This window comes from Leptonychotes weddellii, chromosome 11 (assembly GCF_054177405.1).
Source record: "Leptonychotes weddellii isolate Sample4059 chromosome 11, ASM5417740v2, whole genome shotgun sequence".
In the NCBI taxonomy this organism is placed as follows: domain Eukaryota; kingdom Metazoa; phylum Chordata; class Mammalia; order Carnivora; family Phocidae; genus Leptonychotes; species Leptonychotes weddellii.
Window position 1 is genome coordinate 94,372,800 of NC_138379.1, and position 66,829 is coordinate 94,439,628.

Consider the following 66,829-nt stretch of genomic DNA (forward strand, 5'->3'; position numbering starts at 1 on the left):
AATGCTACACACCTCTGTTTAATTCCTTATATGGGCTGATTTGAAATGTATCTCTCTGAGGACAGTCTTGTTTTCTTATTCCTTGCTTTTATCATCCAATCACTCATTCAGGCATTCATCTCTGCAACAACTGTTGGGGGCATATCTGTTTTGTACAAGACTCTGTTCTAAGTACTTGGGATAATGCAGTGGACAGAACAGAGCGCCGATCCTCGTGGAAATTACATTCTCGTGGTAAAAGGACAGACAACAGACACATAACCTATAGCATGTCAATGCATGCATTTAATGGCATGATGCTTTACCTTTTACCACAATTGTTCTCTGAATCAACGCTCAATTCAATGAACAATAGTATCTTAGAAGTAAAAAAATGTCTTATATTCATTTTTTATTAACCCATCCCAATACTTCTGGGACATTTTTGCAATTCATGGCCAAAAGTAATTCTGGAGTTTCCCCTTTGTGACCCGACTGAGCACTAAGCATCCATTAGCCATTTTAATCTTCTCAACATGCTTCTGAGGTTTTTATTCTCCACGTGACAAAGCAAGAGGCAGCTCAGGAGGCTTCCCAGATTGTGGGGGATATTTTCCGGGTTTGGATTTGATGTGTTCTTCAGCCGCCCAGCGCAGACTTCCTCTCTGGGAGATACTCCCATTGTATGTATTTTTGGTGGTCTCCGTGAACATGTCCTGCCTCTTCGTATGGACGCCAAGTTATGGAGGTCCTCCTGCTTCTTGCCTCTGGACAGAGGGCAAAGGCGTATGGCCCAGACCCAACCACAGACCCTCCCACTGCACACTCCGAGCGCCGAAGGAACGAGACCGAGACCATGAGAACCAGGAGCCTGGCCGCAGTGGCCTTAACCACTCAGTGGGAAAACTGTCCGGTGATAAGAGGTCAGGGCCCCAGAAACACATCGCTCCTGGCTTTGGTTTCTACCACCCTTGGTCCTGCTGGTTCTCCCAGCCTGGTGCTCTAATTCTCTGAGCTACCTGATATTTTTTTTTCCAAAAAGGGGCGCCTGGGTGGCTCAGTCGTTAAGCGTCTGCCTTCTGCTCAGGTCACGGTTCCAGGGTCCTGGGATCAAGCCCCGCATCGGGCTCACTGCTCGGCGGGGGGCCTGCTTCTCCCTCTCCCTCTGCCTCTCCTTCTGCTCGTGCTCTCTTTCTCAAATAGATAAAATCTTTAAAAAAAAAAAAAAAAAGTTTTTTCTCTTAAATCAGCCAGAACTGGATTTCACAGCTCAAAACACCGACAGCTAACACATCTAGAAAGTGGCCGGGTCAGTGTTTGATTCTAGGTCTGTCTAAATACAAAGTCTGCGCCTCTCATTGAAGTAAGACAAGTAGGGGATCAGTTACTTATTCGACAGTTATCCTCAGCCCATTGCCCATGTCTCAGCGTCATCTCAGAACCCAAACGTGGGACTGAATTCCGCCGGGACCTGGCAAGAAGCAGTTTTTTGTGGAGCGCTCGATTCCGTCATTTAAAACCCTTCTCCCTTTGTCTTAGTGGCGCATGGAAACTTCTGGGAGCTCTGCAGGATCCTCTGCCCCGAGGCTACCGACCTCCTGTCCCATGCGGATTATTTTTTCTGCTACACTATGCGCTCCCCAGTCCTGTGATACGGTCTCTCATTTCATGTCCTGTTAGTCATGGACTGGCTTTGAAAGGATCTCTGCAGGTTGGAACGATTTGGTTTTAAGCTTAGGTTTAATACAAGAATGACAGAAAGAAAGCAGACTTTGCTCCCCTGTAAAGAAGAAGAGAAGCAGGAAAAGGAAACAGTGGGAAATTACCAGCCTGAGTTTGTCATTCTGTTTTGAAAGGTCAAGGATGTCACCTAACACTGGCCTTGCAGTGAAACTTATTCACACTAATGTGTAAATGACTTATGAGAAGATAAATTGCTAATCCTCTTCAGTTTTTGCACTTTACGATTGAGAGTCGTGGTGCGAATGCTGGGATTGATTGCATTCATGCATTAGAAGAACGGATACTGAAACCTTCTAGAAATACCTAGATCACCCCCCTAGACCGTTGTTTATCTCAGTCTGCTTCCAAAAATGGAATTTAGCGATTCTCCAAGTTCTGTGGGTGAGAATATCTTTTGTTGAGCCCGAGTTCCTTACTGTCTTCCACTCCCTGGCTGCCTTTGGCTCAGGACCATCGCAAGGACTTGGAGCAATCATCTGGGGGGGGAAACAAGCCAAGAAAATGGCCAAGTGGAAGGGTTTCCAGGCCTCTGTCCTTGTTCTTTAATCCCTGCAGCAGCATGGAAGTGTGGGACAGAGCCGCAGAGAACGGGAGAGCATGTCAGTGCAAATTTTGAAATCTTTTCCTGTCCTCAGACCAAAAGTGACCAGGAGTATATGCTATACATTCGTTCATTTATAAAACAAACTTGATTGTGACTTTTGTATCACTCGGTCTTTGAGGATCTTACAATTTAGTGAGCTGGATGAGTCTCGTTGATCTCTGATTTTCCTTCTGTTCTACAGCAGAGTCTCAGAGTGCAAGACAGAGAGGATGTTCACACATGTGACAAATCCTCATTGAGGACCCGGGGTTGCTCACTAGACCCCAACACGGGCTTCTCTCTCCCACTCAGGAAAGTGTACCAGAACGCAACGGGGAGAGAGGGAGAGAGGGAGAGGGACGGAGGAGAGAGGGGGAGGGAGAGAGAGGGAGAGAGATCACTATGGGAGTAACCTCGAATCTAGTCTAAGTGAGAAGCCAAGTCATTTACACATTTTCATGGCTAACGAGTATTAGTAATAAATTATTTGCAACAAACTTCACAAATGACCGTCAGATACACGATACGTCCCCACTAAAAATCACTGCTCTAGAAGGCCAGGGTAGTAATGAATATGCTTTCTGTGCCTAGAATATTCTTGGCACTTTTTATACATTTTTTCATTTCGTCCCAGCCCCCACAATGCTGTTTGCTCAACTAATCCAGTGCTTTCCAACTTTAGTGTGCATCAGAACTACCCAAAGTGCTTGTGAAAACACAGACTGCTGAGCCCCATTCGGTAAGTCTGGGTGGGTCCTGAGAATTGGCATTTCCAACACGTTCCCAGGTCCTGGTGATGCTGCGGGTCCAGGAACCACACTTTGGGAATCACTGATCGAGTCATCCACTCATCATTCGAAAGGCATTTGTTCAGACCTGCCAGGGGCCTGGCACCAAAGTAAAAAGCTCAGTCAAACATTATTTTGTAGGAGCTGGTGTCCACTGAGCACCAGCGAAGGGCTTTCTTATGACCCGATCTACGCCTTTATGACAATCCAACAAATCCTTCCCTCCGTTTCACAGATGAAAACACCACAGCTGGAAGAGATCCAGAAACCTGCTCCAAGACCTGTGGACTCCGGTGTCAGAACGGGGATTGGAATCTGTGTCTGCCGGATGCCGAGTGGCCATCGGACACACCACCGTATGCTCGGCCTCTCCCACAACACTGAGGAGCTTGCACACTGTTTGGTTGTCAGTCTTTTGCGTATTGAGACGCACACACGTACACACACAAAACTGATGTTCAGAGAGGCCAAATAACCTGCCCAAAGTCACACAGTTTAGGAAGTATCTTAAAACTGAACCTCACTTTGTCTGATGCCACAGTGCTTTTCCCACCATAAAAACCATTTCTCCACGCTCTCTAGATCGAGATCTATCTTAATCAGAGCCAGGAGAAAGACTAGGACCCCCGTTAACCAGAGTGTGCAGAGAACGGCTAGGTCTGTGCAACGTCTCTGTTAACTAAGCTGCATCTCGTGCGTTAACTTACTCGAGGGTCTTCTAGCAGCTGGGGGCTACTTTCCACCCGAAGTCAGCACAGTCTGATGCGATGTTTCCCTGATGATTCAGGATCCTGCGTGCCCAGAACCATCGCAGGAAGAGTGCTCGTTACTGAGAAATGCCTGAGGGTGTTGCAGAAGATGCAGGGGGCCGATCGAATTTGGGGGGGGGGAGGGGGCCCGTTACCAAGGAGGAATTAAACTGTACTCTAACCACTGACCTCTTCTGTCCTCAGAATGGACAAAGGCCCCCACACTGGGACTCATCAAACGTTTCCATTGAATTGGGTTAAAATTAATCAAGTTTACCCCAGTTTGTGGAAGCAGCTGACAAACTTCGTTAAACCTGAGTGTTTTTCTGCCTTTGTGACTTAGTAAATCACAAGGAATGAAGCTTTTTCCCTGACTCCTGTGTACCCTTGTGTTACCCCGTCATCAGGGAGAGAAACGAGCTGTATAATTACCTTTTGAGACATGAGTCATCCCTGCTCCAAGGGCCCAGACCTGTTTGATGCTATAAAAGCAGCTCGAGGTTGAAGTGCAATTGCGCATTGTCTGCCTCGCCCCGGGCTGATATAACCCCGAGCTGCCCCGAGGAGATGAAGGTGCTCCCCGCTTCGGGCCTGGCTCTGCTGCTCACCACGGCTCTCAAGTTCTCCACGGCAGCCCCCTCCCTATTTGCAGCCACCCCCAGGACCTCACGGAACAACTACCGCCTCGCACAGGTTTGTGAATCTTTACACAATTCCTCCTCCCGCCCCGGAAACCCTACAAGGGTAAAACAAGAAAACAAGGAAAAATCGTTATTGTTGTAAAACAGCTCATAAGCGCACCGGAGCCGAGGAGAGACTACCTCCCACACGGCTAAGACCCATGTTGGTGCTCACGGGGGGTGCACGAGGCATGACGAAATGAACGAGTCTCCAGGTAGCTCGCTTCATACAGAAATTGAAGTGACTTGCAAAAACCCAAGCAAGACAAAAGAGACGAGGTATTGGAGGAATAATGTCAGGGGGAAATAAGGGCAGAAAAATCACCCCCGAGGCGTAAGTTTGCATGGGCGAGGTAGGTTATCAGCACAGTGCCAAGCTTCCTGGCGGCACCGGAGAGATTTCCTGGGTTCACACGTTAGAAAAGGGCTCCAGCGTTCTGCGCCGACTCGATCCAAATCTAAAGTGACCCGTCTGTCCTGGGCGCCGACCCGCTCGGCCCGTGAGAGCCTTTCCTCTCTAAAGCATGTTCCCAAGGACCTGCTTTATGGACACTTTCTGTATTTTCCTCTTTCTCAAAGATCTCTCGGAACTGGTTGGAAAGGATGGGATACAAATAAGTCACGTTAAAATTTTTGCAACAATTATGTGACTCAAAGTGATTCAATGTTTATTTGCTTCCAAGCGGTTTTTGCGTTTAAGAGAAGGTGGCGATCTGTCATCTAAAGAAACATCTCTAGTGGCGCCCAGCTGGCTCGTCGGCAGAGCGCGCGACCCTTGATCTCGGGGTTGTGGGTTCGAGCCCCACATCGGGTGGAGGGATTACTTTAAAATCTTGGGGGGGAAAGTGTCTAATGACGGAACTCCCAACGTTAGTGGAGGTGTGTGGATGAGATGTGTTTGGGCCAGGACCTGTGTTTCGACTGTCCGTCGAACGGGAGCACATCTGTGATTGCTGGCCGTGCTTCAGGTGGCGTTCCCGCCCACCTGCTGCCCCTGTGGACGCACACGCCGAGTGTTTGCACACCCATCCATCCTAATTAGTCAGCCCCCCCGCCGTACCCGTCACTGAGCATAATAATATCAGCCCTGCTTATAGACAAGGTAGCAGATGCCAAGAACAGAGCTCTTAACCCGAACCGCCTCTGACTTGAGCCCTCACCGTTCGATAAACTAAATTCAAGATAACGTAGCTCAGAATTCCAGGGTCTATTTCAAACTGGGTTTCGCTGGTACCATGTACCTTTGGGTCCCTTCCCCCGACATGTAATTTTCCCTCACCTAGCGTCACGCCACTCTGATTCAGAAACTGGAGTCGCTGTGACCTCCGGAAGGAGGGTGACGCTGAGGCCAGAACCCACGTGAGGGGTCGAAGACCGTGCTTCTAGTCCTGGTCCAAACGACAGTCCTCAGGCCAAACCGGCCAGGCATGTTCGTCCGCGTGTCGTCTGCTTCTGCACCCCAGTGGTGGAGATTCACAGAACCGAAAATACTATCGGCCCTTCACAGCAAGAAGTAGCTGAGCCCTGAGCAGTCTGTGCAGGAATGAGACCAGAAAGTCTCGGGAAAAGATAGGCTTGCTAGGACTGTTTGGGAACAATGAAGTGGCCTTAGGATGCTGGGGATCCCTTACGACTTCCGCCCCAAAAGAAGTCTGCTTTCCTCAGCTCCCTTACATCCCACTCTCAGAAAGACCCCCGTCCAAGGACCAGGGAAACTTGGCAAACAGCCCCTTCTCTGGCAACAGCCCCAGTCGCCAGCGCCGGGCAGGAGAAAGGCGCCCTCTTCAGCAGCCTAGCGTGATCCGGGCAAACCACTAAAGTGGGTCCTAGTGACTGGAAAGAACTAAGGTCCCACCTTATGGTTTATAGAAATACAGCCCCCCCACCTGCCGTGCACGGTTTCATTACCCACGGTCACCCCTGGCGGGAAGGTGGATGGCCCGCCGTCTGACCCGTCAGAAGGTTCATCAGTAGCCTCCCGCCCCGTCGCCGTGCCCGCGTCCTTCACCTCTCTCCATGTCATCACCTCACATTATCACCAGAGGGATGAGTTCAGTAAGATTCTGTGGGAGAGCTCACATTCCCGTAACTGTCGTCTGGGTACATTGTTGTGATGGTCGTCGGTTACTATTAGTTACTGTTGCTAACCTCTTCCTGTGCCTAATTTATAATTAACTTCATCGTGGGTGTGTACGTATAGGGAGAAACAGGGTTCACACTATTCGCAGTTCCAGGCCCCTGCTGGGAGCTCCGGATGGTATCCTCTGCAGATACGGGGCACTTCTATACACAACCACCTTCCAGTACAGCGGATGACACGATGCGAAAGGCGCAGTTGAGTCCGTGCGTTCAGCGGTTATTTACAGACAGCTTCCTGTGTGTTATGTGCTAGGGTCTCTTCTAAGACTGGAGAAACAGTGAACAAAAGTCAAATCCCTGTTCTGGGGGATTTGAAGGTAGCGGATGCCAAGAACAGAGCTCTTAACCCGAACTCCCTCTGACTTGAGCCCTCACCGTTCGATAAACTAAATTCACGATAACGTAGCTCAGAATTCCAGGGTCTATTTCAAACTGGGAGGAATAAGCTGGGAGGACATAGGCAAGTAGTTAATCAACAAGCACCCAAGATTATTTCAAAGTGGTAAGTGGTATTGGGGAGGCAATGAATCAGGATGATAGTGACTGGGGGACAGCGGACACTGACTGGGGGACAGTGGGGGACATTGTCACCTGAGTGGTCCAGGAAGGCTTTTCTGTGGAAGTGACATTTGAGGTGAACCTGAACTATAAGAAAGCCGGTCACCTGACTATCTGGAGTGAAGGAGCCTGGGGGCCGCATCTGGCTGGTGGCAGGAGCTGGGAGACCGTGTGCAGTGGGCCTGGCTGGGCCCCGGAGCCAGGTGGCCGGTGGACCAAGGAGGCCTGGGAACCGGGGTCAGGATAATTAGCTTCCACACGGCCCTGTTCTTTCCAGAGAAAACGGATTGCTTCTTGCGCCTGTAAACACCAGACAGGCAAAATTTTCAAATGCTATATGCTTCCTCCCCAAGTCAGAGCACAATAGTCTACACTTAAAAAGATGAGCAGGTTTTTAGTTGACTTACTTAATGCCAACTTGTGTCTTTTAAATTCTGCTTTGCTGATGAGCATAAAGGCTTTGAAAATGATGGACTAATAAAATGCTTAGTTTCTTAAACCAGAGTTTTATTCTATTTTTGTTTGCTTTTAAAAGCCAGTAATACTGGGGCTCCTGGGTGGCTCAGTCATTAAGCGTCTGCCTTCGGCTCAGGTCATGATCCCGGGGCCCTGGGATCAAGCCCCGCATCGGGCTCCCTGCTCCGCGGGAAGCCTGCTTCTTCTCTCCCACTCCCCCTGCTTGTGTTCCTGCTCTTGCCCATCTTTCTGTCAAATAAATAAAATCTTAAAAAAAAAAAAGTAATATCAATACAACATTTAAAACAACATTTGACAGTTTGTTAAATTGTCCTTAAAAATAATATAAATTTTCATTATCACATTATTATGAACTTGTAATTAAAGATAATTAAAAATTGGAAGCTTCCAAATACAGACTGTTAAATTCAGGTGTTTTTACTACCATTTTACTTTCTGTGCATGAAGAGATTTTTTTTTTTAACTAGTATGTTTGGTTCCTAACTTTATCACTGATTATTATTTCATAAGAAAATTTTCATTTTTATGTTGTTTTCATACACATCACTATAAGGAGTTACACATATTCCAGAATATAAGTGAGTTATAATTAATTGCTTCCTTTGCTGGACCCATGGATTATTTCCATATGAATAGTGTTGCTGTGAACATCTCCATACACCAGCCTGAGCTAAAGGATGATTTTTTCAGCACAGATTTCCCAAAGAGGAATTAATATGTGAAAGGGTGCACACATTTAAAGTCTTCCATACACTTAAAAGCATTTTCACACTGAGGCCCTCCCTGGATCCTGACACTGGTGTGGTCCGTAGAACAAGTTCCAACCTCGTGTTGTAGATGAGTGCACGGAAAACCCAACACATGAAGGGCGTTGCCCAAACTTGTTAGAAGCTAGGATTCCTCACCCAGCGTCCCAAGTCCTCACGATTCCCTGCGGTTCAGCCCAAATGGAAGGAAATGTGGAAGAAACCCTATCTTGAACTTCACCATGTTTTGAAACACACTTGACCCTGAGTTTTAAGTTCTTAATTCTCAAGAAGGATGCCAGGCACGCACACTGAACAAAGAGCTGGAGTTAGGGAGCCAGGCCACGAGGTCTCTATTATTTTACTCTCTCCAACACTGAAAGAGAATCAGAGAGAGAACCATGGGAGAGCCAACCCTAAAACCCTGTCATTTGAACAACGGGCAAGTGGGGAGCAAATAGGACAATTCTGGGGGGGTCCTAAAACTCTTGACCCAACAGCGTCAGATGTTGAGCCAACAACACCCAAGGGTTAGAATTCACACAAATGGAACATCTAAGTGCCTCCCTGGACGTTTGGAGTCTGGAAAGATGTGAAAACCTTGTCCATAACTTTGGCAAGAAAGGTCTCAGAATAACTTGGGCCCTGAGTACTCAGAACATCTGATAAGTCTTCAAAGAAACAAACTTGCATATTTTACCTAAAGAAAAAGAGCCCGAATATTAACTGAACATGTACTCTGAGCCTAGAACTGTATTGAACAGAACTAGGTACCGTTTTCATCCTTTTATGGATAAATCTTTTGACCTGCAAGTCTGGCATCTTCTACATATTCTAAAGAAAAAAAACATTTTATTGTAGAATTATATATGTTCAAGTAGAAAAATTATAAAACATAGGTAACAAAAAAGAATCCTTTTCAGTTCCATCACTAAGATAAACCACTACTCATCCCTTCATCGATATTTTTCAAAACACTTTGCTATGACTCCGGGCTGGGACTAGGTTGCAGGAATGAGGCAGGATTGGACTCCATCTTTATTTAAAATATTGATGTTTTGTTCATCGTGGATTTCTTTGCATCAATTTTGATTTTTTTAATGTTGCATTAAGTATTGCTATTCTTGAATACTGAGTTTTTGGCGACCCCTGTCTTCCTCACCCTGGTCCAGGTTTACAAGCATACATCAGTGTGTGTATCCATACGCACACACTTTTCTTTACAAACAGGGCTTATCCTGTAAGAGTACTTGTAAATCTATTTCCACGTAATGTATCATGAGCATCTTCTCTCATAGGACCATATTTTGTAAACCAAAATTAGAACACAGCATGCATCACACATCACCTAACAAGGGAACAAAATATTTGAAATCCAAACTGTCTCAGCTATGGAACATCTGGCCCTTTGCACTGAGCTTATCTCTTAAAGAGTGTAACTCAGACTTACAGCGAGTGCTCTGTCCTCACAGCATCAACTTGAGCAAAGAGGAATGGCTCCGAAAATGTCATCCTGCAAAAAAGATCAGAAACGTAAGATGCTTACTTACAATGGCCCACCCAGAGCTGGGAATGAAACCTCATAGCCCCAGCCATTTCCAGCGCCCCTCACCGAGGCTCCAGGGCTGGGGCTCCACGCTGCCCCCTTCTCCTCCCCTTGGGTCCTCATCCCAATAAGATTCTCGCAAGGAACCACCACTAGGGAAGTGAGTTTCCCTGGCCAACAGGGCAGGGGTGGGGGTGGAGGGGGGCAGTGAGGATCGGGTGACCCCCCAGGAGCACCTTGCCCAAACAAGCCAGCTTGTTTAATTAGTAATTAAAAGCCTTGCTCCTTTTAATTATTTCCTGAACAACTACAATCCACGTTCACAGCAGAAAACTTTGGGATCTAGGAAAGGACGAAAAATAAGTTGTCACCCCATGGTATTACAACCCAGAGGTAAACAAGTCTGATACAGACCTATTTCTTTCCATTATTGATGTTACTCGTGTTCATACAAATTACATGCATATGTTAATTATCAATATATCAGTTGACATCAATTTTCAATGTTAATTTGCACATTAACCTTATATTAATATACGTAGATAACAAACAGGAGTATAATATGTATACATATATAGGGTTTGATTTATTTTTGAAATTACGATTTTAATCTGTATAAAGACTTCACCTCTATATTGTCATTATACCGAGTGCATTATTCCATGCCATTAAATATTTTTCAAAAATGGGATCTTAGAGGTCTAGTACTACTTCATATGAATATGTAATAATATATCCAACAAATCCCCTATTCTTAGATATTAAGGTTGCTCTCAATGTTTTATTATCTATTGAATATAAATATGTACATATAGAATAAATCATACACATAATTTATATAGAAATATATAATGTGATAGACAAATATTTATGTGCACCTTGTGTATGATATATAAATATAAAATTTTACGTAAAATAAAACATACACATAAATCTGCATCTGCTCTGTGTTTCCCTGAAATCAGGTGGGCAGTCGAAACCCCTGGGCCAGCAGCCGGCTCTGGTTCTCACCCCACCCAGGAAGTCCTGGAAAAGTGTCTTGAATGATAAATTTAGAGGTTTTAAGCCTTAATGTGCACATGAAAAGCTTATAATCTGTGGGTAATTTTACTCGCCTCTGGGGACAAAGGGCCAGTCGCGGAAGGCTGCCCTGGGAAGACAGACAGGTTCAAGCCCACGCTCTGCTCGCTGAGCGATGGAAAGCCAGCAGGGAAATGGACGGCCGTCTGCCTTTGTATAAGATGAGAGGCTGCAACAGAAGGCCTCCAAGCGTTAAAAACAGATCCATCTTGCATAATGTACAAGGAAAACATGGTACCAGTGACTGCCTTCTTGGGAAATAGTCTAGTCTTGGTTTTGCAAATTGGGTCAAGATTTCAATGACAAATGCTCTGTGGGGAAAGTGTTCACATTAACTTCCTTCCGTTACTTTTTCCTCTTAGAATAACTAGTCCTTATAGGAAAACTGTAAAATGCAAGTGAGTAAAAAAAGAAACTGTTACAATCCTCACCACCCAGACATAACCATTGTTAATAACGTGGCATCTCTGTCGAAGCTTTATCTAGGCGAATATATTTAATACTTTTCAAAGATGGGAGTACTCGGTCCACGCTATCTTTAGCTTGTCGAGAGTACCGTCCCCTTCTCTAACCTGAGCGTGAGTCCCTCCCAGAGACCTGCCGCAGACATGTCAGCCTGCCTCTCCGTTCCAGGCGTATCTTGACAAGTATTACACCAGGAAGGCAGGGCCCCAGGTTGGCGAGATGGGGGCGCCAGGAGGCAGAGCCCTGGTCAAGAAGATCAAGGAGCTGCAAGCCTTCTTCGGCCTCCGCGTCACCGGGAGGTTAGACCGGCCCACGATGGACGTCATCAAGAGGCCTCGCTGTGGAGTTCCCGACGTGGCAAACTATCGCCTCTTCCCAGGTGAACCCAAATGGAAAAAAAATACTTTGACATACAGGTAATGAGATGGAGTCTTCCCAAAGTCAGAGAGAAACACCCTCTCTCTTTTTCCTTTCTTTTAGAAATCTCTTCCTTCCGTTCTGTATACAAGTCCCGACTCATCACAACCATAAGGAAGGCTTTTTAGGGCTCAGCTTTAGACAGGGACATTGGAGGACTCGCTACAAAATATGATGTCAGGATTATCCTAATGACTGGCCATTTCGGGCATTACAAACAATTTTATCAATTAGAGACAACACACTTGTCTTTCAAGAAAAATAACCTAGTTTAGGATTAATAACAGTACCAACCAGTTTTTTTAAAACAAGTTCCTCAATCAGAAGGAAACAATAAAACTCACCTATTTAAGTAATTTTTTTATTCCAAAAATAATTTATTGTTGACTTATTAAATGTCTACTGTAGACGTTTGAGTTTTGGAGATACAAAGGTGAGTCGATCCTGTTCCCTGACCCTCACAGCCCCTTTCGGGAGACACACAAGCAAACAGATCCTCGTGGCTCCCCGTGACAGGTGTGAGCCTGAGGGTCTAAGCAGAGAACCGTGGTAGCACCCAGAGGGAGCACGGGGACCCACCGCTAGGCCGGCTGGCCTCCTTCCTGGGGGACCCCCTCCACCTGCGGGTCAGCTTGGAGGCGGTGGACCCTGCTGTACGCCTGGGCCTTGCACCTGCTGGACAGATGTGGCCTTGCAAATGGGTGGCCTGTGCATGCGTCTTAGCCCTGGGGCCTGGCCAACGGTGAGGGTGTTCCCAGCGCAAGAGGAGTCCGGCAGCTAAGGGTGTGCAGTGGGGTGGCCCAGCGGGCAGGTGCCGCCCAGGGCAGCCGAGAGCCAGGCCAGGCGTGGGGCCGGATTTTGCTCTTAGGAAGAGCACAGCTGGCCGAGACCTGGGGACGGGGCGAGGCCGGGCTGTTCCAACAGTCCCCGCAGGGCTCACAGAAGCCGTTCCAACAGTCCCCTCCTCACAGCTCACAGAAGCCGGTCTCGAACCTGTCTGGAATTTTGCAGCCAGTTGTTAACCGCCCCAGCCTCTTGCAAGCTGGTCGCTAAACAGAGCCATTATTAAAAATTAAGCTCTTCATCCCTGCAATTAAATAAATTATATTTATACACCAGCCATTACGTATTACCTTGTGGATGTTATATGGAATCAAAAACAAAAGGTGATCAAACTTTGCCTCCTGATCACTCTACCACACTTTGCTACTGTCTGTGTTCATGAGGCTGTTCACCTTTTTATCCCGCGTTGGGAGCCGCGTGCTGCTACTCCTCTCTTCCCAACTACCTGTGGGGCCGGAGGGCGGCTTGAAATTACCACCAGGGAGAGCGTTGCAGAATGGGCATCAGCAAAGCCCTCAGATGAGAAAGTCTGGTCGCAGAGCCTGTTGTCAAACTGCAGCAGCTCAGCAGCAGGTCCTGAGTCCCTGGGGTCGAGCAAGGGCCCCGGAGACCCCGAAGGCTCCTCCAGGCCGCACGTTGGCGGCGACCAGCCTGAGTCCATAAGGTGGCGCTCCAAACACAGTTATCACTGCGCTTACGCCCAAGAAGGCCACGAAAATCAGGACATTTGGGGAAGAAGCGCCCCATAAGGAGTTGAACAGGAAAAACGTATATAAATCCATGAAGTCTTTCCCTTTATTTTCTTAAAGTGTATCACAGAATTTTAGTCTGTAACGATGCGCAGCATAGACAAGGGGAATCCATCAAGCTGACTGGAGACTCAGAGAAGTGTATTATTGTGACAGGGTTCAAAGCCCCCTCAGCACACTCACCCAGCCCATCCACTCGCCCCTGAGCAGCTCCCCTGCCCCCAGAAAGCAAGCAAGCAAGCACAGAACGCGCTGGACGCTATCCAAGTACTCAGAATAACCTCTTCTAACAGAACCCAGGGGATTAAAATAGACAAAATACAGCTTAGTGCTTATGTGCAGACGTTTGGAGTCAGAACTGGGCTCCAGTCCTGACTAATCATAAAATGCACATCATCATTACCTGTTAAGGTCGTTGTGAAGACGGGGCACGCCCGGGCCCGTGTCTAGCGCGGAGTATGGGCTCACAGAGTATTTACAGTTACCCCTCTTGTGTCCTGGGTCTCCAGGTGCGGACTCTGTGCTCCTTCCCTCTCCACTGAGGGTCGCTATTTACCATACCCTCTGTGGGATCCGGTCCCTGCCCTTCAGGCCCCTAGGATCGCCCTGGTTGGTTCCTGGTGGAGGCAGCCCCACCTCTGTCCGAATCACCCGGGATACCTGTTGAAATGCAAGTCTACGGGTCACACCTGTGTGTGCATTTACCCAGCTTCTCAGGGAGTCCTCACAGGGGCTAGAACTGGACCGCCACCCGGAAGGCCTGAAACACCACTAGCTTTTATTCCGGAGTTCATCCGTGTAGCAAGTGTTTGCTAAGCACCTACAAGGTGCGAGGGGTGGATGAGGAGCTGGAGAGCGAAAGCAGGGCAGGTGTCTGCTGCCCGGGTTGGCGCTCGCCCTCATCCAGGGTGCCGGCTGCGCCCGAGGTCCCGCCGAGGCCCCGGGTGGTAGCTCCTTGTCCCTGCCCTCCCTCCGCCTGCTGTCAGGAAGCCCCAGCCCCTGCAGCCTGGGGCAGCGCGTCCTACCAGGACCTCATGAAAGACTCAAGCCAATGCTTCGTCTTTAAGATACACATTATTTTAAGAACAAGCATCCCCTCCACCCCCACCCCCGGGGAAATCCCAGGTGGCCTTTGAATAAGAATGTGCAAAACCTCAAAATTCAATTCTTTACAATTGAAAATTTTCAGTCCCTTTTGGGGAAAAAGAGGTCCCTTCTCCATTAAAGCCATTTTAGGGGAAATGGGTTCTTGCTCCTTGTGAAATGACCCCAGGTTATGGTCTTTAAAATTCGGGATAATCTCGTAACAAGGAGAGCCCAGCCATTTCAGCGGCAGGTGATTTCCCGATTGCTCCTCACAGTCCAGTAACGTAGCAAATACAAAAGCAAAACAAGCATTACCGTTTGGGAGAAAAATTCCCCCATCACAGATTCACGTTGGCCCTTCCGACTGTTGATACGGCCTCAGCGGAGGGCTCACGGAGGAAACCGTGTTCCTTCTGTTTTTGCAGAATCTCCAAATACACGCCCTCCATGACCTCCGCGGAGGTGGACAGGGCGGTAGAGATGGCCTTGCAGACCTGGAGCAGTGCGGTGCCGCTGAGCTTCGCCAGGGTGAACGCGGGAGAGGCCGATATTATGATATCATTTGAAACTGGAGGTACTGGGCACTTCTTGGATGTTCCTCCTGATCCACGGGACACACGTCCCCGCGCGTCTCCTTCAACCCGTAATGCGAGCAATCAGCGCGATCCTCATCCACACACAGTGTGATGGGCAGAGCTCAAGGTCACGGCAAGGTCATGAGTGCGTCCCGCCAGGACCTAGACCCGGGGGGTTCTCAGCATGTCCGGTCATGCTGGACGGGGCGGGAGAGTGGATCCGCTCCTTCCCGTTGGCTAGGAGGCCAGCCGACCTCGTTCCCATGGCCATACTCACGGCTCTCCACCGCCTTCCATACCCAGGAGCCTCCCACCTCGAATCCCCACTGAAGGAAGTCCACGCCCCGGAGGCCCTGACCACGCTGGGGCAGCGCACCCCCTGCTCACCCTGGCAAGGAGTGGAGGCCTAACTGGCCCTTTCCAGAGCCGCCTGTCTAGGGAGCAGACCAACCAAGGGTCACAACATTCCTTGATTTCTCAGCTTCCAAGTAGCTGCGGGGAGGGCGCACCCCGGCCTCTTCCCGCCAGACACCCTTGCTAAGGGTCCCGGTTACTTTAAGTCTTGATCTTGAGTTGAGGCTCAGGTCCCGGGAAGTACATGCTCAGAAGCCAGGGGAGAGAAGGTGACGCAGGTCCTGAGTATGAGCCCTTCAGAGGCGGCCCTGCGTGTGACCTGGCCCGTGGCGGGTCCTGTTCCCCCCGGACAACAGGGCCACCCCAGTGACGTGGCTCCGCAGCTCATGGCAGCTTTGGAGGCCGTGACGTTGGCATCAGCCTCTCTCTTGATCTTGCCCGCTTGCGCCCTTTCCCCTCCAACACAGGCTGAGCGGGGGCTGTGCTGCGTGTCCCTGGGTCCTCAGAGCCCACCATCCAGGAACCCGGGCACACGGCGCACCAGAACCCTGTGAAAAACCGGGAAACATGGCTTCTACAACGTGCCTCGTTTTGTTCTCTCTCCTCTTTTATCAAATTTATAATAAACTGTTAATTAAATATAAGCAAAACAAAAACATAGAAAGCACTAAAAGCTATGATTTTATAGACACCTTTGTTGCTTGCATGAGCTTGATACAGGAAAGCACATTGAAATTCCAGAGCAACTTTCTCCTTTTGGATACGTCTGCGCATTGTACTGCACGGTAGAAACAGAAAGCACACACATTTGCTCGATGTACCATTGCTGTCCTAGCTGAATCAGACAATAAATGCTCAGCCTGCTCACACACACACATTCCAGCCTGTAGGGGTTGCTTGCTATTTCTTTTGTAAGACATTTGTACACGACGTAGGCATTGCAATAAAAACAGTCACAAAAGAACATTTTTTATTTTAAATGCTAACTGTCTTTGAAATGCCAAATATCCCTCTTAATTTTTCAATGGACGATTACTCGTTGACATGTAAACTTCTTATACAAAATGAATATTAGAAAGTAAATCTATTTGTATGAGAAGTGCCAACACTATTTAAAAAAAAAAAAAAGTGTCCATTCCCTGTAATGTGAAGCATGTCCCCAAAATTGCTAGAAGGACTCATGGCTGTTGGCGTTTCTCCCCACCTCTTTAGATCACGGGGACTCCTATCCATTCGACGGCCCTCGAGGGACTCTCGCCCACGCATTTGCACCTGGGGAAGGCCTGGGAGGCGACACCCATTTCGACAATGCTGAGAAGTGGACTATGGGAATGAATGGTATATATGCACAATTCACCATAACCTGGAAAATATTGTACCTTCTTCTGGGCCTCCACCATGAAACCCCGAGGTTCAACGTCCCAAGCCACCCTTTAACTAGGGAGGCTGGCTAGGAAAAACAAGTAAGCCAAAATTCCAAAAGGGAACACCATAAGGGAAAAGACCCACCCTCACGTGTGTTGTAGACCTGTCTGAACTCTGGTTCATGCCTATGATCTCGAGGAGCAGCGACCCCACCTCCCCACGGCTCTCTTTCTTTACGTAGCATTTACTGTCTCTTACATGTACTTGGAAATAGGCTCTGTTCAGAGATGACACTTCATCTCCTGCGAAGTGTGATGGGAATGGGTTTTAAAGTCCCAGGATATCGTGCCCATCATCTGCAAGTCTTCCCTGTGAAATGTGTGTGGACGACAGGGGGTAGCGTGTCATGGCAGGGATCTGGTGAAGCATCTTCAGTCTAATCTGGGTCTCATTGCCCCTGGTGGCTCTAATTAGGTCCTTCTGTGTCCAGCATGGCTGACGAGGAACAAAAGGATTGATTTACATTTCCATCCTTCCCCACCCCAAAGCCCCTTCTAGCCAAGGGGGAGAGCGCTAGAGTATCGTCAGCAAAGCTCAGCACCCGAATAACCTACCAACCTTTGAAGAATCTGGTTATGAAAAGAAAACAAATTTACTGTGATTGGGGCATCAATTCTCCTGTTAAGACAGAAAATACTGAAAACAAAACCCCGTGTCGATGCTGTATTTTTCTGTCTCCTATTGTGCAGGTTTCAATTTATTCACCGTTGCTGCCCACGAATTCGGCCACGCGCTGGGCCTGGCCCATTCCACAGACCCATCAGCACTGATGTACCCAACGTATAAGTACCAGCATCCCTATGGATTCCACCTGCCCAAGGATGACGTGAAAGGGATCCAGGCCTTGTACGGTACAGTCACTACCCTTCCTTGGCTACTAACCCTGAAAGCCACAGGCATTCGGTCTCCAACCTAGAGAAGGTATGTGTTGCCAGGAGTTACCTGCACAGAAAGGCCAAGCTAGGGACCGTAGCCCCACCTGTGCCCTTTTATGAAGAGATTATTCAGCAGCTATGAATACAGCTTTCTTTTCTAAGATGCACGATTCAATTGTACATCTTTCTTCCAGCGCACATTGGTTCCTCAAGAGCCATAGAAAATGCAATCATCTGTCTGGGTTTTTGGTAGTTTGGTTTTGTTTGGGTTTGGTTTTTTTTGAGCATGGGTCAGAATTTAGGTAGCAGGAGAGGATGGGTACATTTTGTAATTCCTATATGTGGTTCTCACCCGTCTGCAGATCATTGACCTTATATCTTCCTAAAAACGGTGAGGGTGATGTTAATGCCTACACGGCATGGATGGCCTGCCCCTTAGCACACAGGTTCGGGGGCGTCACCATTCCTGCCAGGGTGTCCCTCCCTGAACGGCGGAGAAAGCTGACAAAGACAGCAAGCATCCCAAGATAATCACAATTATCTCAGGAGTTAGGTTTCTAACTAACTAAGATAACTCTGCAAGTTGTCTTTCAAAGATAAAGAATTATTGGAAGCTCTATACCCTGCCTTCCTCACCAGAGGCCCTGAGCGGGAATCCTGGAGCACTCCGACCCTCACCCTTTTGCTTTCACGGATCAAAGGCAGACAACCCCGGGAACCAGGTTTTCCCCTTAGCCTCAGAGGCTGGTTCCTCGGCCTGCACTTGTCGGAGGCTCTCGGCCCCCCTCAGCCCAGAGGGTTGGCCAAGCCGCCTCGAGATGAGCGCACCTTCTGCGGACAGCACCTGAGGCGAGGGAGACCCATCTCCTCCAGGGAAGCGTTCAGCCAGCTTCCCCACTGCAGAGACAGGATCCACGTGAACTCTGTCCCGCCTCTGAGTGACAGAGACCGGGGCCATGAATGTCTCCGTTGCACAGACTTGGCTCCCGAGCACCAAGTGGCCCGGTGACAAGGTGAAGCAATTCCCGCAGGCCAGCGAGAAGGCCTGAGCCCCAGTGCTCGCCTGCGCCTTACAGATCCTTCCGTACTGGAAGGTCACTGCCATGCTGACGGCCACGGTCACGGGGCCAGGGAGCACACACCTCGCCCAGCCCTGGCCACCTCTGACCTTAGCAGGCGGCTTGGCACATAGTGTTCAAAGACCGCAGCACATTCCTGCCCTTCCAGTGTCTGATCTTTTCCCAAAGCCTCGCCCCACTGCTGACCCTGCGCCACCCCAGAGCTTACCCAGCTCTCTCTCTCATGGGTCCTCCCTGTGCCTCACTCCCTCTGGGCACCACGGGGACTTACTCAGGAGCAGAGACCCGCGCAGCCCTAGCTCACTTCTCGCCGATGGCAGAGAAGGCCTCAGGAGCACGGAGTGGGATGAAAACCCCCCAGCAGCTCTCCCCAAGGAGCAGGCCCCTGCTTTACAGAAGGATCCAGCGCGCACCTCCAGGGGACCTCCTTGCCACAGGAACTCACTCAGTGTTTCCCGGGTGCCTGATAAAAGGCTCATCCGTGCATGATGCCCGGAAGTCGATGAAAATAATACGAAAACACACAGGGAAGTTGCATCTGATTGAGAACAAAGAATTTAATTACCGGGAAATAATAAAACAAAAGTGGCAACTTCTAATTAATAAAAAAATAAGAGTGGCAACTTTTTAAAAACCTCTCTGATTTGGCGCCCCAAACTTTCGGAGAAGTTCTGTGTGACAACAAAATAATGGGTACCATTGTTTAACAGTTGCGATGTGCCAAGCGCTCTCCCAAGCGCTTCGCAGACTTGATTTCTCAGAACCCGCTGAGGCGGGTACTGTCCTCGCCCCTCCCATTCCACCAATGAAGAAACGGAGGCTTGGAGAGGCTCACGGATGCGCCCGTTTATCAGGCAACTCAGGGACTAGCGAAGCTGGGGTTCGAACGCGGGTCCACCTGCTGCAGACAGCCACGCGCCTTGTCACCTGCCATTCAGCCCACGGGGGTCTCTGGGGCAGGAGGGGACACGCGCTAGGTTCCTGGTTCCATTTTGACCCAGTCACTTTGAATCCTAGGACCCCGGAAAACATTCCTGGGAAAGCCCACGGTGCCCCACGCACCGCCTCAAAATCCATCCAAGCCGGACCTCTGTGACTCCAGCTCCCCCTTCGATGCCGTGACCATGCTGGGGAAGGAGCTGCTGCTCTTCCGGGACCGGTAAGCCTCAGATGCGGCCCCGCGCGAGGACCGTGCGGAGGTGCCGTCCTGTGCGGCACCAGGGTGGGGGGCACAGGTCTCTGCAGAGCCACAGAACTGCCCAAACCACCGCCTAGCGGGCAGCTGCCACGCTCTTGGCACTGGGCACCGTGTTCTCCATACTCGTGAGGTCCTTCTAACCCTTTCACTGTGAAGGAGAGATTAGAATCCCCGATTTACAGATGCAGAAAGCAGCTCAAAGACAGCAAGGTGCTCTGCTGAGGTAAGAGTTTCACTGAGTGGCTGAGTTCAACACCAGCCCAGATTTATCTGATGTCTGTTTTGTCCATCACTGTATCCCTAGTGAGAGCACACAGTATAAGCTCAGTAAATATTCAGTAATGGGGGTTGGGTAGATAGACAGAGGGACAGACGGATGGATGGAGGGATGGATGGATGGATGGATGATCAGAGGGATAGGTGGATGGACGGATGGATGGATGGATGGATGATCAGAGGGATGGGTGGATGGACAGATGGATGGATGGATGATCAGAGGGATGGGTGGATGGATGGATGGATGGATGATCAGAGGGATGGGTGGATGGACAGATGGATGGATGGATGGATGATCAGAGGGATGGGTGGATGGACGGATGGATGGATGGATGGATGATTAGAGGGATGGATGGATGGACAGATGGATGGATGGATGGATGATCAGAGGGATGGGTGGATGGATAGCTAATTCCAAAGTCATCACTCTGCTGAAACCCCTCTTTCTCAAGGCCCCTTGACTTTTCAACTGTCAGCAAGCCATCAGACAGCCTAGGGAAGGGAGGAATATTGATGGGTATTGGCTCTTCTATAGCTAGAGCTCCTGAAGGATACCCTGAGGTTTGAGTATCTAATACTGTTGTTTTAGGAATGTTTCTTTTGGACTGATTAATAGAAGTTTTCATAGTTCTGTGAGTTGTAAAGGATGGTGAGGTGGAGCTGGTGTTTAAATTTAATGGCATAGGAGGGGCGCCTGGGTGGGCAGTTGGTTAAGCCTCTGACTCTTGGTTTCGGCTCAGGTAGTGATCTCAGGGTCGTGGGAAGTCTGCTTGAGATTCTCTCCCTCTCCCTCTGCCCCTTCCCCCACTCATGCTCTCTCGCTCTCTCTAAAAAAAACTTAAAATTAAATAAAATAAGTTTAAAAATAAATTGAATGGCATAGGAGATTGAGTAATTCATGCTGCTGGAGAAGCTGGGATCTTCAGGGACGGGCTGTAGTAATAGCTGTGTGAGTTGATCCGTGGGAGAACTGAGCTTTGTTAGTATTTTTATTGTCGTGACCATCACTCAGGGAAATTAAATAGAAGTAAATTTAAGATTAGTGTAATAAGGAAAGAGAGGAAATTTGATTAAGCCTTTCAGGTTTGAAATTAATGTGGAAGTTTTCAGAAGACAGGAAATGGTTTTTGGTGATAATGTCTTCTAGTTGAAGTATGTCTACTAAAAATAATGTTAGTTTTTTGTTGGCTGAAAGATTGATGAATGGTGAGAGGTGGTGAGTAATCACTGGGAAAAACCCAAGGAGTTTGGAATATGCATAGAAGGGTGAAGGAGAATTATATTTTATGTTTTGTGCTCTAAGGTTACGGTCAAGTGCTGGAATGAGAGTGGAGCCCGTTAGACCCTAGGTAGCAGGCATCCTTACGTGAGGAACAGTTGTTGGGGTCATGTTGTGAGAAATAAAAATCCAGAAAAATTCTTCCTTAAGGCACTTCCTAGTGTGGATCAGGGGAGCGTTATTTTCACCGATTGGAATTCGCATCAACCAGCAAGGTTGTCTGAGCAGGGGGAAGAAAGTAACTGTGGGATTAGACAGCCGCTGGGAAGCAGCAAACTTCGCAGGGCTGAGCGCTCACACCGGACAGGACAGTTCTGCTCACTGGTTCTGATGTGGGGGGTTCTCCCACCACCAAGCAATTCTCAGACTCCAGCTGCATGCCCTACGACTCCACTCAATTCTGACGCCATCCACCCACCGGCACATAACGTCAGCCGACCCCATAGGTTAAGGGCTCCATCCTCCAAGACTGCCCTCCACTTTAGAGGCCAATTCTGACTGACTGGCTGTAAATCATGTTCCCATGAACTCCTCCTTAGGTTTGACTGGTTTACTAGAGCAGCTTACGGAACTCAGGAAACCAGTTTACTCACTAGATTAACAGTTTATTAGGAAAGGATGTAACTCAGGAACCACCATATACAGAGATGCCCGGAACAGTGGATGGGGAAAGGGAGCGAAGCTTCCATACCCACCCCAGGTGCAAATCCCCCACATCTGCACATCTGCATGTGTTCACCAACCCAAAAAATCCCCAAAACCCCCTTCTTTGGGGTTTTTATGGAGGCTTCATCACAGAGGCATGACGGATTAAATCATTGGCCATTGGCGACTGATCCAACCTCCATCCCCTGGCCCTTCCCTGAAGGGGGTGAGGTAGGTGTTGAGACTGAAAGTTCCAACTCTCTAATTACCTGGTTGGGCCCTCAGGTAACCAGCACCCCCCCCCACAGCAGGTGCTTTCCAAAAGTCACCTTGTTAACATAACAAAGGACACCTTTGTCCCTCTCATCACCGGAAATTCCAAAGGATTTAGCAGGCTCTGTGCCAGAAACCAGGAGGAGGACCAAATATATATTTCCTATTATAAATCACAATATCACAGATGTGTTAGCAGTTTTGATAATTTAGCCTGTGGAGCAAAAGTCTGTAAGGAAAGTCCTACCTGTAATGCTAGTCCTCTTCCAATAATGAGGTTGTAGGAAAGGGTCAAGCTTTAAGCCCCCTGTTTTTTGGATATCTTGTTCATCGTTTAAGTGATCAGTAACAGATCCACAGCATATAAATAATATGGATTCAAAACATGTCTGTGTGCAGAAGTGAAGGAATGCTGGGTATGGTGGTTAATATCAGTAGTAACCATTACTAGGCCTAACCAGCTTCAAGTAAAGAAGGCGACAATCTTTCCAATGTCATTTTGGGTGAGAGGGAGACAATCTTTCCAATGTCATTTTGGGTGAGAGCAAATTGCCGTACACAGCGTGGTAGAGCAGCTAGACAGAGTGTTAATGTTTGACTAGTTACATTATTTCCTGTCATTGGGTAGGAAGGAATTAATAAAAAGACACCTGCTACAACTATTGTACTCAAATGAAGTAAAGCTGAGACCGGCCCTGGGTCTTCAGTGACAAAGGGAGGTCTCGGGTGAAAGCCAAATTGGGCAGATTTACCAGTTGCAGCTAGACAAAGTACAATTAGTGGAATGAGGTCGTGATTAAGGTCAAGTATGCGGACTTGTTGGAAATCTCATGCATTTACTTTAGATAGCCTCTTCTCTCCTGGTACTCTGGCTCGCAGGGAGCATGGGGGCTGTGTCCATGACTGATTGCTGGGGTCACTTCTTTTCTTGGAGGAAAAGACATTCCAACACTCATCCCTGTTCCTCTCTTTACCAGGGACAGAGCTCGTTCACACCAGAATAGGCAGCAGTAGCTCAGGAATAGTATGTCTGAATACTTTTTATTCCTTTTTCTTCATTGGAAGAGTGGTCACTGGGCCCATATGGGGGGGGCCAAGTCCCACTGTAGTGGCTGGAGATATAAAGAAGGATCAACACTCACCTTGCCTTTGCACACCTCAGTTACATAAGGGAGTGAGACGTTCAAACACCTTGCCATCAACCTGTGTGCTCACACGACCTCTCTGTGTACATGGGGAGAGAGAGAGAAAGCTCTCTGGAGTCCCTTCTTATAAGGGCACTAATCACATCAGACCAGGGCTCCACTACCAGGGTCTCATCTAACCCTGGTTACCCCCACACACATACTGGTCCCATCTGAATATCACCATCCCATCACTCTGGGGGGAAGGGCTTCAATATATGAACTGGGCGGGGACACAGACCTTCAGCCCATAACAGAGTAATCACATTTTTCAACATCTATTTCCTTCCAGATTATTTTTCTGTATAGAGAGATACAGTCTAAGTACGAGAGGGGATCAGGGATGTCCGCAAAAATGGGATTTTATGAGATGTCCTGATTTATAAACTCTTTTGGCTCAGCAATATCTCATATTTCCATGTCAATGAGTTTTATGTGTATTATATAGATGCATATATTATTCAATGAGTAGATACATCATCACGTGTTCAACCAATCCCATACTTTTAAGCATCAAAACTGTTTCTAATTTTTAAAAATTAGGAACAGCTTGAACTCAACCTTCAGCAGTGGATGGACATCCACTTTTCTGAAACATTTTAGAGCAGAGCCCAGAACCCGGGATTTAGCATCAGGCTCAGTTGGCTTAAATTCTGGCCGTGCTTCTTACTGAGCAGGTGACCCCGAGCAAATAATGTGTCAAACACAGTGAGCGCTCAATAAACGGCAGGCGCTATATTTAGGAATGAGAATCGGACAATCTGTACAGTGGATTAAGGTTTAGAAACAACTTGAAGTATTTTTTTATCATTATTTGTTTTTAGTGATCTTTATGGAGACTTATTGATTATTGACTTCCTTTCTCTTATTAGCAAAAAGTAAAGCAAAACAGAATTGGTAGGCATTGACCAGGAGTGATAGGCAAGGCGCAGAGCAGGTGGACCCTGGAGCCCAGGAGCTTCACGCAGGGGCTGGTGGTGTCACCTGTCACATGGCCCAGACTAGCACAGGGAGTGCTCCTTCCGCGACCAAGAAATGAGATGCTGGCCGCCGTGTAGCACGGAGATTACTCTTGTGCCCAATATCGGCGGCTGTAAGAGGTGCAAAGGAGACCGTGAAGTCAAAGATATTAGGCCCTTATGTACAATTATAACTGATTTCTTTAAAAAAGCAAAAAATGTTTAAAACCCCTCTGTTATCAAACTATGAGCAATGGCTAGCGGCCACTTGGCCGAGTCGTGGCTGAACATCCTGAGGGTGGGAACAGGAAGGGATCCACAGGGGCAGGAGACGCAGAGAAAGGAGAGGTCGGGAGGGAGGGACGCGGCGACATGAGTGTGTTCAGCCTGTCGCCCAGCTCAGGCTGCTGGCCCCCACAGAGGCAGGGAGTAAGGAGAGATCCCCTTTTAGCCCCAGGTCTGCCGCCCACTCCCCACGGGCCCATGGGTCCCTCTCCATCCTCTTTGGACTGAGGCGCTCTGATGTCACAGGGCTTCCCTGGGAGCAGGACTTACTGCGATGAGCACTCGGTTATCACACCCTCACGAGGGCCCCATGAGGCAGGGATTTCTGGTCCCTTTTCACAAGGACACGGAGCTAGGGAGGGCTGGGGCTGGGACCCACGTCCACACTAGGACCCGCCAGAGCCCGAGCCCCCCGCACCCCGGCTCTCCTGCCTCCCGAGGTGCCATCCGGAGCCAGGATCCCATGCTCCGTAGCTCTGATCCCCAACCGGCCTACACCAGAAAGTCCCCAAGTGCTGGCAAAGCCCGGACAAAGAACAAAGAATTCTTTCAAGCCACAGTGACAATGCAATCCGCAGATGGCTGGGAAAGCTCGGGGTCTGGCCTGGAGTTCCCCGTCACCGACAATAGCCTGTTGAGGAGACATTCCCATGCGTGGGCGTCACCTGCACATAGGGTGTTTCCAGAGCAGGATGGGGTGCAGCACTTTTCCCAGTCACCGTGAGACCGGCGCCCGCTGTCCACCGCACGTAAAGGTCCATGGGTGCATTCCAGCTTCCAGCGTTGTGCTTGAAGACAAATGGGCGTCAACTACAGTAAGTTGAAAGTTGCAAATACCTACCACTTACATGGGCCTGTATCTGTATGTTGGATGCACGTACATTCGTTCTTTCCAGTAGATAGGCAGGTAGTACGGTCGTCTCCCATTCCCCAGGCCGTTGGGAAGACGAGAAGCAAGTTGCCCCTCTCAGATGATCGCGGGTTTTACCTGATTGTGATACGCTTGATTTTATGGGTAAAATTCAATCAGCAATAGACCTCAGAGGTGTAATAGCATTTTGCACATGGAATAAGCGTAAAGCCTGTGTCCAAATCCTTCGTGTTGGAGAGAAGAAAGGTGCGCCCGTCTGTGTCTCAGCCTAAGGTGCTCCCGCCAGCCTGGTCTTCCGGGTCCCGGTCCAGAGCCGATCCTGTCACTCATACAGATCAGCTCGCCCTGCGCTGGGACGTCCGGGGCGAGTAGTGCCTTTCGACTTGAATGAACTCAGGCCTTCTGACGGGTATGCATTTGAGTTTGTGGGGAAAGCACGGGACGGCGGGTCCTGTGCTTGGGCCTCACCTGCCGGTCAGGTAAACAGCCACAAGGAGAAGAAAGTTCTTAGACCATCTGGGTGTCTCAAACATGTTGGATAGGCTGGTCCACATTCTGTTTTCCCCTCAAAATATCTGTCAGTTGCTAATGGTCACATTTTGCAAGATGTTATGTATCTTCGATCAGCAGGCAAAGGAAAGCATTTTTAAGGCTTGGCAGCTAGCAAAGGAAGATGAGGATGAAATGGTCCTGAGCGAGTCCCCAGCAGGACTTAGAGGCTCATTTAGTGCAGGAAACAGTGCAAAGGAAGAGTCAAAGAGCAGACAGGAAAGCCAAGGAGGTTTACTGGACACATACAGAAAATCTCAGTGTTAGATGTGCTGCATTCAAGGCGAAGACGATTCTAGCAGGTTCTACAGAAGCAGGCCGGTGCTCAGGGGGGCGCTCACAGCTGGAGGCTTCACAGGTTATAGAACCTCCCATGTGGAGGAGGCAGGGAAAGATCTGAAAATGGACTCTAATAATAATAACTGGCATTTCACGGTCACTTACAATGTGCTGTGCATTGTGCTGAGCATTTTCCCAACACTCCTTTAATCCAGGGGTATTTTCCCCAGCTGGAATTTTAACCCACTTGACATGGGAGACAGAATCCCTTAATGGAGCCCCACATAAATCAAGGAAAAGAGGATTTCTTTTCCAAAGTGATCAATACTGGAGGGCTCCGGGGTGGCTCAGTTGGTTGAGCATCTGACTCTTGATTTCAGCTCAGGTGGTGATCTCAGGGTCGTGGGATTGAGCCCCGTGTCAGGCTCCAGGCTCCGTGTCTGGAGGGAGGCTGCTTGAGGTTCTCCCTCTCCCTCTGTCCCACCCCCTGCTCATGTGCGCTCTCTCTCTGTGTCTCTCTCTCAAATAAATAAATAAATCTTCAAAGTGATCAATAGTGGAAAAGGATGCCGAGGCCATCAGACTGAGGACAGAAGAAAAGGGACAGACTGGCCAGGATGATTCCCATGTGTCATTTCAGAGGAGCTGTGAGGAGGGAGTCCAGGGCCTGAGGAGTGAAGCAGCGAAAGAGCGGAAGGCAGGGAGCACATGGAAATGGTGATACAGACATTCACCTGAGAGTTGTGTTAGTAACAAAGAGAGGTCCGTTTTGATCATAGCTGGAACGGGCAGCAGGGTCCGAGCAGGAGTTTCCCAAACTGGAAACTACCTGGACATGTTGGGAGACAGGACTAGGAGCCGGTGGAGAAACGGAAATGCAAGGGGCCAGGGGAAGGAGGGACAGCACATCAGTCACTCCTACTCCTGGACAGGACCTTTGGAAGCTGGCATTTTGCAGGGTCCACGGGTTTGAGCAAAGCCCGCACAACGGAGGGGGACATCGTCCTCCTTCTGTCTCCCGGGGACGTGTCCCTTCTGGTTTTAAGATTGCGTCATGGAAAGTCAACAAGTGGCACTGTATTTGCTTAGACTGAGTCTGGGTTATATGTTAAGAATTCAGACAAAGAGGCAGAGGGTGTATTACGACCCATGATTCATTGTCACCTCCTCTGAGCTCCCTCCTCCTGGCTCGGGATGGGGCCCTTTACAGGTTATGGCCTATTCACAGGGGCGCCCACAGTCTCCTCCAGTGGGATAAACAATTTAGGCATGCTACGCACAGCTCTGACTATTTTTAAGCACTGCCTACATTTGGGTTTTTAATTCTATAAGCTGTGTTTTTCTGGGGCTCAATGAGATGAACGATACATGTTTGATTTCTTGGGCTCTAACATCTTCTGACATAAGGCGATTAGTGAAACCCCCAAAACAAGTGCGTGTCAGTCAAGGATGTGATGTTTGTATTTCAGAGTTTCCAGTGACAAAAATTTTATATCAGTGAGGCAAACTCAGAAAGAAACAGTTCTGTTGATAAACTCCAGGTTTTACCTATCACCAATCAATACATTTGTAGAGTGAAAACATGCCTTTCTACAGTATCTACAAATTAGTTAAGAGTAGTCAAGAGCTTATAAGACACTTTCAGATGCATTGTCTCAATTCATGCTTCGAAGTGTTAGCACATGTTATTAGTATTCTCACTTTTATTGGACAGAAGGAAACGGAGTCTCAAAAATTGAATGACTCACACAAGGTCCCACATCCAATGATAAAACCAGGTTTCAAGCTTCCAGTGGGAGATAAGCAGCAATTCCACTGCAAACCTCAAAAACAGAAAGAAGAGAGATCCCTCCTCCCCCTGAAACAAGGGCACGGGATGAACGAGAACAGAGTCAAGGAGAGTAAAGTGTTGAAGATGATGAACCGTGAAGTCCCCGCTCGGCTCCTGCTGAATCCCCCTGACGGTCCAGCAACGAGGAGGTGATGGGCTCCTTCCACAGGTCGGGGGTGAAGATAGTTGGGCACAACACGGGAAGAATGGAAGTTCGGCAACTGTGGGTCACGTCCCCAGGTGTGCCGGGCGCCCGGAAAGCCGGAGGACAGAAAGACGGATAATCATGACCCTGCCTCAGGTGAAGGCTACCAGCGAGCTAGTCTCAAACTTGAATTAGCGGCTGTTCTTTGAGAAAAGGGAATGAAAATTTCAGGGAATATGAAAATCGGTCATCTCATGAGTTCCTCTCACTCCCTGGCACCCGTTCATTGAATCAACAAGTATTTACTGAGCCCTGACTGTGTGCCAGGCACAGCGTTGGCTCCTGGGAGCACGAGATAAACAGTCCAGCTAAATACATAATCAGCAGATCCCCTACTATCAATAGGTGCCATTGTTTCGCCCTCCTCATCAAAGGTCAGATGACAGACTCCCGATAAAGTGTTCACTTATTTCCGTGACTGCTTCCCACACACCCTGGAGCTGCTCTTTTCCAATAGGTTCACAGACTGGTTTTCTTTTTGCTTATACTTTAAATCCATTTCCAGATGTATTAGGAGGTTACTTGCTATACTTGGGGTTTTGGGGTCCATTTCAACTCCTATTTGTAATCTATAGCTGCAAGCTTGTAAATCCTCTGGGTACGTGTTCTGGTGCTTCATTCCCAACCATTAGTACTGAAAATTTTCCCGATTACAATTTCTTCTGGAACTTGCACAACGTTCCATAAGTGATGGATAGTATTTATTTCTACCTTACGCACACAGTTTATACATCTTAATACGTCGTAACACTGTTTAAGCCAGGGTCCCCTGACTTTGGCACTACTGATACTTCGAGGCAGACCAGCCTTTGTTGGGTTGGGTTGTCCCGGGCATGGAGGCATGCTGAGCAGCTTCCCTGGTTGACCTCTCCCTCTGGAGGCCGATAGAACAACTGTCCGCAAACATGGCCAAATGTCTCCGGGGCACAAAATCACTCTGGGTTTAGAATGACCGCTCAACTTCCCCTTAGTCTTCACAATGCCTGCAATGCCTTAAATCAGGGTTGATTTAGAAAGGAATTTTAGATTCTACCACGTGTGAAAAGTTCCAAAAGCACACTTTCGGTTTGCGGGTGCTCTTCATCACTACATTTTACCACCTCTCCTACTGAGTCACTCGGGACATCCATGCCCTAACTTCTGATGAAAGATAGGGCTTACGTTTGCCTAGAGCCACCTGTCAATTTTTAAGTGAAAAACGAAAGCCAATATTTCCCTGCGTTAGGTGCCCAAGGATAAAGTGCCTGGAAGTCTGCCGTACCTCATCAGAGACGTGATTCAGACAGAGCCTCCCCTGCCCGGCTTCCTCACCTCCTCACCCCACCACCGCAGTCCCCAGAAACGCACCTCGGTGCCTGGGTCAGCATCCAGCACAGTGATGTGAAGAGTCAGCATTTCAGAACCATGTGCTGAATTAAGTGAAAAACACTCGCTTTGTAGATTTCTCATCAGGTTCCCAATTAATGCATTGTTATCAAAAATCAGATGACAGGCTATGGACGTGATGCGTTTATCCATTTTCGTTACCCAAATCTGTGGGGTTCCCCAAACCCGTGCTCACGCTGTGGTGGCAGAGAGGAAGGAGAAGGGGAAGGCGGTCCCTCGTGCCTTCAAAAAGCCTAGATCTGAGGACGGCGGTGGGGGGGGGGTGGCAAATTATGAACACAGAAAAGCAGAGATCGCAAGGCTGGGGCAAGGCTGGGAATGAACAAGGAGATGAGATCAGGTGCAGATGAATATCGAGACAGCTGCAGTCCAAGCCGGCTCTGTCTGCCCCTAACCAACAGACGACCTTTGGGCCCACGAGCCTTCCTGAGCCTCGGTGTTTCGTCTGTTAGCACAGATGTTCTAGAGCAGGCTGTGATGAGTAGGGCGTGGGGCGAGCCACTGCACCTGCCACGGATGCCTGCCACCGTGTGTATGGTGTATGGTGGGTGCCCAGTCAGCGGGTGGGTAAGCCTAGGCAAATTATAATGTTTAGAACGGACAATATCTAGCTCTATGGCACTTTATGGTTTATAATCACTTTCCTATGCATTCTCTCCCTGGATCCTCAGAACAACCTCACGAGACAGGCCAGGTATTATTATTTGCATCTAAGAGATGATAAGACTGAGCTTGGAGATGCCGGTCAGAGTTAGAACTCAAGTCTACATCTCCTAAAGCACGATGTGCTTTTCCTTCTGCATCATGATGCCGTGTAGGGAACAAAGACATGTCTCTCTCCATAAGGCCCTTTCAAATTCATCATCAGCTTACACGGCCCCACCTGGGACACCTTCACCAAATCCCCGAATGCAGTGGAATCTCCCTCCTGTGGGATATGCTCTGTGTCCGCATCCTAAACCTGAAAGTGTGTGGCACTGGTCCTAACTGTCTGATTATAATCCTAACTCCGGAATCACGTACCTGTCTGAATCCTAACTGCCGAATCACGTACCTGTCTACACTCCTGGGCTGTAAGCTCCCCGAGGCAGGACCAGGGTTTCGTTCAGCATCTCATCTTTGATGTCTACCACAGTCCCCTGCTGATAGGTGCTCCATAAATATTTGTTAAATTAACTGAATAGGAAAACTCAATGTAAGATGGAGGAGTTCCTACACTAACTACCTAGAAAATTAAATGTCAAAATTTATTATAGTTTCCGTGTCCACAAATAATTTTATGTATAGAGTCTACTTTCTACAGAGTCACGTAAACTTCTCATATTTTATAAAAATGATTTTCCCCTCCAAAATTCAAAACGGACCCCATGTACACTGAACGTTTCAGCCCATTACCTTTGTAATACTGCCACAGTTTTATGGAAATAATTTTGGAAGAGTGGATGGATGAGTCGCTAAAACTTGAGTTAATTGGTGTGTACCAGATTTTCTGTTAACTAGCCATCCATTTCGAGGATATAAGCCCTTTCCATAGATAAGTATTCAATAGATAACTTTCAATATAACTGATAATTGTGAATGTTCTTGCTGGCTTTATTGGGAATAATTCGCACCTCCCAACCACAAAGATTTGGTTCAATTGTAATATTCATAATGTCCACCAGGATGGTATTTTATCTTTGTGAGTTTTTAGTTTTTAAAAGATCAGAATAGGAAAAGGACATCTGTATCAAGAGATACCTGGAATTGGAAGGTGCAGAGCTTAAATGTGTGAAACACCGGGGTCATCTCCTTGCCGTATCCCTCCATGTTTTGAATGTCCTTAAGTAAATGAAGGAAAGCGGATTGCAGGGAGGCTCAAAGAACAAAAAGGGAAAAGAACTATTTACTAAGGTGAAAAACTCATGCTCTCCTTAAAAACAAGGCAAGGGCACGAGGCACTGAGAATGATCCCTGCAGTGTGGCTTGCAGAACACATCGGTCCACGCCCCGCTCAAGATCTAAATCAACCCCTGCTCTTGTGGATTGCCCAACAGGATTTTCTGGCGTCGGCAGGTTCACATGATGGCGGGGATCCGGCCCAGCACCATTACCAGCTCCTTCCCCCAGCTTATGTCCAACGTGGACGCAGCTTACGAAGTGTCCGACAGGGGCACCGCTTACTTCTTCAAAGGTACCCTACAGATCCGTGAGGTACAGGGACAGTGGGGTGTCCAGCGTGTTGGGAACAGCTAGTACTGGGAGCATTCGGTCAGGGATCGTGGAGCGTGCTTGGGTCACTCCTCCTCAGGTCAGCCATGAAATGCCGCTCTGTTGAACTATAACAATGGCAGGAAGGACAATGACTCTGACAATGTTCTCAGAGCCAACGCTCTGCCCTGGAGAGGCACCATGCTAAGTGGCAGTGCCCAGGGGGGCTACAAACCTGGTCCCTGCCCCTCAAGGTGGCATGGCATGCCCCACTGAGAGCCTCTAGTCAACAAAAGCCAACACGGCACCCCATGTGAGGAGAACACCTGTGACTCTGGGAGGTGGGCATGGTGTCAGTCTCTGGCTCCAGCCCTTTACTATCAGAGTGACTTTGGGGAATTATCTAACTGCTCTGAGCCTTCATGTCTTCCTGGGCTTATAAGTGATTATAGTAATATCAACCTCAGAGATGCGATGGTGGCTAGCCAATGGGCGTTATCCGATAGGTGGTACCTGTCAATTTCAGCTTATTTTTCCTGATGCTGGGGGATGAAGGTACAAGGCCAATGCCCGCTTACAAATCACAGCATTTGCCTATCACATGCCCCTTCTCTCCCATGCATATATATCAGACTGAAAGGAGGCTACACACATGAAAAGTATCTTGAAAAAAATTAATGTGGGAAATTTAAGACCCAATTGTATCAAAATTATTACTTTGCTAAGGCATCACTAGAGATGTTTGCCTCCAGAGTAGTTTCAATTGAATAAAAGCCTATTCACTGGGTTGTAGCCATGGCAACTATCCCATAAACTACTTCCATTTGGGGTCCTGCATAGAAATCCTCATGAGTGAAGTACATCGCCGAGTGGTACAGAGTTTTTGTGAACTTTAATTTCTGTTTTCAGGCCCCCACTACTGGATAACAAGAGGATTCCAAATGCAAGGTCCTCCTCGAACTATTTATGACTTTGGCTTCCCAAGATATGTGCAGCGAATAGATGCTGCTGTGTATCTCAAGGATGTGCAGAAGACCCTTTTCTTTGTGGGAGATGAATACTACAGGTATGGCTTTTCTCCTCTTGATTGTCCAGATGTATTCAATGGGAAGAAAAAATCCTTTTGCAGAAAAGAATGCAAAGCAAGTTTGCGATAGGCCCATTGACTCCTCTTGGCCCCTGGGATGCCATTTACTCATGGTTGACACGGTCTCTAAGATATGAAACCACCCAAATAACCGAAGCATTCATTCATGAATCCCACTGTTTGTTCTCTAGCACATGAAACATTCTAATCCTTCATGCATTTATTAACTGGACCTCCAGTGGCCTAAAAGAGCAGACACAGCATCCCCAAATACATTGCTAGCCACAGGGAATGCCTCGGGGTAAAACTGACTCCTTGTTATGTGGGTACCAATGCATCCCAGAATATTCTGTGATTTTGTGCAAAATGGATGTGGTCATGACTGTGGGGCTCTTTGAAGGAAAGTTCTGCTGAAAGGAAAAGCCCTTATTGCTAAGTCTTTTTATCCGACCCAGAATGTGAAGACTCTTCTTACCCAAAGTGGATCATACACAATTGTCCTGCAGACCTGAGTAAGGTGACATCTGTCATCCAGTCGCTGTGCACAGGGTCACACCTCATTCCACCCCCTGGGTTTCTATCCTTAACTGACTCATGTAGTCATCAAGACAGTATGGTACTGGCACAAAAATAGACAAAGATCAATAGAACAGAACAGAGAGCCCAGAAATGAACCCACAACTATGTATCAATTAATCTTTGACAAAGCAGGAAAGAATATCCAATGGAAAAAACAGTTTCTTCAACAAATGGTGTTGGGAAAATTGGACAGCAACATGCAGAAGAATGAAACTGGACCATTTCCTTACACCACACACAAAAATAAATTCACAATGGATGAAAGACCTAAATGTGAGACAGGAATCCATCAAAATCCTAGTGGAGAACGTAGGCAGTAACCTCTTTGACATCAGAGGTAGCAAGTTCTTACTAGACATATCTTCTGAGACAAGGGAAATTAAAGCAAAAATAAACTATTGGGACTTCATCAAAGTTAAAAGTTTCTGCACGGAGAAGGAAATAATCAACAAAACTAAAAGGTAACCTATGGAATGGGAGAAGATATTTGCAAATACTGATAAAGGGTTAGTATCCAAAATATATAAAGAACTTATTAAACTCAATACCCCAGAAATGAATAATGAAAAAATGGGCCAAAGACAATAGACATTTTTCCAGGAAAGACATCCAGATGCTCAATAGACACATGAAAAGATGCTCAACAACACTCATCATCAGGGAAATGCAGATCAAAACCACGATGAGATACTGCTTCACACCAGTCAGAATGGCTAAAATTAACAACACAGGAAACAACAGGTGTTGGTGAGGATGCGGAGGAAAGGGAACCCTCTTCCATTTCTTCCAGGTTGCTATTTGGTGTCTTTTGTGCTTCCACACACACTTTAGGTTTAAGGATTGCATTTATGTAGATTGCTTTGGGTAGCATAGACATTTTAACAATATTTTTTCTTCTAATCCATGAGCATGGAATGTCTTTCCATTTCTTTGTGTTTTCAATTTCTTTCATCAATGTTTTAGAGTTTTCAGAGTACAGGTCTTTAAACTACTTGGTTAGGTAGATTCCTAGATATCTTATTGTTTTTGGTGCTATTGAAAATGGGATGGATTCCTTAATTTCTCTTTCTGCTGCTTCATTATTAGTATATAGAAATGCAACAGATTTCCGTACACTGATTTTGTATCCTGTGACTTTACTGAATTCATTTATCTGTTCTAGCAGGTTTTTGGTGTTTTCTACATACAGTATCATGTTGTCTGCAAATAGTGGAAGTTTGACTTCTTCCTTGCAATCTAGATGAATTTTATTTCTTTTTGTTGTCTAATTGCTAAGGCTATAACTTCCAGGACTATGTTAAACAACAGTGGTGAGGGACACCTGGGTGGCTTAGTCAGTTAAGCAGTCAAAAGTCTTGATTTGGGCTCAGGTCATGATCACAGAGTCATGAGACTGAGCCCCACGTCGGGCTCCTCACTCCCTATTGCTCTCCCTCTCCATCTGCCCCTCACCCCTAAAATAAATAAATAAAATCTGTAATAAAAAAAAATAACAGCTGTGAGAGTGGACATCCCTGTCTTCTTCCTGACCATAGAGAAAAAGCTCTCAGTTTTTCCCCATTGAGGATGGTATTAGCTGTGGGTTCTTCATATGTGGGCTTTATGATATTGAGGTATGTTCCCTCTATCCCTACTTTGTTGGGGGTTTCTCTCATGAATGGATGTTGTACGTTGTCAAATGCTTCTTCTGCATCTATCGAGAGGATCATATAGTTCTTATCCTTTCTTTTATTAATATAGTTTATCACACTGATTGATTTGAGAATACTGAACCACCCTTGCAGCCCAGAAATAAATGCCACTCGATCGTGTTGATTGTGGTGAATAATTTTTTTAATGTACTGTTGGATTCGATTTGCTAGTATTTTATTGAGAATTTTTACATCCATCTTTATCAGGGATATTGACCTGTAGTTCTCTTTTTTAGTGGGGTCTTTATCTGGTTTGGTATTGGTAATGCTGGCCTCATGGAATGAATTTGGAAGTTTTCCTTCCTTTTCTATTTTTTAGAACAATTTGAGAAGAATAGATGTTAATTCTTCTTTAAATGCTTGGTAGAATCCCCCTGGGAAGCCATCCGGCCTGGACTTTTGTTTGTTGGGGGATATTTGATTACTGATTCCATTTCTTTGCTGGTTATCAATCTGTTCAAGTTTCCTATTTCTTCCTGTTTCAGTTTTGGTCATTTATATGTTTCTAGGAATTTATCCATTTCTTCCAGGTTGTCCAATTTGTTGGCATGTTGTTTTTCATAATATTCTCTTAAAATTGTTTGTACTTCTGTGGTGTTGGTTGTGACCTCTTCTCTCTCATTTGTAATTCTATTTATTTGTGTCCTTTCTCTTTTCTTTTTGGTAAGTCTGTCCAGAGATTAATTTTATTAATTTTTTCAAAGAACCAGCTCCTGGTTTCATTGATCTGTTATATTGCTTTTTAGTTTCTCTATCATTTATTTCTGCTCTAATCTTTATTATTTCCCTCTGTCTGCTGGCTTTAGACTTCTTGTTCTTCCTTCAGCTCCTTTAGGTGTAAGGTTAGGTTGTGTACCTGGATTTTTCTTGCTTCAGAGGGTAGGCTTGTATTGCTACATACTTCCCTCTTAGAACCACCTTTGCTGTATCCCAAAGGTTTTGAACCATTGTGTATTCATTTTCATTTGTTTCCATGTATTTTTAAATTTCTTCTTTTGATTTCCTGGTTGACTCATTCATTGTTTAGTAGGATGTTCTTTAATCTCCATGAATTTGTGGTCTTTCCAGTTTTTTTCTTGTGGTTGACGTCAAGTTTCATAGTTTTGTGGTCTGAAAATATGCACAGTATGATCTCAGTCTTTTTGTATTTGTTGAGGCCTGATTTGTGACCCAGTATGTGATCTATTCAGTAGAAAGTCCCATGTGCACTCGAAAAGAATGTATATTCTGCTGCTTTAGGATGGAATGTTCTGAATATATCTGTGAAGTCCATCTGGTCCACTGTGTCACTCAAAGCCCTTGTTTCCTTGTTGATTTTCTGCTTAGATGGTCTGTGCATTGATGTGAGTGGGGTGTTACAGTCCCCTACTATTACTGTATTATTATCAAAGAGTTTGTTTATGTTTGTTCTGAATTGTTTTATGTATTTGGGTGCTCCCAAGTTGGGTGCATAAATATTTATAATTGTTAGATCTCCTTGTTGGATTGTCCCCTTGATGATTATATAGTGCTCTTCTTCATCTCTTGTTACAGTCTTCGTTTTAAAGTCTAGTTTGTCTGATAGAAGTACCTCTATCCTGGCTTTCTTTTGCATGAGAGATGATTCTTTTGATCTGCAGCTGTCTTTAGGTCTAAAATGAGTCTCTTGTGGGCAAGAGACTCTTATTTTTTTTATCCATTCTGACACCCTATGTCTCTTGATTGGAGCATTTAGTCCATTTACATTCAAAGTAATTATTGATAGATATGTACTTGGTGCCATCTTATTACTTGTTTTGTGGTTGCTTCTGGAGCTTTTCTCTGATCCTTTCTTATCTTTGTCACTTTCATGTTTTGCTGATATTCTTTAGCGATATATTTGGATTTCTTTCTCTGTATTCTTCATGTTTATTAGTGATTTGTGATTTGTGGTTACCATTAGGTTTGTGTATAACCTCCTTGGCATATAGCATGTCTGTATTAGGTGGATGGTCATTTAAGTTTCAACCCATTCTTTTTTCCTCTCCTCCCCGCGTTTTAGGTATGTTACTGTATTTTATATCCTTTCTTTGTGAGTTCGTTGACTGATTATTTACAAAAATATTCATTTTTACTGCTTTTGTGTTTCCTGCCTTCATACTGTCACTTTTGGTCTCTCCTTTCCTCTCAAAGGGGCCCCTTCGATATTTCTTGCAGGGCTGGTTTAGTGGTCACCAACACCTTCAGTTTTTATCTGTCTGGGAAACTCTTCAACTCTCCTTCTGTTTTGAATCATAGCTTTACCGGCATCTCACCTGTTTTCAATAACCATTTCTATGGCATAAAAGAAATTTATAAATAAGTACATTATGATCTTCTTCCACCTGACTGGTATCTTCTCTAGTCTGGCCCTGAGAAAACAATATCCCAGATACATTTCGTGAGGAGGAAAATTTATTTTCTAGAAAAGAATGCCGAACAAATGTAGACTGACTCCAGGCCCCTGCAAGCCCTGGGAGCATTGCTCAGAGTGTCATGTGGTGCCCTGACTTGTCACTGCCAGTCCAATGATTAAACCACCAAGCCAGCTATTTTCCTTTAGAACTTCCTCTCTGGATTCCTGATGGTAATTCATTTATTAAGCCACTAATGTCTGCTGGGCAGATTCTCCCAAGTCTTTTCTCTAAGGTAAGGTGACTATAATCACAGTGCTGACATACAGGAAGACAGGTTTTGAGAAATCCAACTCCCACTGTGGATTTTCAGAGAATGAGACTGAAAGATGCACATATAAGCTTGTGTGTGGGAGTGTGAGGGCATTTGTGTTATGATTACTCAGTTAATTTCTCAGAGATTGCTCACAGCCTGACTCTCACTGGGGGGATTATCCACTCTCCCATTATTTCAGTTCTCCATTCAGTGCCTGGTCTTTGGGCTAATCTACCATCCACCAGCAAAGCATGCACCTCCAGCCAGGCAGAAGTGAGGCTTATAGGGCTAACACCAGAGGCTTGATGAGAGGTTTTTAATTCTCTGTAAATGTAAGCTTGGGGAGGGAGAGTGTCTCTGATTTTAATGAGGCCTGGTTCCCCGCTGAGGAAATCACAATGCACCTTTCCAACTAAGTTTCTGTGAGTGTCTATTAAGGAAAAGTCTTAGTAATCTGGATAAAACAGATTCATTAAAAAGTTGGTCTAAGGGATTAACTGAAATATCAAAGACTCATTTTGATGTTAAGGGAAGGAAACCACAGAAGGCACTTTTAAAATTAACCTTCTGAGGTTCTTGAGAGTATTAAGTGAATAACGCATGTAGATACTAGCACATAGTAGGTGCTCAAATAGAGTAACTGTTCAGTAATTGTAGGAACTTACATGGCAATCAACGAATACCTGCTTCAAAAGTTGTGATAATTAACAAATGATCATTTAAACCTCAATAGTTCTCTGAGCAGCAATCCAGTCAAAGAGCAGCTCAAAGGGAATTTCCTTTTGAAAGACCGAAGGCCCCAACATTGCACTGAAACTCCTGCTTTTGGCAAAGCATGGACGGTCCTTCACCAGTGAGGGTCCTCTGTCGGACGTCCTCCAACACACTGGTTTCTGCACCAAAGTGTAAAGCAAACAACCTTGACCTACAGCTTAGAAGTTCAGAAAAGGTGTTGTGAGCCCCTCCATTAATGAACCCGCCAAACTGCACACCCCCGTTTTAGCAAAGCCTCACAGGGAGAACATCGTACGGTCACATTATGCCATGTATTGGTGAGAATTATGTTCGACTGCTGGTAAGAGACCCAAAAGTAACTATGGCTGAAACACATAAACACATTAAAAAAACCACTGTTTTTCTCACATACATAACACATCCGAAGTTTAACAGACCTAGAGCTCACGCAGGGAGTCCACCACCACCAGGGACCCAAGTTCCTTCTAACACTGTGCTCTACTGTTAACATGGAGATAGCATCCTCGTGGTTGCCCTAAGGCTCGAGTGGTCAATGAACTTCATTCCTTCTAAACAGGAAGAAGGAGGAAATGGGAGGAAAAATCAAAGGAGACAGACGTTCTGTCAATAAAGCACAGGGCCGTACTCAAAAACACACAAGGCCAGAGTTATAGACCAAGAATTTGTTTGACAGCATGTTAGGACTTACTTCCCTTAGTCGTTCATCACGGCCTTCGTCGTCTTCATGCTAGGTCACTCTGTGACACAAATGATGTGTCGAGATAAAAGAAGTCTCTGGATACATTTGTTGTCAGGGAGAGTCTCCATAAACTCCCGAGTGGAGCCAGTTTAACAAATGACGGGCCATGGGAATGCTATTAAAGAACATCCCCCGCTGAGGATGGAGGGTTGGCTTGGGGCCAGGTTGGTTCAGGCTCTAGGAGTGAGAGCCCACACGTCAGTGCGGTAGTAACTCCCCAGGGAGCAGCCCCAGGGAACTACAAGGTAAATCCAAAAGGGAGCCTACCATGCTAACACCACCACACATTACACGATGTGCCGCGTAAACTCACCAACAAGGGCTTCTTCCCCATTCGTCCACTGGCTTTTACTCCTTCCCTTCCTCTTCCTGGCAGGCCCAAACGATCCAGCCAGTTTTTCTTTCTTTACATGACTTCCATTACCTTTGGCTAATTTTTCCCCGTAGATATTCTCTCTTGCTTACCAACAACAGAGCAGTGGCTACACCAGGGAGTTCTTGGGGACCAGGGATCCATCAACTCCATCATCCTTGGAGGCAGTCAGTGTTTTCTGAATTTTGTGTAAAGTGACGTGCAAATCTAGGGGCCCTAGCCCCTTTCTATCCCTAAGTCAGTCTTTCTATGCAGACAGACTGGAGAGATGATAGATGCAAAGTAGGACACATTCTCTCCTTCCTAGATGCCCCATGTATACTGAAAATTGAGTGTTTATTTAAGGATTTTATAGTTAGTCACCATAGAGAAATAGGTAATAAGTAATAAAGATAAGAAAGATGGGTAGAATTCAAGATCTTCTTTTTTAATCTTAAATTTTTTAAACTGCATTACTGAACTACCATTTTCAATCTACGTGTATTGGGCAAGATTATGCATCAGGCTCTGTACTAGGACCTTACCACTCAGGAGAGAGCACAGAGTTTGCTGCCTGAAAGTGTGGGCAGGAGTAACAGAGTGCTCATCTCAACTCTCACAGCCATCATTGGGCAACCTGGATTGCCTTTCTGTTTTGGTTTAATCATCTTCAAAAGGGAGATGGAAATAGCATCTGCTTCATAGGCTGTCGGAATGGAGGAGAAAACTGTGAGACTCCCATCACATGATAAATAGTCAGTTTGTGTTGGGTGCTATCCACACTCAACAAGGCCTACAGTTGAGAGTAAGTGCACAGGGAAATAATTAAGAGTAGTCCAAGTGTGACAGGTGCCCTGAGAGAAGACTGGATGGAGATCAGTGAGGCAAAACAAAGAGGAAATGGCCAACAGTAGTAAAGGTGTGAAGAAAGAACCCTCAGAAGAAGTGAGGACTGCCCTTCATCTTGAGAAGGGAATAGGAGTTTCCCAGGCCAGAGGCCGGAGGGCAGTGTGCCTTCCAGGCAGAGACAGCAGTTGAAGCAAAGGCACTGGGGCATGAAATCACCTGTGTATGTGGGGAAAACCTCAAGCAGTTCAGCATGAGAGCAGCATGGGCTAGAATGAGAGACGTGGCCCAAGGGGAAAGAGGGTGTCGATGATGGAGGGCCTACGCCTTTCCAGGGAGACCAGTGTGAATTTACAGAAAAAGAGGAGTATCTTTAACTGTCCTAAATAAGCGAGTAACCCAGGAAGGTTTGTGTTGTAAAAATACCCTTCCGGCAGCAGCGTGACGGGAGCAGAGGGGGACAAGATGGGAAGTCGGCTAAACCAGGGAGGCCAGAAAGTCATGGGCAACATCTGCAAAGTGCTCAAAGAAAAAACTCTCAACCAAGAATCCTACGTTCAGCTAAACTATCTCAAAAATGGAGACCAAAGAAGACATCCCCAGATAGACAATAACGGAGAGAATCTGTTGGAGCATACCTGCCTCAGAAGCAATACCAGAGAAAGTTCTTCAGGGTGAAGGCAAGTGACCCTGAACGGTAATTTGAATCCACATTAAAAACCCAAGAGCAGTAGTAAATGTAACTATGTAATCATGAAAGATTGTCTAAAGGTATATTTCCTCCCTTTCCTTCTCTTAACTGATTTTAAAATTAACTGTTTAAAACTGCGCACACACACACATATGTTCATATATATAAAACTGTACTGTTGGGCCTATAACATACCAAAACATAATATATTCGTCAATAACAGCACAAAAGCACTGGGTGTGAGGAAAACTGTGTCAAGCTAGGGAAATGATACCAAATGCTAACTCAAATTCCCTGGAGCAGCAAAAGAAAACAGAAATGATAAATAAGAAAGTTAATATATCAAAGAATATAAATATATATATTTTCTCTCCTTTCAGCTTCTTAAGAAGATATCAAATTGTATAAAATTGTAATTAGAGCAATGTCTGTTGGGGGTTTGTAACACAGACAGATGTAAGATATATAAAAACAAGACCGGGGCGCCTGGGTGGCTCAGTTGGTTAAGCGACTGCCTTCGGCTCAGGTCATGATCCTGGAGTCCCGGGATCGAGTCCCGCATTGGGCTCCCTGCTCAGCAGGGAGTCTGCTTCTCCCTCTGATCCTCCTCCCTCTCACACTCTCTGTCTCTCATTCTCTCTCTCGCAAATAAATAAAATCTTAAAAAAAAAAAAAAAAACTTGTTAAAAAAAAAAAAAAACAAGACCATCAGAGGGAGGGACAAAGAATAGACTTACAGGAGTTCTGAATCTCCCTGGAATTAAGCTAGTATAAATCTGAAACAGTTTATGGTAAGTTAAGTTATATATGATATGCTCTCTGCCAACCACTAAGGAAATAACTTTTTAAAATGTAGTGACAAAATCATGAAAGAAATTAAAATGGTACACTGGAAAATTTTCACTAATGCAAAAGAAAGCATTAAGGAGTTAAAAAGGAACCAAAAAGACATGAGACATGTAGAAAACAAAAAGTAAAGTGGCAGATATAGATCCAATTATATCAATAATATTAAATGTGAATGGATTAAACAATATAATCAAATGACAGAGATTATTAGACTGGATTAAAAAAAAAAACAAAACAAGACCCAACTATAGCTATTGATAGGAGACACATTTTATATTCAAAGATATAAATAGGTTGAAAGTAAAAGGATGGAAAAAATATCTATCATGCAAACAGCAACCATAAGAAAGTCAGAGTGGCTATATGCTAATATCAGGCAAAACAGACTTTCAATAATGAATAGAGCAACTAGACAACAAGATCTATAAGGAACAAAAGCCATGAAGATCACTATAAACCAACAGGACCTAGCAGGTGTCTACAGAACACTTTGCACAAAAGCAGAATACACATTCTTCTCAAATGCTTATGGAGCATTGCCCAGAAGAGGTGACGTGTTAGGCCACCACACACGTCTCCAAAAATTTGAAACAACTGAAATCATATAAAATATCTTTTCTGATCACAGTGAAACAAAGCTACAAATCAATATGGGAAGGAAAACTGGAAAAATTACAAACATGAGGAAATGAACATACTCTAAAACAATCAATGTGTCAAAGAAGAGATCACAAGAGAAATTAGAAATTAGAAAATTAAAGATGAATGAAAACAAAAACCCAGTATTTAAGAACATATGGATGCAGTGAAAGCAGGACCCAAGGGAAATTTATGTCTCTAAATGCCCATTAAAAAAAGGATCTTAAGTCAATAACCTAACCTTCCACCTACGACACTGGGTACAAACAGCAAATGAAACCTAAAGCAAGTGGAAAGAAGGAAATAATAAAGATTGTGGTGGAAATAAATGACGTAGAAAATATTATAAGCAATTTGAGGAAATAACTAAGTTTGGTTCTTTGAAAAGATCAACAAAATTGACAGATTTCTCACTGGACTGACCTAGTTAAAAAGAGAAGACTCAAATTACTAAAATCAGAAATGAAAAAGGGAACATGACTACCAATCTTACCAAAATTAAATGGATGATAAAGGAGTCCTATGAATAACTGTATGCCAGTAAATTTGATAACTGAGCTGAAATGACAAATTACTGGAAGGATACAAAGTGACGAAGCTGAGTCAAGAAGAAATAGCCTGAATTAACCTATAACAAGGTAAGAGGTTTAATTCATAATCAAAAAAATTATCCATGAAGAAAAGCCCAGACCTACATGTTTCAGTAGCGAAATTAATTAATGCCAATTTTTCACATACTCCTCTAAAAAATAGAAGAGGAGGGGTCATTCCCCAACTCATTGTACAAGGGCAGCATTACCCTGATACCAAAAACAGACCAAGGTATCACAAGAAAATAAAACTTCAGAGCAGTATCTTTTGTGCATATGGATGCAAAAATCCTCCAAAAAATAGCAAGCCAAATCCAGCAGCATATAAAAAGAATTACACACCATGACCAAGTGGGATTTTTCCCAGGCATACAAGGTTGGTTTAACTTCTGAAAATCAAATAATGTAATACACCATATCAATAGAATAAAAAACAAAAGCCATATGATCATCTCAATAAACGCAGAAAAAGCATTTGACAAAATCCAACCCTGTTGCAAAATAAAAACTACTCAACAAACTAGAAACAGAAGGACACTTTCTCAGCCTGATGAAAGGTATCCATGAAAACCCACAGCTGATCTCCTACTCAGTGGTGAAAGCCTGGATGCCTTCCCTCTAAAATCAGGAACAAGACAAACATTTTCACTCTCACCACTTCTATTCAACATTGTACTAGAGGTTCCAGCTGGGGCAATTAAGCAAGAATTAATAAGATAAAAGGCATTCAGACTGGAAAGGAAGTAAAACTATTTCTATGTCATGTGATCTTTTATATAGAAAAGCCTAAAGAATCCTCCAAAAAACCTGTTAGAACTAAGTTCAGCAAATATACAAGGTATGAGTTCAGTATGCAAAAATCAATTTTAGTTCCATACACTTCAATGAGTAATCCAAAAATGAAGAAAACAATTCCACTTATAATAGTATCAAAAAGAAAAATAATATTTAGAAATAAATTTAACAGAAGTAGAAAACTTATAGCCTGAAAACGACAAAACACTGTTGAAAGAAATTAAACAATCTAAATGGAAAGAGATCTCATGTCCGTGGATTAGAAGTCTTAATTTTTTTTAAGATTTTATTTATTTATTTGAGGGAGAGAGAGAGAGAAAGAGAGAGCATGAGTAGGGAGGAGGGGCAGAGGCAGAGGGAGAAGCAGACTCCCCACTGAGCAGGGAGCCCGATGCAGGGCTCAATCCCAGGATCATGACCTGAGCTGAAGGCAGATGCTTAATTAACTGAGCCACCCAGGCGCCCCAAGCCTTAATATTTTTTAAATGACAACACTCCCCAAATTGATCTACAGGACTCAACACAATCCCTATCAGAATACCACTGGTTTCTTTGTAGAAATTGACAAGCTGATCTTAACTTCATATGGGAATTCACAGGACTCAGAATAACCAAAATATCTTGAAAAAGAAGACCAATTTGGAGGACTCAGAATTCCCAATTTCAAAACTTATTACAAACCAAAAGTAATCAAGACAGTGTGATATGAACATGAGGATAGACATATAGATGAATAAAATTGACAGTCCAGAAATAAACCCATATATCTATGATCAGCTGATTTCTGACAAAGAAGCTAAGGCCGTTCAATGGGGAAAGAATAAAATGAAGAAGTAAAGCAGAAATGAATACTCAGGAGTTCCATTTTGTACATGTGGAATGTGACACGCTGGTGAAACCCAAGAACAGAAATGTCCAGAAGAGAGTTCTCTATTCAGGTCTCGAGCTCAGAGAATTCAGGCTGGTAATACAAATGTGCATTTCATCAAACAATCCGGCCATCGATATTTTTCAGCATTGTTACATAGTCTTGTTTCAAAATCCTCATAGGCAGGGTTCCTAACCCACATCTTGGAGGGTATGGGGCAGCTTCTCACTCTTCTCCCTTCCCATCCCTGACCACTCTCCTTCTCCAGGGAAATCACAAAGGTCCCATCCTCCCTGAAAGCCTTGTCTTTCCCAACTAGAAGTGGATTATGAATTTCAAAGGGGATTCTGGGTTTCCATTTCACTAGAAAGGTCTCCTTGAAGAAACTTCTTGAAAACATCTATTTTAGATCAATAAATTCCCCTTTTTGCCTTCCTTTCTCACATTTTCCGTAAGCAACCTTTTGCAGACACAACTCCCCATTTGGTACTTCAAAGGAGGCAGGATGGGGTCAGTTTTCCCACGGCTGTATGACAGAAATCATCGTAATTGACACACCAGAAATTCCTAACAAATCTAAATTCAGAGCATAAGATTAAACAACATGCAGGCACTTTACCAAAATAGTCCCAAAGCCCTTAGATGACCAAGACAGAGAGTAAGGTAATATATCTGAGAAAAGCACCTCACATCTGTGGTGCTAGGGACATTGTCAGTAAAGATTAGCGGCCAGGAATGATTTCTGTACTGTCTACGCCCATTAATCAATAGGCAGTGATCAAACAGCAGCCCAAACAGGAAAGAAACCTAGTTACAGGTTGATCATTTTTACTTGGTATTTAGGTTTCACAAACAAGACCTCAGTCATGAGAAAATGCATGCAATGATTTCCACAGGTCCCTAGTACACAGTAGATGCACAATAAAAAGGCAGTTCTTTCCTTAACATTCTAATCCAGCTAGTATTTATTGATGGCTTATTATGTGTTAGGAATCCTGCTGAGTATTTCCTCATATTCTCTCGTTCTCCCATCTGCCTTCTCAACAATCTTGAGAAGTAGGCATCCCTATCTCCACGAAACAGTTAAAAACATGGCATCTCCGAGAGCTGGGTCATTAGCTCCAGGTCACCCAGCTAACGAGCGGTCCACCTGAGTCTGCGTTTCACACCCTCTGAGTCCAGACCCGGAGGCCCTCACCATCGACCACACACAGTCTTCTTCGTTCTTTTCACCACGTATCTACCGTCAATCAAACACCCACACTGGTGATTCTCACCCTGTCTTTTAACTTCCTTTTCTATAATCCTCCGCCAAATCTGCAACAGAACAGTAGACCTTCTCAATCCTAGGCCCTTCTTGCCTGCGTTCTCTGGACTACCTCCACGTTGTCCAGCCCTCCTTTCTCCACCTCTTCTCAACCTTGCCTCTACTGCAGAATGTTATCCGGAGGAGGAGGTGTGTTGGAAGATCAGGTAAAGATTAAACTCCTTGATGACTTAGGAGCTCGGATCAAATCACGAAGTTTACTCACGCTCATCCTGGCCAGTCAGTTAATGGTTCTTGGGGCCCTGAGCATGTCTAAGTACCAGGCATGTGCATGCGTGTGTGCAAATTGTCTCTCATCCTCATGACCACTGTTTTCCAGATTAGGAAACCGGAGCTCAGAGCACTTTCCCCTATCACAGAGCCCAGAGATAACAGAGTCATCTCAAACCCGGAGCCATCCGATTATATGCTCTTTGCTCTATAACAGAAATCCTCAAATATCTGTCCACAAACCAAGGGCTAGATTATCACAAAGTTTCCACCAATCCACAGCAAAATAAGAACAGAACAATATTATAAATGTAGGGGGTGTAGTCTGGGTCAGTATAAAGACACATTATTGGCAAGAACCATCTTTTATGCTGAGATTATGTCCTTTCTGCCTTTTTGGTGTTAAAGTTTCTTTTCTTTGTGAAATGATAATGAAAATAGGTGGTAATTTTTTTTTTTGATGGCCTGATGGTAATGTCCTTAGTTGGTACCATGAAAAGTAGGTAACTCTATGGTAGCTTTGTAGGTCCCATCTACATAACGTCTACCAACAAGGTCCAAATGAAATATTTATATGTTATCAGCTAATCCCGAAATGGTGATTTGTGTTTCAGACCGATACTTTGAAATAGATTGTGTTAAGAGTAATACTCTTTAGAAAGCAGTTATAGGATAAGCAAAGGGCAGAGAGGAGGCTAGCCCACAGGGAATGGGTCTGTTAAATACATAAGCGGTAGAAGGAGCAGAGAAAAGAAACAGTGATTTCACAATTTCCCCAAGCATTTTGCCTGGGTTTTTATAAATGTGATTGAGAATTAAAATTCCCAGCTAGATGTTGCTTCTCTAAAATTTCTCCTGAAAAAAATGTTTTTAAGATCTTATTTATTTTATTTTAGAGAAAGAGCGTGAGTGGGGGGAGGAGCAGAGGGAGAGAATCTCCAGCAGATGCCATGCTGAGCGCGGAGCCCCATGCAGGGCTTGATCTCAAGACCCTGAGATCATGACCTGAGCCAAAATCTAAAGTCAGGGGCTTGACAGACTGAGCCACTTGACAGACTGGAACATTTTTTACATATAATATTATTACCTCCATTATCCTCTGAACAGGTATATATAAGATTTTAGGCGTCACCACCACCTAACCTAAGCAGACAGATAAAAGAGAAAGATCTTTCTTCCATATCTTTCTATTGGATTAATAACCACTATTCTCTCTTTAAAACATACTCCTGTATTTAAACTGTTTCTCTCTTCTCAAGAAAAAAGCTATTTGCTCTGTCCTTTGATCCTTTCCAGTCCTCCCCATCCAATGTAAATAGAATACAGCAGACCCCCACTTGGAATAGTCTCCCTACAGGGAGTCTTTAATCAGTCACTTGCTGGGAACTGAGAACACATTTTGCCATAAAACAATATAAATGGTGATGACGTTCTCAACATCCCTCCCAAATGTTTGCTTACCGTGCACAAAGGTTGGGCACAGCCCTAGTTTAAAAGCTCAGCCTCGAGTCCTCTGTTCAGAGCAGACAGAGGTGAATGGACACCTGAAAGCCGGGCCACCGCTCTCCCTGAGCACGGGGTCTCGCGCTCCAGCCCCTCCCTCCGCGCTGTCCCCCGCACCTGCAGGCCCGTCCTCACTCTGCCCTCTCCCCTGCATCCCCCTCCCCAAACACTGAACCTTTAGAATTATCGTCCTCACTCTCTCCTGCCAAAGCTTCCGTTTCCTCCGCACAACTGTCTCAGGGAAGCGAGCCAAGGAAGCAGCCTAGCCAACGAAGGTTAATGTGTGAACAATTTTTAATAAGGGACTCCAGATTTCAGACGGTGGAAGGAGGCGGACGTAAGAGATGCAGGCCATGGGGGGTGGGGCACTGTGCCCGGGCTGTTCCTTTGTTTTCCTTCCGTTCTCCCCTGACTCCACTCCTGAGACGCTGCAGTCTCTCGGATGACACAGGGGCCCGTCCCGCACGCGGTATCGGCGTTTCTGATGAGGGGAACACAGGGAATGTTTTCCATCTCTATCTGTGCTACAGTGACTCGCAGAGCTCGGTTTTCCCCTTGGCCCACTGGAAGGTTCTAATGACCCGCCCGAAAAGGGCATCTGGAACAGTCAGCCTCCACTCCTGTCCTCCACACTCCCCCAAGCAGCTCAGCCCGCTAGTCACACTGGCCCGAATCCTTCTTTGCCAACGTGCAGTCCTGCTCAGGCTCAAGAGGGATCTGTCCCCGGCCATGGGAGAGAAGGTGGGCGTCTGCAGCTGCGGGAAATGGCTCGGGGCTCCAGGCACCAGCAGAAACCGTCTGACCTCTTGGTGGGAAAAGAGTGGGGTGTCCACCCTGGGAATGCCCCCGCTGGGGCTCGGTGCCGATGAAGAAGGAACTTTCTCACTCTTGAGACTGCCTAACTGCCTACATCCTGAGCCCATACCCGTCATGCTGATTCACACGAGTCACAGTCTTCTGTACAAGGGGCAGCATGGGTCACAAAGACGTGCATTAAACATTCTTCTGAGTTGTCGTTGCATGGTAGCTGCTGATCCAGAAAGAGAAACCTAATCTACTATTTGGTCAGGTGTATAATGTTCCCAGGAAACAAAAGCAATTTAATTCCATTCGCCTGATTGAAAAGGCAGAGGCTCACTTATCCGAGATTTTCTTGCTACTTATCTTTACCTACTGACTGTTTGCATGTGTGTTTATTCATTCGTTGTGCGTTGTTTGCCCAGTCCCTCTACCGATACAGAGCAACGGAGCCCATGGATAAAAGCCCACGAAGGGCTCTCAGCTGATTCTTGGATAAGAATCCAAGCCCAGAAATACTTACATGGAGTGGGGTGGGGGAGCATTGCAACAGAGAATAAAGCAGCAAAAATACATGTAGAGTTCCTTTTGAAAGGCAACATATCTTTTTTTAATGATAGGAACATTTTGCTATAATATATAAATAATTCTAAGACTAATTCTAAGAATATGTCTATTTACAGACTATTTAGAGCAAATGAGCAGTCCTAGAATCTAAGGAACTTGGGAGAGGAGTGATACAGTGTGCGTGTGCGTGTGGGTGCGCGCACACGTGTGTGCGGTTGTGTGCGTGCACACGTGGGGGGGTGCACGTGTGTGTGGCAGGCGAGGCACAGAGAGACACATGGACACACATCTAAAGTAAGTCATACATCAGCCTGGCTAATGATGCACTGTGTCACCTACAATCAATAAAAACCTCTTGTTAACATTATTTATGGAATAATACTTCTTCCAGCTATGATGAAAGAAAAAGGAAAATGGAAAAAGACTACCCAAAGAACACAGAAGAGGAATTCTCAGGAGTTAATGGCCAAATAGATGCCGCCGTGGAACTAAATGGTGAGCATCTCCACCAAAATCTTTCTTTGCGGAAGAACTGTAACAGGAAATCTGGGCTCTGTTTTAACCTATGACAAAACAGGTTTCCAGATGGGAGTCCTTGGTTCCGAGTCCCTTACAAATTTAGGTAACCAGATTAACTATTAGAAAGAGTACAAAATGTCTACCATCGAGACTCTCTCTCTGCCAATAGCAAGTTTTAGAAGTATAGCTTCAGTCCGTAAGTTGGTTACGTCTTTTTTTTTTTTTAGATTTTTTATTTATTTATTTGACAGAGAGAGACACAGCGAGAGAGGGAACACAAGCAGGGGGAGTGGGAGAGGGAGAAGCAGGCTTCCCGCAGAGCAGGGAGCCCGACGCGGGGCTCGATCCCAGCACTCGCGATCGTGACCCACGTCGAAGGCAGACGCTTCACCGACTGAGCCCCCCAGGCGCCCCAAGTTGGTTACGTCTTAAAGCCCACCCAGTCAAAACGGCCTCTTTCCTCTTGAAAATGCACATACTGTCAACCTTCCCAGAGCCTTTCCCCACCCCCTCACCCAACTCCTGAAATTTAACACAGAGCGGGGAAAGCTGAACTGAACAGGGTTGAGTAAATGTGACTGAATCTCGTGGACCAGCCGACACCTTCTTCCTGAGTCTAGAGCACAGAGCTGGCCTCTGTTCAGAAATTCAAAGAGAGTTCCAGACACGTTCCCTGCTCCCGTGGGATGGCTAATAGCTCTGGGAAATGCCCCTCCGTCCAGCAGAGATCACAGTACCAGAACCAAGACAGTCTATGACCAGTACTGAGTGGAGTGCGGACCTCACAGTGACTGCAAGAAGTGAGCTGAGAAAGGAAAGAGGAGAACCGGCCTCCACAGTGGGAGTTTGCACGGTGGGACTTCAGCTGAGCTTTAGGGACGAGTTAGAGGTTTGGGCAGGGACAGAAGAGGGGGGATTCCCTGGAGGGGAGCAGCGGCTCCAACACAGCTGAGCCCCACCTGCTGGGTAAGCACCCCTGGGAGAAAGTGAGGAGCGGGGACGGAGAAGAGGGAGGTGCTGGGCCCTCGGGCTCTGTGAGAGCCGGGCGCAGACCCGCAGACTGGCAGCTACCACCTGGCGGTCCCCAGCCCCACTCTGGGGCCACCTACAAACCCTCCCTTTATGGATCTGCAAGTCATTTCCAGTAACGACATTTTCAACTTTGTCTCTTTTAGGCTACATTTACTTCTTTTCAGGACCAAAAGCGTACAAGTATGATACAGAGAAGGAGGATGTGGTCAGTGTGCTGAAATCTAGCTCCTGGATTGGCTGCTAATCAGAAAGGTCTAGTGTTTTCTGGGGAGTGTTCATGACCACCAGCAGCTGGTCCCTGGACCGCAAGGACTAAAGCAGGATGTAGGATAGGGATTCTTCCCACGGCCTTCAATCCTAAGGGCAACTTAGAGTTCATCGAAAAGAATTAAGCTTCTAAATGTTGTCATGGTTGCAGATTCATAAATCTAATCTAAATGGGCAATTTCCGTATGGTCAGCTTCACATAAAATCAGAATTGACACAATGCTCTCTTCCATGAGACACCCACTGCCTTTTTTTTCTTACCTAATATATGGAGGCAAATTGATAAATTTGGTTTTTGTTACCAAGAAGACACCTATTTGTGGATTCCCTACATGCATTATAACTCTAATAGGCAACATCATTGCCGTACAAACTGTAATTACTCTTTATAAGCAGTGGCTTTTGTGGCCTCTGCATTCATTGTGATGAATACAAATCTGTCTGTCTTTACCTTGGACACATCACAAACAAAATACCGTGTAAATCTTGTTTCTCGTTGTTTGTTGATTAGCTCCATGTACTCACTGGTCTTTGAAGTAGGTCATAGCAGGCAAACCTATTCAAATGAATTTTCACGCTAGGCAAGAGATGGACACTTGGCAAGAGGAAAACTTTTAACAAAAGCCAATAAAAATGTCTAAGAACAGTTCCTCATTTCTCTTAATATTTACTAGCTTCAATCACACTTTATTTGGCAACAAACTGTACCTCACGGAAACCCAAAACCCGAGAGAGTATCGTGAGCACGCACACCCAGGAGAAGTAACAGTAACTCACTGCATTTCCTGCTTCCTGACAATAAAACACCCATGGAGAACCGTCTTTAACCCTTCCGAGGGAGTCTCTCCGGAGTGGTTTTCCATTTAGGGGAGTCTCTCTGTTTAGTTTTTCCTACTTCAAGCTAAGCCTTTTCTCTTTCTTACCTACTCATCAGTACAGGAAAACACAGCTGTTTGTCATTGTTATGACTTTTGTTAACATTACCCTCTAAAATGTAAGGATTCTAAAGATTAAGTGAGTCTAAAATTAGGTGATAAATACATTTAGCGTACTTCATGGGCCGCCTGGAATACCCACAGCACTCCACACATTAGCTGTTGCTGTCACCATCACTGATTAAACTGGGGTCACCGGATGAAGGAGGGGTCGGGCCGTTCCTGGCCGTGACTCCCAGCCTCCCACTTGGTTTCTGTTACTGAAAGTGGCTATTTATACAAGCAGATGTTGACTCTGACGGTTGAAGACAAACTCTGGCACGCTTGCTTTCCCATGTCAACTGCCTTGATTGAGGAAGCAAAGCCACTTTTGCAAAAACAGCCAGCGGAGGAGACGTGCGTGATGGCAATGAGCACGGAGTAAAAGCAGCCTGGAGCTCCGAAACGCTAAAACAGAGTTAGCAATAAATGAGCGGTTCCACTCCTGGACGCACAGCTGTGAGACCCGAAGACACGTGCACAAACGTGGATGAAGCTTGCAAACAGTACGCTAAGAAACCAGACGCAAAAGGCCACCGACTCTAGGCTTCTGTTTCTATGAAATGTTTGGAATAAGAAAATCAGAGACGGAAAGCTCGGAAAGCTGATGGGTGCTTGCCAGGAGTTGGGGGAGGGGCGACGGACAGTGACCGCTAAGGGGCCGGGGGTTTCTTCGTGGGGTGATGAAAATGTTCTAGAAGTGATGATGGTGATGTTTGCACAACTCCGTTAATATACGAAAAGCCATCGAATTGTACATTTTAAGTGGATAAACTGGATGGTTTGTGAACTGCATCTCAATAAACCTGTTGTCTTAATAATAATAATAATAAGCAAGGAGCTCCAGGTTATGTGATGATCTCTGCATGGTGTGCCCTGGCTAACTGGGGTAGGGACCACGCGGCAGTGAAGCATTAGCCCGAAGACATCTGGGGCTGAGCTCCACCGACCAGACTTACCCTGGTGCCCGGGGCTCACCCGGGGGCATGCACAGTGTAGACACTTCACTAAATAAACGAACGTTACTGAAAGCAAAACAGCATGTGCTCTGAGGTCTGACTGGCTTCAAACCCAGATCTGTTCTTTTTAGCTGTGTGGTGTCGGTCAGTTCCTTAATCTCTGTCTCAGTTTCTTCCTTTGTAAAATTAGAATGGAATAGTCCTTACGCCCTAGAGATATTGAGAGGCTTATATATATATATAAGCCGAAATATACAAAGCCCTTAGATAGTCCCTGGTGCTCTTCAGGGGCTCTATAATTGCTGTTTTGAAGGAATTCGAAATAATTTTGTTTTGAGATATTTCGGGGAATTTGTATATATCCCTCGAGATAGCTGAAGACACATGAGCTATATGGCACCACGAAGATTGATGCCCAGTGACCTGAAATTTTTCCCTTCCAAACTCCAAATGAAATCAATAATTAAATAATATCCTGACTGTTGTTAACTCCCATCCCCCAAGACTAATTCTTATAAATTATTATTCCTTTGTTGAGTCAGAGAACTTCTGGCTCCCAGACACAGTGGTCTGTATTCTGGAAAGACAGTCTCTCTAGCCCACAAGAAACAGTGACTGTGTTTGTGTCAAAACTCACTTGGGGGCGCCTGGGTGGCTCAGTTGGTTAGGCGACTGCCTTCAGCTCAGGTCATGATCCTGGAGTCCCGGGATCGAGTCCCGCATCGGGCTCCCTGCTCGGCGGGGAGTCTGTTTCTCCCTCTGACCCTTCCCCCTCTCATGTGCTCTCTCTCTCTCATTCTCTCTCTCTCAAATAAATAAAAAAATAAAAAATAAATTAAAAAAATAAAAAAAAAACTCACTTGGAATATATACGTGCTCGCCTGAAACAATTTTGTGTCAAAATACTTTATGACATATATTCCTCACTTGGCTTCAGAGTAACTGAGGGCAAACATGTTTTGTTAAGTAACAGTTTCAAACACAGTGTTGTTCAGTGGCTCCTCTTGAGATCAAGAGTAAGCAGAATGGAGTTTTCTTTCTGATGACATCTGTCATTGTCCTATTAACCTCAGGGGTAACTATTTATGGGCGGCCGGAAAGCTCTTAGCACCAGAGGGCTACTAAGGACGAGTGGATTCGCCCAGGTGGGGAGCTTCCCTAAGAGCTCTGTCCTAAGTTTTCTGTGGCTAGAACCAAGCTCACTTCCAGTCAGCCTGGTGTGAAACGGCAGACCCAGCGGGTCCGTCCGGTCCTCTCTTCTTTTCCCCATGGTCATTTGGAAACGCCTTAGGCCTCCCTCTCACGGGGCAGATGGCAAACGAACCATGCAGGTTTTTATCTGGAATTCTGTTTGATATATTTTTAAATTATCACAGCACCTTCAAGTGCTTTTGTTTCTATATTATCCAGGTGTCTTCTTATTCTTGGTTTTAGCCATTTCCTTCTATAGACAATGATACGGGAGGTTTTTTGTGAATATTCATAGCTAAAATTACCCAACAGAGAGCCATTTGAGAAAAAATGCATAACGCCGGTCAACAGGTTGGAGTTTTAGACTCCCATACGGAGCATAGGAGAGTCCAAGCCAAAGATTTTCTGTACCTCACCCCATAGACCCGAGTAAAAGGAAGAGAACGATCCTCCAATCATTTCCATCTGCTGAGCCTGTCCTTGGTGCCATTCCCAACCCCAAGTGGATTGTGGGCATGACCAGACGAAAGCACATCTTGTTGTACCCATAACGTCCCTGCCTTGCTCCCACCACCTACACTCTTGTCATTGAAATAAGAACAGAACCGGGAAGACTGCTGGTGAATAAGTTATAGCAGGAAATTGGTGAATGACTCTGGGTTCCGAACGAGCCTTCTTACAATGCACACGTCCTTCATCTCTCCGCCATGAATCCCTTCCTTTAATTCAGGGCATCATTTCAAATGGTTGGGGATGAAATTAAACTTCTGTTGTGCAATGCAGCATGTTGTCCTGACAAGAGAGGGAGAGGAGAGATGAGGAGAGAGAAGGACAGAGCGACTCAATGAGAAAACATTTGCAGAGACCAGTTGAGAAATGGAACATATAAATCCATTTTAGATCATCAGCAGTGGGAAGAGGGAAAAAAAGCATGTCTGTGTAAGTAGCCAGCAATTTGTTTATCCTTGAAAATCCCAGGCCTGGGGCGCCTGGGTGGCTCAGGTGGTTAAGCGACTGCCTTCGGCTCAGGTCATGATCCTGGAGTCCCGGGATCGAGTCCCGCATCGGGCTCCCTGCTCGGCGGGGGGTCTGCTTCTCCCTCTGACCCTCCTCCCTCTCGTGCTCTCTGTCTCTCATTCTCTCTCTCTCAAATAAATAAATAAAATCTTTAAAAAAAAAAAAAAAAGAAAGAAAATCCCAGGCCTGTAAAGCAACGATGAGCAATGTGAGCTTCTGGGGCTGGGCAGTAGATGTGTTTACAGCTCCCTCTCCCAAGGCCGGGAGGCCAGGAGTCCAACGCGAGCCCATCACGAAAACCGCTGACCTGTGGCGGATACGTTTCCACACTGTAGATGGTGACTCTGTGCCAAGTGCCAATTTCTGGACGTCGGGGATGTTACCGGCAGCTGCTTTTGAAAGATTTCGTCTCTTCCCTAGAAGAGCTTTATCTCCATAAACAATCCCGTTGGCCTTCCTGAAGGACCTAGCCACCCAGTGTCTCCACCCTCTGCGTTCACTCTTAGTCCATTCAGAACTTTTGCGAAGCGTTTACTTTATGCTGACACCTACCTGGGCTCAGCTGTGTTCCGGCGGGAGCTTTTGCCCCCAAGGAACACACACATTCTGATGGGAGAGACAGTCACTATTCCAGTGAATAGATAGTTGTAGATGTACTGAAAGATATGGAGCGTGCTTTGAGAAAAACAAAGCAGGGAAGAGGGTAAAGCGTGTTGGAGTGCCATTTTACTAACGTGTGTTTGGGGAGACGACTTACTGAGTTGGGGATATTCATTCAGAGATGTGAGGAAAGGCAAGGAGGAGCCATGGAGGCCCCTAGTTTGAGGCCGAGGAAGCAGTAAGTGCGAGGAAGGGGCTGGGCAAATTTGAGGCCCAGCAGGAAGGAAGGTCCATCTGGCGGGAGGCTGTGGGGGGAGGACACTCAGACGGAGGGAGGTGGGGAGGGCAGACAGCCGGACGGCGCAGAGCCTCGCTGGCCACCAAAGGAGATCAGTTCTGCACTAAGTAGACAAGCGGGGTTCTGAGCAGGTGCATAACATGATCTCACTTACGTTTCGGAGAATCCCCTGGCTGCTGGGTGGCAAACATCTTGTAAGAGCGAGGGGGCGCGGGGACGCCAGACAGTGGTTTTCTTCCAGGGCAGAGACAGGGGCGGCGCTGACCAAGGAAACAGCCGCACAGACAATGGTCAGACAGAGGATAATTTCTAGGTAAAACCAGCAGGACTTGCTCCTAACGTGTTTTATGGAATTAAGAAAAAGCACAGAGTAAAGAATGACTCTAAGGTTTCGGGGCTTAGTGAGTGGGAGAGCGGTGTGCAATCTGGAATCAGCTGGGTGTGAGTTGCCCATTCGACGGGCCAGGGGGGAGGCCGGACGAGGTGGACAGATGGGGACCCGTGAGTTCCAGGAGGAGGTGGGGCTGCAGACAGACCCTGCGAGTCACCGCCTTCCTGCTGCCGTCCACTACCCCAGGAACCCCCACCCCACACACTAGCATGGAACTCGGGGCAAAATGGATTCTACAAGAGTGAGAAGGCAGGTGAAAACGATCTCAGGTGGTTTTCCATCACATGCAGTGCTCAGTCTACTGACCTGTTCTCTGTCCCCACTTCAAGAACATGGTTCAGGGGCACCAGAGGGGCTCATTCGGTGAAGTGGGTAAGCGTCATGATCTCAGGGTCCTGGGATCGAGCCCCGCATTGGGCTCCCTGCTCGGTGGGAAGCCTGCTTCCCCCTCTGCCTCTCCCCCTGCTTGTGTTCAATCTCTCTCTCTCTCTCTCTCTGTCAAATAAAATCTTATAGAAAAAAAGAACATGGTTTAATGCTCAACAAGAGTCTTGGGTTTTCTTTTTTTCTTGGTTTTTATGTTTCTCGGTGCAAAAATCAAAGCACAAATCACAAAAGAAAACACAAAATCTTAAGGATCACTCTCCTAGAAGAAAGTTGTTCGTCGTCCAGGAATCTTAACTGAATACAGTAAAAGAACTTTCAAGACTTTCCAAAAATCCATTTGTTCCTACAGTGAAAACACCTCTGTAACGTCAGCAGACCTTACAGAGGAGGTGACTGGCAAGGTCTCTACCAGATTCTTCCATCTTTACCTGCAAACCAGAGTCCCTGTGTCTCTCCCACAGGCCACGAGGTTTCCCGGTCCCCAAATCAATGTTCGATCCAAAGTTCATGCCTGGAACCCAGTCTGGGCGCCCAGTGGAGCTTGTTTCGGAGGGTCTGTCCTGCTCTCCAGCGGAGCAGCGTGCCAGGGGCCAGGACGAATGCCAGATGGGAAACCCTTTCCTGCCCGACCTAGGGTATGCGGCCAAGCCTCTGCCTCAGTCTCCCCTCCAGCACACGGGTTCCTAACCCTGCTTTGAACCCCACACCACTTGGCTGGTGTCCCAGAACTGTAGTCAGCACTACTGGTTTTCTTTGCTTTTTTTTTTTTTTTTTGACAGAGAGAGACACAGCGAGAGAGGGAACACAAGCAGGGGGAGTGGGAGAGGGAGAAACAGGCTTCCCGCTGAGCAGGGAGCCCGATGCGGGGCTCGATCCCAGGACCCCGGGATCATGACCTGGGCCGAAGGCAGACGCTGAACAACTGAGCCACCCAGGCGCCCCAGTACTATTGGTTTTCAAGCCTCGTTGCACACCTGTGTGCTTTGAGACTCACAACAACCCCAAGAGGTGTGCTACCCTCACAGTCATGCGCTAAGACCCGAAATGGGCGTGAGCTCGTGCGGGGAGCACCGTCGATGCTAAGGGATTGCCAAGTGAGCCGCATGGACCACACCCGCTACAGGAACCCAAAGCAGTTCAACGTGGCGAGGGGGAAGGAAGGAGAAAAGAAGGCTTGGATTCTCCTTCCTACAAAGGAACACGAGCTCAGCTCTGTCGTTTTTCACATCAGTACACCCGGGGGTTAGGTTTCACCGACAGGACTTACACCTTTCCAGAAGAAGTGCAACCACATTATCAATCTCTCTCAATCCCCCCCTCTCTTCCTCTGCCAATTACAAGTTATCACAGAAACATGTGAACAAGTTTCAGCCGGCTCAGATTTCACCGAAAGAAACAGCCTTCTTGTATTTATCCCTTTATTTTTTATTATCAATTAAATAAAATGACTTTCCAAATCTTCAACAGACCTTGTGCGATTCCTGGAATAAACCCCACTTACTCATGATGTTATTATCCTCTTTATATATTGCAGGCTTTGTTTTGCTAACGTTTTGTTTAAAATGCTCGCATCTGTGTACATGAGGGGTATCAGCCAGAGATTTTCTTTTCTGGTGTTGGTTTGGTTTCGATATTTGGTGTATGCTTGTCTCTCTCAACGAGTTAGGAAGTATCTCCTCCACCACTACATGAAAGAGCTTGTCTATGGTCAGTATTTTTTTCCTTAAATGTTTAATAGAATTTACAGTGAAGCCACCTGGGCCTAGAGTTCTCTTTGGGAAGGTTTGCATTATAAACCCAATTTCTTTCATTCATCTAGGGCTATTCAGATCTTCTGGTTTCCCAGTGTCCGTTTTAGAAATTATATGTTTTGGAGAAACTGTCCATTCCAGACAAGTTGTCCTTTGACTTAACACATGATCAAATGCTTATCAATGCTCTCTGCATGTTCAGACATAGTTTTTCAGGATGTGAGCTGTTTCTGGACACCTTGCTCTCCGGAGATGTCTCACTAATTTCCTCTGTGAGCTCCCATTTCCATGGGATTATTGGTTTCTGGCTATGGGAAGGGTGAAGGCCCCCATCTCAGTTTGGCCTTCTTGCTGAGTTTAGAAACTGGGAAGGAGGGGCGCCTGGGTGGCTCAGTCGGTTGAGCGACTGCCTTCGGCTCAGGTCATGATCCCAGGGTCCTGGAATCGAGTCCCACATCGGGCTCCCTGCTCTGCGGGGAGCCTGCTTCTCCCTCTCCCACTCCCCCTGCTTGTGTTCCCTCTCTCGCTGTGTCTCTCTCTGTCAAATAAATAAATAAAATCTTTTAAAAAAAAAAAAAAGAAAGAAACTGGGAAGGAATTGAGGCACCTGAGAGCGGGGTGCTCAGGGATGAAGTCTGGGCTCAGCCACTCTCATCGATCAGCCTCATCAGTGGATCTCCCTCTCGGAATCGTCTCAGCAATTCAGCATCAGGCTCTGCGGATTTCTGGGGGCTGCTGCTGTGTCTGTACGTTTCCAGGGTCTGGTCTGGACAGAGTGAGAGAGAGGATCTTCCAGGAGCTGGTCAGGCTGACTCTGCATCTTGGTAGTGACTTCTCCTCTGTGTTGGCATCCAGCATCAATTCCATATTAACCGATTCAACAGCTTTTGTTGAGCATCTACTTGACCCAAGGATCACATCAGCGAACAAAACAAGAGCTCCTGCCCTTAGGGAGCTTCCAAGGAAGACAGGCAATAATCAGTATACTTAACAAGTGCTTAAATTACATAGTGTGCTAGGGGGCGCCCGGTGGCTCAGTCGGTTAAGCGTCCGACTCTTGATATTTGCTCAGGTCATGGTCCCAGGGTCCTGGGATCGCGCTCAGCAGGGAGTCTGCTTCTCCCTCTTCCTCTGCCCCTCCCCCTGCTTGTGCCCTCTCTCTGTCCCAAATAAATAAATAAAATCTTAAAAAAAAAAATTATATAGTGTGTTAAAAGATGATAAATTCTAAGGAAAAAAATAACTGTAGAGCAGTGTCAGTGGATTGGGACTATGGGGTTGGGGGGAAGTTTGTAATTTTAAGTCTGATAAGCCAGGGAAAGCCTCACTGAAAAGGTACAAATTAACTAGTATTTTCATGAAAAAAACAAACCCATTTCTTATTTAAAAATTAAATGAAATGCATACTTGTATTACACTTCACAGTGATAAATCAGAGAAAAGATTTAGCTTTTTTTCATAAAGTCACAATTATTAAACTGTTCTGATTTGCCAAAGACTTAGCGTTATTATGTGAACTTAATTCTTAAGATGTTTCTGACTGTACAGTCCCTGTATTTAAAAAAGGATTTTTTTAAAAAAATTAGTACATTTACCATATTAAAAATTCACTTTTCTTATTTTCTGTGAATTGTGGGAATATTAGAATTATATAAGTATTTATTTACCTCTACAAAAATAATCAGAACAGAGCTTCTTTAATTAGAAGACATTATGGAACTAGAGGGTATGATGCTAAGTGAAATAAGTCAGTCAGAGAAAAACAAATACCATATGATCTCACTCATATGTGGAATTTAAGGAACAAAACAGGTGAACATAGGCGAAGGGAAGGAAAAATAAAATAGATAAAAACAGAGTGGGAGGCAAACTATAAGAGACCCTCAACATTGGAGAACAAACAGGGTGGGTGGAGGGAGGTGGGTGGGGGATGGGTTAGATGGGGGATGGGCATTAAGGAGGGCACCTGCTGTGATGAGCCCTGGGTGTTATATGTAGGGGAGGAATCACTAAATCCTACTCCTGAAACCAATACTACACGACATATAAACTAACTTGAATTTAAATAAAATTTTAAAAAATAATAATAGAAGACATTATAATCAAACTCCTTAATACCCTCCAGTATTAATGCCTTCCAGAACTTGTAAAACATTTCCCACTCTCACAATTAAAGGTAGAGCCTTTTTTTAGTTCAGACACAAACACATACAGACTCATAAGCACCCAGAGAGCTTATAGTTTCAGTCTCACATTTCAGCCAGGAGTCAAGAATAAACACAGAAATACAAAAATTAACTGGTCTACATCTCAGAGCTATTCTCTTTCCAAGTGGGCACAAAATTCTGTACTGATTTGAGCTCACAAACTGATGAACAGACAGACAAGCAAAAAAGACTAATCAACTAGATTCTATGTTGTTTCTCATCCAACAGAGAATTCATCTTTACCATCTAGTTGACCAAATGGTTATGCTATAAAACCAAATTCCGAATCATTGATGCAACCAATTGAAAATAAGTTCTTGACTATGCAAATCAGAAAGAAAAACAAAACACAGTAGAGAGAGACGAAAAGCCATAGAAACAGAGAGTAAGCAAAGCTAAAGTTCTGTTGTTACTTGGCATTCACTCGGGAAGTCAAGAAAGGATGTGCCTGGTTGAGCAAACATGAGTGAGCTACTCAGGAAACACAGTTTACTTGACACTTTGTCAAGAAAACTTTATCAAGAAACCTCAGACTTCTTGGTGGAACCTCCAATATTACTAAACTATAATTTCCTCAAAGGTAAAATCATGATTCTCAAACATAAAATGAACATATGTCAAAGAATTTATTTATTCAATTAATTAATGGGGGTACTAGTAAGAGATATTGGAGAACACATATGTGTGACTAGTAATGCTAACATGATCGTGCTCATAAATGCAAAACTGGTTAATATCATAAAATATAATTTTTGCATTTTAATATCTCTATGGGACGACATGCCTTTGCCTTTCTATGGACAAGACTGTTCGTGTTACTGTGGACAGGAAGAACGTGCATTGTTACTAGTTTTCTGCAAGCTGTAAAACAGCCCAGCGGGTCTGAGAGGGTCAAGAACGAAACAGCATTGAATACTCCTGTTGGATCAGCTAGATTGCACTCAGCCCTACTTCACAGAAACAACACTCATTGCGCTCTCTTTTTGACCCATTTCCAAGTCTAATCGTTGTTCCTAAAATGTCAAATAAGTAACAGAAATGAAATTTCCCACCTGAGTTTATTCAGTCCTATAGAATTAATTCTTTGTCCCGCTGATCTTGGGCCAGCAGTCGGCTTCCCTATGTCCGTCTGGGCTAAGAAAAGTCTGCACTGCTACGTTATCCACATTCAACTAGCTAACGGCTAACGTTATTTGGAAGTTAATTCTAACATTAGTTCCTAAGATTATGGTAGGACTTTGTATTTAATTTTTTCATTTCCTTTTGAGGTTATTTTTACAAATAAAAACAATATATCTAAAGTGAAAATTAATTCAAAGATGGCCCTCTAAGTCAAAAAACCAGTTTCTCCTCCCATTTTCCCACACACCGTTCTTCAGAAAGTCGGTTAGAGGCTAGCGCTCCTGGAAGGCGGGACATTTGAGGGAAGGGACACCTTCCCGCAGCAGAGCCTCTGAGGACGGCTGATGGTGCCAGGGACGTTCATCCGAGCAGCTGAACACAGTGCTGGGCATCCGGCAGCCCCTGCTGCTTCGGATCCGGGGCAAAGCCCCAGCCCCAGGCTTCCAGGCCAGGACCGGCAGCCCCTCCCTTGTCTGTATGCACCCAGAACCCGGCCCCCAAACCCACACCCGAGAGACACTGGAGAGAAGCCTATTCCTGAGGCAGTACAATACCAAACTAATTGGATAAATGAAAATTTTTTATCATGTATTTTTGGGTACAACCAGTTTTATCAAAAGCATAAGAACCCCTTGGCGTTTGAAATGTTCACCTTTGAGGTTAAAGCTTTCTGCAAGCACAAATGTCCGAGGACTTGGCTTTGCTGTTTTGCTAAAGCGCAGACTTGGGACGCTCGCATCATGAGGACGGTGAGCTCGAGAGAAACGCTTGAGCAGTGCGTCCTGTGGGCCACTGGACATGGACATTATAGAGTGGCTTCCTCGTGTCCTTCACTACCCACTGTACGCTGCGCACTCCCCGGAGCAGAAAAATACGCACAACATACAGGAAATCCTCCTTGCCATCCAAGAATATTCATTCTTATCAGATAGACAAGATCCCATAAATAAGGTGAGCAACAACACCAGAGATGACCCAGCCAGGAGCTGAAGGAGTTCTATAAGAAAATGCCAGAAAAGTTAAGGGCCCGCGAATAATTATGGAGGGGTGGGGTTTTGAATCCCATCCTGACATATAGGATCGGGGCAGATGGGAAAGCAAGAGTGGGTATTCCAGAAAACAGGGACGTTGGACCAGAAAGACAGGAACAGCACTGGTGTGGTGTTTGGTGTAGAACATCCCTTTGGTGGCCAAATTGGATTGAATAAAAAGCAAATTTTTTTCACAGGAAAAAGAGTAAAATAACAGGGAGTGTATTATACGTTATGCCAAGCGTTTTTGCCTCATTATCATTTTTTAAATGAATCTTTGTGAGGAAAAGATCACTATCATCCCCATTTTACAGACAAGTGCACAAATGAGACTCAGGAGGTGAGGTGACCCTACCAGCCGAGGTTACACCCGAATCTGCCGACTCTCCTCTGACAGTATCAGTACTTTTCCGACTGTACTCACAGGGAAGGCCAGCCTCAGGGCGTCCCCCAAGAGCAGGTGCATGTTTGAACAAGGACTGGGGATGGAGCTCCCCACCCAGCACTGAGTAAACGCTAAATAAATATTCATGACACGGAGAATACATTTATAAACAAATAAGCAGAGAATACGCTCTGGGAAGAGAAGTGGCTTAAATAGACAATAAAGAGAAAATTCTGTAACTCTTTAAGAGAAATGAGAGGTGTTCAGACTGTTACATGGGGCTTGCATCGTGAAAGATCCTGAAAATCAAGCTGAAGAAGTCGACTTTAGTTAATAATTTAAAAATGCTGGTTACACAATGGGATTTTTTTTTTTTTAATGGAGCTTCAGAGTAAAGGAAGTATTTACATGGTGGTTGGTTGGAAGGTCGGGAAAGGTGCTTCCCGGTGAAATCTGAAACCAGCCCCAGACACCAGGGCACCAGGGCAGGGACTGACCTGGGGGGGGTGGGGGGACGGGCTGCAGACAGACCCCGGGGGACACCAGAAGGACACTCACCTGCAGGCTCGTCCTGGGTGCTCAGCACGTGTCCGCACCCGCACCTGCCACGGGGACGGGAGGGGTCACCGCCAGCCCTCAGCTGGGCTCGGTCCTCAGAAGCCGGCAGGCGGGATGGACACCCCCAGATGGGGGCCGGGGCTGGGCGGGGGGTGAGGGGCCTCGGAGTGCCCGGATGGAGCTCAGGAGTCGCCTGGGGGTCACGTCCTCTCCGTGACCTTCCCAACAATGGTGTCAACTGTTACTGTTGCAAACTGAAAGCAACAATCTATGCCCCCCCCCCCCGCACCCAGGGAACAGCGGACTTCTGTATCTAGATGAGGAGGAGGACAAGGGAAAGAAGAGGAGGAGGACAAGGGAAAGAAGAAGAGGAGGAGAAGCAGCATAGGACAAACCCCTTGCTTGTCCTCGGAAGACATTGTTACAGACAGATTCAACAGGCGCAGAATTACTCTGAGAAATTGCTTACGGAAGCTACAAATGCTCGCTAGCGAGTGCTGTGGACTCGGGGTCTCATCTGGGGAGCAAACAGCTTATACACACAGGCGCTGCTCCGTGGACCACATTTTGGGGACGCCTGGTCCCCGGGACATAGCCTTCCCAACCCGCGTGCCTTAAATGCAAACTTTTTATCATGTGAATAATATCATTCGGCTGGTTTCCAAACTGAAGATGCCATAACTTAAAGTCATCTGTCAAGTGTGTGCATAAGTATTACATTTATATGCTATGTAAACGTCCATGCATTTCTACCCTATGCATTTATATACATATTACATTCCTATATTATTTACACTTATGTATTATATACTTATATACAATAACTAAAAGCAGATGACAGAGGAGGTATAAAGAAAGAAGGGAAGGAATTGGGAACAAAGTAGAATTGGCTGACAATTTTATAATTACACCAAAAATTATTTCAACAAGGCCTTATTTGTGGAACATTGCAACCAACTGTAAAAATTCTACCGTGGAGAGAATAAAAAGACCATTGAGTTAAATTTCACCAAATGAGAGTTTGATTCTTACGCAGGTAAGAGTGTCCTTGATGGTGAAATTTCAGGGTAATACCTGTCATGCCAAGAACCCATGCCTAGTGGCCCAGCATCATGGGACCTGCCCTTGTCTATTTGGGGATGTCAGCCAATTCCTACCCAAGATTTAATTATTCTTCTAATGACAGAGCCCCAAATTCCAAAACATGACTACATGAATAACCTGGCCATGTTGTGCCAAGAACTGCAGGCCAGTGAAGCTTGAGCATTTGAGTACCAACAAGCACCAAACCACAGAACTATTAAAATACAGTACAGACAGGCCCCAAGTTGTGAATGGGTTGTAAGTCAAAACTTTGTCAGTTGGCTCTTCAGAACTCAGACCGTATTTCCCATGACGGTGGTCGTAGACGCTAACAAAGACAAGGGTGGTGTAGACCCAGGGGTAGAATTGTTGGGCGCCTGCTGTGCATACGTTCAGCTTTGGCATACAGCCCCAAGCCCCCTTGGATATATCAGGTGTCCTAATGGACACTCGCCCCAGTGGTGTGTGAGATCCAGTGGGCGATCATTTCTACTGAGCATCTAGTACGTGTTTACAGGTGTTTCCTTTGATCTTCACGGCAGCTCACTACACTGGGTACCACTGGTGTCTCTGTTCTCAGGCTAAGTGAACCCTAAGAGCCAGAAGTGCAGCCCATGACGGATGCTCTGAGCCATGAAGCCTTCCCTGAGAAAGACTGCAGGGCCCACGGACGCACACACAGGAACACACCCTCCCATAACACCCTGAACAGAGAGAGCTGCAGCCGGTCCTGGGCTCCAGGCATCTGTCAGCAGGCTGATGGGAACACACGGCATCTGCAGGAGGGCGTCGGTGTGGGAAGATGGCGCGGGGATTCGGGAGGAGGAAGGAGGGCTCAGGCCGGCGGGGAGGTGGAGGACTCTGATTTGGAGACGGTTGCACCCTTAGCCGCCAGCCGCCTGGTTTTCTGGCACGCTCCCCAGAATAACATGGACCCCGGGGCTTTGGATGAAAGAGTGGTTTCACGCGGGCTCCACCTGTCCCCAGGGACGTGGTTGCTATCTCTTCCTGGAACTGCACACTTTGTTCTCTGGCTCTGTTTGTTGTTTGTGCAGGGGACTTTCTTCCTGTCTTCCTCGTTCTGGTGCCGGTCGGTCCTCCTCGCCGGGCGCCCGGGGAAGTCCCGGGGGGCGCGGGGCAGGCTCTTTGAGGACCGG

At 46.0% G+C, this 66,829-nt stretch overlaps 1 protein-coding gene and 1 long non-coding RNA gene across 2 annotated transcripts; one reads left to right on the top strand and one right to left on the bottom strand.

The window, feature by feature from the left end:
• The first annotated feature begins 4,356 nt into the window (after positions 1–4,356).
• MMP20 (matrix metallopeptidase 20) lies at positions 4,357–52,364 on the top strand. The gene is made up of 10 exons (XM_081799586.1): positions 4,357–4,535; positions 11,702–11,949; positions 15,054–15,202; positions 16,770–16,895; positions 17,672–17,833; positions 19,954–20,095; positions 32,193–32,329; positions 33,256–33,412; positions 50,292–50,395; positions 51,595–52,364. The coding sequence occupies exons 1-10, from the start codon at positions 4,410–4,412 to the stop codon at positions 51,693–51,695; spliced, it is 1,452 nt and encodes a 483-aa protein (XP_081655712.1). The 5' UTR covers positions 4,357–4,409; the 3' UTR covers positions 51,696–52,364.
• A 2,186-nt stretch (positions 52,365–54,550) lies between these two features.
• Positions 54,551–57,533, bottom strand: LOC145716345 (uncharacterized). The gene is made up of 3 exons (XR_014138971.1): positions 57,455–57,533; positions 56,912–57,017; positions 54,551–55,634 (listed from the first exon to the last, which is right to left on the bottom strand). It is a non-coding gene; the product is annotated as an uncharacterized LOC145716345 (long non-coding RNA).
• Positions 57,534–66,829: the final 9,296 nt, after the last annotated feature.

What these genes read in the sequence shown, in the direction of transcription:
- MMP20 (XM_081799586.1), top strand. Translation starts at nt 4,410, where the DNA reads ATGAAGGTGCTCCCCGCTTCGGGCCTGGCTCTGCTGCTCACCACGGCT. An exon ending in GATATCATTTGAAACTGGAG is followed by an intron (nt 15,203 to 16,769) that starts GTACTGGGCACT and finishes CCACCTCTTTAG; the next exon opens with ATCACGGGGACTCCTATCCA. An exon ending in GTGGACTATGGGAATGAATG is followed by an intron (nt 16,896 to 17,671) that starts GTATATATGCAC and finishes CCTATTGTGCAG; the next exon opens with GTTTCAATTTATTCACCGTT.